This window comes from Barbus barbus (assembly GCF_936440315.1).
Source record: "Barbus barbus genome assembly, chromosome: 13".
In the NCBI taxonomy this organism is placed as follows: Eukaryota; Metazoa; Chordata; class Actinopteri; order Cypriniformes; family Cyprinidae; genus Barbus; species Barbus barbus.
In genome coordinates, this window is record NC_136741.1 from 12981319 (window position 1) to 13053407 (window position 72089).

The 72089-nt window shown below is 36.3% G+C and overlaps 6 protein-coding genes across 8 annotated transcripts in view; all 6 read right to left on the reverse strand.

The window, feature by feature from the left end:
* Positions 1–19397: 19397 nt before the first annotated feature.
* Positions 19398–26726, reverse strand: LOC306879495 (uncharacterized protein). 2 transcript variants are annotated; one of them, XM_079432483.1, is made up of 8 exons: positions 26612–26726; positions 25579–25649; positions 24903–25214; positions 24419–24739; positions 23860–23985; positions 22802–22834; positions 22168–22223; positions 19398–22000 (listed from the first exon to the last, which is right to left on the reverse strand). In XM_079432483.1, the coding sequence occupies exons 2-8, from the start codon at positions 25640–25642 to the stop codon at positions 21995–21997; spliced, it is 918 nt and encodes a 305-aa protein (XP_079288609.1). In that variant the 5' UTR covers positions 25643–25649; positions 26612–26726; the 3' UTR covers positions 19398–21994. The 2 variants fall into 2 exon arrangements, with proteins under 2 accessions (XP_079288609.1, XP_079288610.1); XM_079432484.1 differs by having other exon boundaries at positions 20299–22000; positions 25579–25673; positions 26596–26726.
* Positions 26727–33408: 6682 nt separating this feature from the next.
* On the reverse strand, positions 33409–36815 carry LOC306878737 (jupiter microtubule associated homolog 1-like; the record flags this gene model as incomplete). The annotated part of the gene is made up of 5 exons (XM_079431246.1): positions 33409–33554; positions 34411–34438; positions 34565–34674; positions 35193–35332; positions 36760–36815. 5 exons carry the CDS (start codon positions 36813–36815, stop codon positions 33409–33411), a joined length of 480 nt encoding a protein of 159 aa, XP_079287372.1.
* An 897-nt stretch (positions 36816–37712) lies between these two features.
* LOC306878702 (small ubiquitin-related modifier 3-like) lies at positions 37713–49476 on the reverse strand. The gene is made up of 4 exons (XM_079431196.1): positions 49420–49476; positions 39887–40015; positions 38272–38343; positions 37713–38189 (listed from the first exon to the last, which is right to left on the reverse strand). The coding sequence occupies exons 1-4, from the start codon at positions 49438–49440 to the stop codon at positions 38127–38129; spliced, it is 285 nt and encodes a 94-aa protein (XP_079287322.1). The 5' UTR covers positions 49441–49476; the 3' UTR covers positions 37713–38126.
* A 1614-nt stretch (positions 49477–51090) lies between these two features.
* LOC306879594 (ADP-ribosylation factor-binding protein GGA3-like) lies at positions 51091–60109 on the reverse strand (the record flags this gene model as incomplete). The annotated part of the gene is made up of 17 exons (XM_079432661.1): positions 51091–52245; positions 54512–54622; positions 54847–55016; positions 55160–55419; positions 55875–56032; positions 56119–56204; positions 56656–56919; positions 57070–57180; positions 57296–57377; positions 57468–57605; positions 57865–57945; positions 58520–58617; positions 58725–58848; positions 58946–59044; positions 59130–59205; positions 59311–59395; positions 60070–60109. 17 exons carry the CDS (start codon positions 60107–60109, stop codon positions 52135–52137), a joined length of 2094 nt encoding a protein of 697 aa, XP_079288787.1. The 3' UTR covers positions 51091–52134.
* A 2708-nt stretch (positions 60110–62817) lies between these two features.
* LOC306879595 (MIF4G domain-containing protein A-like) lies at positions 62818–66017 on the reverse strand. 2 transcript variants are annotated; one of them, XM_079432662.1, is made up of 6 exons: positions 65955–66017; positions 65624–65688; positions 65371–65480; positions 65035–65190; positions 64841–64933; positions 62818–63882 (listed from the first exon to the last, which is right to left on the reverse strand). In XM_079432662.1, the coding sequence occupies exons 2-6, from the start codon at positions 65685–65687 to the stop codon at positions 63655–63657; spliced, it is 651 nt and encodes a 216-aa protein (XP_079288788.1). In that variant the 5' UTR covers position 65688; positions 65955–66017; the 3' UTR covers positions 62818–63654. The 2 variants fall into 2 exon arrangements, with proteins under 2 accessions (XP_079288788.1, XP_079288789.1); XM_079432663.1 differs by having other exon boundaries at positions 62906–63882; positions 65624–65691.
* Positions 66018–69988: 3971 nt separating this feature from the next.
* LOC306878701 (growth factor receptor-bound protein 2-like) overlaps positions 69989–72089 on the reverse strand; it is a 25221-nt gene continuing 23120 nt past the window's right edge. The window contains exon 5 of the mRNA XM_079431195.1: positions 69989–70265. Coding sequence (XP_079287321.1) covers positions 70080–70265 — 186 coding nt within the window. The 3' untranslated portion in view covers positions 69989–70079. The remainder of the gene's footprint in view (positions 70266–72089) is intronic.

The following is a 72089-nucleotide window of genomic DNA, read 5'->3' on the forward strand; positions in this document are numbered from 1 at the left end:
ATGATGCACAGTAACAAAATGATGCACAGTAACAAAATGACAGCACTCAAAACAAGATCTTCGCATGAGGAACATCTTCTGGGCACACTTTTTTAATCTCCTTCTCCTTGTCCTTGTCCTTCTACTTTTTCTTGTTTTTTCCATGACAGAATAGAAAATCAAGGCCAGAGAATTAGATATATCCTCTATGCTGTTCTTCCTTCAGTATTAATCAGAAAATGATTGTACTTCTCAATCTCTGCATCTGAATAAAAGTTTCCTATTAAAGGGTTACTACACCCCAAAATGAAAATTTTGTCATTAATCACTTACCCCCATGTCGTTCCAAACCCGTAAAAGCTTCGTTCATCTTCGGAACACAATTTAAGATATTTTAGATGAAACCCGGGAGGCTTGTGACTGTCCCATTGACTGCCAAGTAATTACACCACTGTAGAGGCCCAAAAAACGATGAAAAGCATCGTCAGGATAGTCAATCTGCCATCAGTTGTTAAACATGAACTTGCAAAGAGATGCAGTTTGCGTTCAGTGGATACTCTCCAAAATGGTGCTACGGTGACGCGGAGAGACAGAGAGGAAACAAATTGTTGAAAAAAAGTTATTTTTATTTTCTTTCCGTACAAAAAGTATTCTCGACACATCAACGACATGGGGGTAAGTGATTAATGACAAAATTTTCATTTTCATTACTTAGTAAATACATGTGTTACATTCATATAGACCACAATAAACCCATTATGTTTGATAATAAAATTATTTACATAAAGTGTAAGACACACTTACCTATCCATAACCATGTGACTGTGCCAACTGTAATTTTGTCTTTCAAATTAAATTCACACCAGTTAAGCCCAATGTCTTTGGCATTAACATTTGAGAAGGTGACATTAAGGTTGGGAATTTTTCCATCTACACGGACTTTGGCTTTGTACATTGCTAATTTAGGGGTAAAAGTGTCACGGTGCACACAGCAGGGAGGAACAAGGAACACGCAGACGAGGATGTTTTTCCTGTAGCTCAAATAATAGAGCATGGCGCTAGCAACGCCAAAGGTCATGGGTTCGATTCCCAGGGAAAGCAAGAGCTGATAAAAAAAATGGAAAAACTGTAACTTGAATGCAAAATGTAAGTCACTTTCAGAGGTGTCAAGTAACGAAGTACAAATACTTCGTTACCTTACTTAAGTAGAAATTTTGGGTATGTATACTTTACTGGAGTAATTATTTTTCAGCCGACTTTTTACGTCTACTCCTTACATTTTCACGCAATTATCTGTACTTTCTACTCCTTACATTTTAAAAATAGCCTCGTTACTCCTATTTCATTTCGGCTCGTTTTCATTCCAGCTTGTCATCGTCATGGGCGTTGCTAGGTCATTTTTAGGGGGGCTTTAGCACCCCTAAATTTCTGCTCAGCCCCCCTAAAAATCTTGCGATTCTTCCCCTTTAAATTTTAAACGGCAGCAGACTTCGGCTCCTCCCCATCTTTCTGCGCGTTCTTCAATCCACAGTAGTGGTGGAAATTTTGATTCTTTCCAGAGACTCGTTCATTTTTCGTTCGTTCACCAAAATGATTCGTTCAGATTCGTTCACTAATTCGTTCAGTGACCATTTTTCCATATTACACAAATACGTCAGCATGTGCGGCAAAATGTGTTGTTCAACTAACGTATTTACTTGTTACAAAATAAAATCTGATTTGGCTTCATTAAAAAGTGTGCCCTTCTCATTAAATGAATAAAATAAGTCTAAATAAGTGATCAAAGTCATTACTCTTTTTATCTTTTAAATTACACTCTTTTCGGATGACCAAAGCACAAGTGTTTTTTTATTTGTTTGCATACTAGGCTAGTTAACATTTAATTGTTTAGGCAGAGATTTACACGTTCAAATCTGAGATTATGTTAAACGAGGAGTTATTCTGTATGTAAAATATGAATATAAACAAGCGTGCACAGTACGGATACCTGTGCTTTGCATCCGCTTTCTGCTGATTGATGAACTAGATTGACAGAATGGCCGACCTACCCGGTCAACGAACTGGGTATAGCTACCAGTTCGTTCAATTCGTTCACGAACGGGAGATCTCTCTCTCGTTCAGACTCAAAACAGAGCCATCTCGGTCAATGATGCTATTATATTCGTTCGTTCGATCCAACCAATTACATGCCCCTTCTAAACCCGAGCTGAAATGCTATTTGTTGACGTGAGTCACGTGACGCAAATGAGATGGGATGACGTGACGCAAATAATCAATACTGCCATATTTTTTTATGTTTCACAGTTTTTAAACAAACAAAAGTGCATGACATGACTAACATAATGAAATTTTTTTTATTTAAAAGTATGTAACTGTTCAAACATAAAACAACAATAATATAAATAAATAAAACAAAATGATAAATAAAAAAAAAATAAAAAAAAATAAAACAATAATATAAAAAAATAAAACAAAGAACCAGTTGTTCGAACGACGAACGTAATCATGAGACGAGATGTATGTATGTAACAGTTCATTTGACTCTTTCAAACTCAAAGCAACTCAATGAAGGGCGTATTCGTTCACTAGATTCAACAAATCACATGCTCCGTCCTCGTATTATACTCGAAGGCTATTGGCTCGAGGTTTAGTCATTCTTTGACAGATGAAACGGTCCAGAGCTACGCATGCGCGCAATAGCGGCGCGCTGCGGTGGAGGGAGGAATTTCAGTGAACGAGAAATATGAGTCAATGGATTACGTGAACGAGAATGATTCGTTCACCTAAAAGATTCGTTCAAAAACAACGATTCGTTCACGAACGTAACATCACTAATCCACAGACTGCGGTGGCGCAGAGGAGAGGATGTATGTCTATCGATAGATTGTTATAATATCTACATCTGTGCAGTTCTTTGTCTTAAATACAGTTTACAAAAAGTCATGGGAGAGCAATCGGTTTCCAATCTTCTGTAAAGTTTTCGCTGCATTCACCACTCATCACACCATAGCTGTTAACTTCAGCGAAAGCCCTTAAAGGTGCCATAGAATGAAAAACTGTCTTTACCCTGGCATATTTAAATAATAACAGTTCTGTACATGGAAATGACATACAGTGAGCCTCAAACACCATAGTTTCCTCCTTCATATGTAAATCTCGTGATTAAAAAAGACCACTGAAAAACAGGCGAATCAGAACATAACACCGACTGTGACGCAACAGTCGGGATCACTACGCCCCCAACATTTGCATAAACCCGCCCTTGTTCTAAGCCGGCCGAACCATCAGAAGCTCTGCAGGTATTGTAAATAAACAAGCGCGGACAACAGCGAAAATAACAAAGAGCCACTAAAGGGACATGCTTAGCTCCTTGCTAGCGGTAGCCTGTTACAGTACATAAGATTTCACTCTCAGTAAGGAGAGATGAGGATGATGGCGAATGAGTTACAGATCCTGAGCACCACTGACAAGCATCTGATCTTGTGAAATGTGTGGTAAGTACTGTTGCTCCATAATGTAAACATAGTTTGTGTGATCGCGTCTCTTGAAAGTGAAACTATAACGCGATCGATGGATCGTTCAAAAGCAGTTTCAGTGCCTCGCATATTAATAACGGCTCCCTGATGCCCGCGTTTTATAATACAGTATAATTACCCGACGATATAACTGCGAGAGAAAGTATTTAAATATATATTTTCCTCCCTGTGCTTCCTTCTTGCTGATGAGCCATACTGTGAAACAGCCAATCAGAGCAGAGCTCAACATTGAGCAGCACTGTGAAACAGCCAATCAGAGCAGAGCTTATTATTATTCATGACCCTGCCAAATAAGCTAATAACAGACTGTTTCATTCTAGGGAGAAATCCTAGGGTTGTAAATGGACATGTAAAATCGTTTCTGGAGATTTTTTGCCCTTACCTAAGCCACATACCTTTTGTGTAGATATCAGAGAACAATTTAAAATACTGTATCAATGCATTCTATGGCACCTTTAACACATTATACGCATACTTTATAAAACGATCACGTTATTGCTATTTTCATTTGAAAATTTAGCTTTCAATATAGAACTTAATATTACAGTGCATGTGGCATTAACTACCATACAGTTATGCATAGAAGTGATTAAAGACAGTGACAGACAGCACTCAGTCAGTGCACTCATTTTAACTGCATATTAGAGTGATTGATAGAGATTGAAACATTGTGTGTCCTTCTCACAGACTGCTTCAGTTTTGCGGTTTTTAACACTTTCTTCTGGACATCTTAAATGTAGCTGCCTTCAGTTTGTGTCCTCTCGCTGTCTGTGTCTTTTAACTGAAAAGTAATTAACAATAACATGAATACAGACCTTATTTATTTTTTTATATTTAAGTAAAACCTCAGTGATTTAAAAGCAAATAGAAAAACTTTGAAACAAGCCCTGTGGACATTTTATTATCAGCTTAAGCTTGGTTGCTATATGACTGGTTTTAATTAGTTAATTTCTAAGCAGTAGCACTTCATTGAGAACTTGAAACACACAATCCTTAAGCAGTTCCACAAATTTCTTCACTCATTGATATTGAAACGTCACCAGCATGACGAGAGCTCTTGGTCAAGAAAAATGCAAAGAGTCGTTAATTTTAAATAAAGTCGAGCAAGCAGCTACAGTCAGAAGCTCCATTCATCATCTCTCAAACGATAATGTAATGTAAACAAACGTGTGCATATGAATCACGCACATCAGATGCATCTCTGGTGTTGGAACGGTTCATCTCATACGCGTCCAAAAATATAGTTAAGCAAAACGCTGGATTGCATGATCGTCCTCTGCACTGTATTTTGTAGAAGCGTGTAGATGAGACGTGTAACTGATTAACATTATCCACAACAGCGCGCGCGGTGTGCATGTTTAAAACAGATTCGCGCCTAACTGTTAGCTGCTCATTTAAGTGAACAGAAAATGACATGGACACGAGTCACAGAAAATATCGTGTAAATTTTCACCACAAAATCTAAAATAGTGTCGAATGTTTAAACTAATCAACATCATCTAGTCTTACCTCAATTTGCAAGCTGGCCTCTGGCTGATGTCGGTGGTCGGCCGCGAAGTCTAAACAGAAATAATGCGACAATGTTATGGAATTCACAAGATTATTCTAGAATGTGAAATCTTAATATGAAAATTGACAGAATTAAGTCCTTAAAAATAGATTACCTGTGTTTGATCACGCTCTGCTCCTGGAGATCATCCGCCATCGTTGCCCTCACAGATTCCTGCAGCTAAGCTTGGATGTACATTTACATTCCAATAAAGGTTATTGATGACATGCCTCTGAAGTTTGACTTTTTGCACCATTACAATACTTACAGGCAACTAGTTATCATATCTTCCGCTCCATGAAACACGTTAATGCTCAGTAGTACACATATATGTTTTTTTTTATGTATTTGCATTGTACTAAAATGCGTTCATTTTCAGTGGGCACATATCCGGCTGAAACAGGTAGCCTAGTGCATCCCACATTTGTCAACATTAACATTTTAATATAACATTATAGTCATTATGGCCTTTAGACAAATGTTTTTTGTGGAGGTGGGGTAGTGCACAATAGGCCCCTGTGCCGCGGCCTAAGCTTTTGTCCTTAATGGCATTTTTTTTCCCTTCCATTACTTTTACTTTTATACTTTAAGTAGTTTTGAAACCAGTACTTTTACACTTTTACTTGAGTAAAAAACTTGAGTTCATACTTCAACTTCCACAGAAGTCTTTTTAAACTATACTTCTACTTGAGTAATGAATGTGAATACTTTTGACACCACTGGTCACTTTGGATAAAAGCGTCTGCTAAATGCATAAATGTAAATGTAAATAAATGTAAATGTAACTCAAAATATAGTAATGGAATTACGTACTTTAATTACAAAATAAAAGTAATTGTAATCAGTTACAGTTACTAAGAAAAAATATGTAATTAAATTACAGTTACTTATTAAAATGTTAATGATTACAAAGTTCAAGTTCATTTTATTTGTATAGCACATTTACAACAGCCACCAGGCTGACCAAAGTGCTTTACAGATTATACCACATACACAGAAAACAGACCAGACAAAAATTTAATACAGCCCGTTTAAAAATGAAAAATGGCCATATCACAGTAGTCAGTACACTAAGGAAAACAAATACATTTTTAGCAGGGACTTAAAAACAGACAGCGAAGGGGCCATTCTAATCTCTAGAGGCAGGGCATTCCAAAGTCGAGGTCACAGGATCGTAGGCTTCTGGACGGAGTGTAGAGATGAAGAAGTTCAGAGAGGTAGCAGGGGCTAGGTTGTGTAGGGATTTATATACAAAGAGTAGAATTTTAAAGTCTATTCTCTGACAAACCGGCAACCAGTGTAAGGATTTAAGAACTGGGGTGATGTGTTCATGTTTACGACACTTTAAAAGAAGTCTGACCGCAGCATTTTGAACAAGCTGAAGACATGCAAGTTGACACTTAGATATACCCCAGTATAAAGAATTGCAGTAATCTAGACAAGACATAACAAAAGCAAGAACAGCCATTTCTAGAGTTTTAGGAGTGAGAAAATATTTAATTTTGGACAGTAAGCGAAGCTGATAAAAACTGGATCCGATAACAGAAGAGAGATGTTTATCAAATTTTAAATGCTGGTCAACAAGAACTTCTAGGTTCCGGACCCGTGAGGATCTAAAAACGGATAAAATTTCTAACTCAGGGCTTATACACTGAAGTTCTCATTGGGACCGAAAACAATTACCTCGGCCTTGTCTTCATTTAGGAAGAGGACATTTTGGCCTAGCCATGATTTAACCTCCTCTAGACATTGCAAAAGAGAAGTAATCACAGTGGAATTGTTTCTTTTGATACGTAAATACTAGATCTGAGTATCATCTGCATAGAAATGAAAAGACACGCCTTGTTTACGCAAAATAGAGCCCACCCACTGAGCAAAGACACGTCCAAACGACGTCAATTTAAAGTCTTTGTCGTACGTTCAAAAGACGTCCACTGAGTAGCCAGAATGAAAGTTTTTGCAACGTCTTTTTTAGACGTCTTTTTGGCGTTCAGTATTAACGTCCATACGACATAAATATTTAACGTTCAATAGACGTCCTCTGAGGGGCCAGAATGAAAGTTTATGCGACGTCTTTTTTAGACGTCTTTGTAGCGTTCAGTATTAACGTCCATATGACATAAATATTTAACGTTCAATGGACGTCCTCTGAGGGGCCAGAATGAAAGTTTTTGCAACATCGACGTTCATTCTAGTCATAGTAAAGGCAGTGTGCAGAAGTACTGCTTTAAAATTGTTAATAATAAATTAATACCCCTTACCTGTCCAAGACATATAGCAAAGACATTTTCCAGTCTGTGACTGGATTCAAGACTTCCTCACCGGCAGACCTCAAGTGGTGAAAGTTGGCCAGTTCACCTCAAACTCCATCACTCTGAACATAGGAGCCCCACAGGGCTGTGTCCTGAGTCCCCTGCTCTACTCTCTCTACACGCATGACTGCGTGTCCTCTCACAGCTCCACATCTATTGTCAAATTCGCTGATGATACTGTGGTTCTGGGCCTCATCTCCAACAACGATGAGACCGCATACTTGGACGAGGTAGAGAGACTCACATCATGGTGCCAGGACAACTGTCTCTCTCTGAATGTGAGCAAAACTAAAGAGCTGATCATGGACTTCAGGAAGAGACAGCAGCAGCCCTACACTCCTCTTATGATCAGTGGGACCCCTGTGGAGAGGGTGAGTAGCTTCAAGTACCTCGGTGTAAACATCTCCGAGAACCTGACTTGGACTACACACATCCAAACTCAGGTAAAGAAAGCCAGGCAAAGACTGTACCATCTGCGACAGCTGAGGAAATTCAGGGTCTCACCAGCAATCCTGAAAACTTTCTATTCAGGGACCATAGAAAGTGTATTGACTCAGTGCATCTCAGTGTGGTATGGAAACAGCTCCAATCAGGACTGCAAAGCACTACAGAGAGTTGTGCGCTTAGCTGAGCGCATCTCAGGGTCTGCTCTCCCCTCTCTGCAGGACATCTACCTCAAACGCTGCAAAAATAGAGCTGTCAAAATAATCAAGGACTCAAATCACCCTGGTAACCATCTATTCACTTTGCTTCCATCTGGTAAGCGCTTCCGTAGCCTGATGGCAAAAACTGAGAGACTTAGGAGGAGCTTCTTCCCCCAGGCCATCAGGCTCCTAAACTCTAACTCTGTGTCATAACATCACTTGACTCCATGTAAATATCACCATATCAATAAGCTATTCATAATTTTTCTCTACCTCATATTGCTGCTATTATATACCCTGTACAACTTTTTTGCACATTATTTTGCACATTCCTCTTAGTACTATTTAAGTCAACAACATACTGACCTGCACATTTATATTTATATTTTTTATCTATCTTTTTATTTTATTCTTTTATTTTATTTTATTTTTTTTATTTTTTTCTACTTTTCTTCTCTTAATATTTGTATACTTTATAATTGCACTGTCCTTGGAGCGGACCTGACCTACATTTCACTGCTGGTTATACTCTGTATAATTGTGTATGTGACAAATAAAACTCTTGAAACTTGAAACTTTTAGTAGCCTTATTTGCAATTGGAAATATGTGATCTTATCAATTAAAAAGGGACAGAAAAAAAATAGTTTGAAACGACAAGTGAGCACTTTTTAACCATCTTTAATGACCTTTTCAGCAAAATATTAACAAGCTGATAAAACTAAATTCTAAAAGCTAAATTTAACTCTCAAGTGAACAACAACAACAAAAAAATCCCCCAAGACAAAGATATTTGGTCTGAAATGGGGGTATAAAGTCCCCTATAGTCAAGTAAATTCACCTTTATTTATATAGTGTTTTTACAATACAGATTGTGTCAAAGCACTTAACAGTATCAAATTGGAGGATAGAGTGTTAGTAATGTATAATGATAAGATTACACACTCAATTTTCAGTTAAAGGCATTTCATTATTGAATTAAGAGATGTCATTGTCTAGCTCAGTTTAGTTTAAATAGTATCTGTGAAATCAAATTGACGATAATCGCTAGAAATTAAGTGTCCCAAACTGAGCAAGCCAGAGGCGACAGCAGCAAGGAACCAAAACTCCCTCTGTGATAGAATGGAGAAAAAAACCTTGGGAGAAACCAGGCTCAGTCGGGGGTCAGTTCTCCTCTACAATGGAAATAAACACAAATGCCTTACAGTACTCATTCAAAAGTCCTCAGTTATTTTCCACTCCTGTATGCCCTCCATCTCCCTTCCTCCCAGGTGCATGTTTGAGATGTTCTGCTGCAAGATGCTTTATTGTAGCCTCTGTAGCTTCTTTGTCCCATTTCATGACTGCAGCTGCAAGAGTTGAACAAAAACAAAAATTACAAATATGTAAAGAAACCAACTTATTAATAGGTTTGCAGTGGGCAAAACCATTAATATATGCAGACCAATAATATATTTTTTGCAGAGAAATGTTTAGATACTTCTCAGATACATGTATAACTGAATAATTTGTTTTCCCTGAAGATCCTCCGCTAAATGTATATAGGGTTTGAAATTAACAGTCCTCTGTCTGTGCCGCCTTCATTTACTTGGCAATTTTCATCTCTTTCACTTTAATTCTCGGGCACTGACTTGTTCGCTAAACTGAGCATCCAATCAGATTTCTCTCTCTTACCGACAGTCCCGACACCGATTCAACATGTCAAATTAGGCAAACTACCGCTGACGTGAGCCCGATGAGAGCTGAGTGGAACACACCAAACAAACTAGCCCGACAGACTCGGACTGATGGCCCAATGGCCGACTGTCGGCTTGGTGTGTCCCAGGCTTTAGGCTACAGACAAATGAGTTGTTTTTTTTCCAAGGGTTGGAGCTAAACTCTAATGCTTTTGAATTTGAAGTTTGTCCAATAGGTTACCATTTAAAAAAAAAAAAAAAAGGTCCAAGATCCAATTAGGTATACTTTTATTATAATAACACTAACAGAATATTTTTCTTAGTTAAGCTTTTTTGAGCATTCAGTTGCCATTGAAATTAAGATTCAAGGCCAGATTTCTTTTCTGGTTTTGGCCACGCATCTCAGGTTCGACTTGAGTGCAACGCACAGATTTTTTGACTTGCCTCTAATGTTCCTTAATTATTTTTTCTTGCTGAACAAAACTATTCTCTATTGGGTGAACATTCTATATAACAGACCTGTACAGCATGCACAAACACAGAAAAAGTGTGTAACTTTTAATTATGATGTGGTATTTATATTTGATTTGACCCTTGATGTAACTAAATTATGCACATTTAAATTTACCTGAGAAAACTTTTAAAGTGCTGTGTTACTTACCAAGAAACTCTATTAAAAATCCTTAAAGTCTTACACAGAACATTTCAAATCTTTATGTACATTCAATTTTTTTAAAGTTTATTAAAACTGTGCACAATTTATTTATTTCAATTTAAGTTGCAATTAGATGTCATCTGATTATATTTGAGGACACCCATTTGCTGACACTTGTCACAGTCATGATATGCATTGTGTAACTTGATTGTATCACACACAACATATGTGTGAAGAGTTCAGATGCAAAAGCCTCCAAGTGCCATCTGAAATTCTCTTCTAAAATGGCCATTTTTATCAGGCTCCTATATTTATATTAAGCTATTTTACTTTAATTGCATAGAAAATGACCTATACATTGCTATTACTGAACCTAGGAGCCTGATAGAAATGCTCATTTTAGATGAAAATTTCAGACGGCATTTAGAGGCTGTTGCTTATGAACTCTTCATATATATAAGGTTTTCTGCTTGAACAGAAACTTAACTTTTTAAGCCTTGTGCTTCAACCTGAAAGAGATGAAGAAGAATATTCGTTATTACAAAACTAACGTTAATTATATAAAATTATATCTTTGTTGATCAAATGAGAAATACTCCGATATATCGCTCTGACATGAAATAACAGTTATATAAATCAGATTAATTTCAAGATTACTTGCACTGCTAAGCGTTCCATATTTTAAATGTTGCACGACAACTGGCGCCAAACCCAATAAGTTAAGTTACTCTCCTGGAAACACTTAAAGCGCCTTAAATTGTTTTGGTTAACATTACTTAACAATAATAGGCATTAAAAAAATAATTGTTAATTTTCGGTCTTCTGTCCGACTATATGACGCAATGATTCATTATTCATTATCATGCAGACCTAGGCGTTGATACTAACAAGATATAATATTAACCATGGAAATTTTAACCTGCAAAATGTGCGTCCACGGTCGCAAAGTCTCATAGAAGGTTAACCCCAATTGGTTACGATCATATTTAGAGTAACTTACAAATTTCAAAACATGCTGAAACCTAGACACTGGATCGGGATATTTGTGTTAATGTGATGGGCCTGGAATGCCCGCGCAAAATGCCGCCATCGGCATCTAATGTCATAAACTTAACTGGAAAACACAAAATGTATTGTTTTTACTTACCTGTTTGCTTGCATTCAAATTTTCGGCGGTGTCTGTCGATCGTACATCTGCAGAATCTCTTTTCAGTTGACGTTACGTGTGACGTCACTGACGTGGCGATTATGAATCGATTTTGATACGCTGCTGGATAAGAGTCCGACTAAATAAAATATTTGCCAATTCTGTGTATTTTTTTTTTTCTGTCTGTATGTGTGTGTGTGTGTGTGTGTGTGTGTATATATATATATATTTTTTTTTTTTTTTTTTTTTACATTTTGAAAGCATGTTCTCTGCAAATACAAATTGAGATTAAAGTTAACACCCATTGTATGGCCATGAATGTATATCATTTTGGCTTTATGCATAACCTATAAGACTTCAAACAACTTCAAAAAAAGCGAAAATAGACTAAACTTGTTGACCTTATTTGATGCTGGAATGATGGAACTTATTGCTATCTGACTTTATGAAAACATTTAATATTTGAAATATTTGGGACAAGACCGGGTACATTTTGGTCCAAATATTATTTACAACATTTGGCCTATGTCTTGCAGCATAACACATCTGCTTGGTTCATGGCTATGCCAGTTTATGCAAAATCTGGGTCTTAGTGAAATAAATACATATGTATAGGGTTGCACAATTTTTGGGAATATTTAAGTGCACTCCATGGGAATTAATGAGGGCTACTGACATTTAGGCTTTGTATAACTAAAGCAAACATTATCACTGTGATTTAAAAATGTAATGATAATAGAGAGAAAGACCTTTATTGGCAGGTATGTTTACACATAAGATGAATATGTTTTGGTGACAGAAGCTTCCACAGCACAAACAGAATGACAGTGACAAGACACAGATAATAAAAAGAACAAAAATGTGTAAATAGGAAATTACAATATATACAAAAAAATAAAAGATATATAATACACAATATACAAAAAATTAGGATATTAAGATGGTATCTGGGGTGGTGATGGCACAGTGGATAAGACCACATGCCTTTGGTGTGAGAGACCAGGGTTCGAATCCACTGTGAGACACCAATGTGTCCCTGAGCAAGACACTTAACCCCTAGTTGCTCCAGAGGCGTGCGACCTCTGACATATATAGCAATTGTAAGTCGCTTTGGATAAAAGCGTCAGCTAAATGAATAAATGTAAATGGTATCTGTGTGTACAGGTATGTTATGTACAATGCAAGGAAATGTAAATAAAGTGTGTTAAATAAATGTATAAATAGTGTTGTGTATTACACATTTATTGTAAAGTTGTTCATAGATTGCCTGAGGGAAGAAACTGTTCCTGTGCTGGCCGTTCTGGTGCTCAGAGCTCTGTAGCGTCAGCCCTTTTGCTCTCTCTGGATGAGTTCAGTTCTTGGAGAGTGGGGAGGGTACCAGTGATTTAATAACTGAGATAACTGAGCTAAACCAGACAGTTATTGAAATGCAGAGGATTCAATGATGGCAGAGTAGAACTGTATCAGCAGCTCCTGTGGCAGGTTGAACTTCCTCAGCTGGCGAAGGAAGTACAACCTCTGCTGGGCCTTTTTAACAATGGAGTCAATGTGAATGTCCCACTTCAGGTCCTGAGAGATATGGTGGTGCCCAGAAACCGAGAACCAGTTTTGCATGTCCAGAAGACGTCCAAGATGGGTCCTTTTGAGACGTTCAGATATTGAACCAGTTGTACACGTCCACAGACGTCCAAGATGGGTCCTTTTGAGACGTTCAGATATTGAACCAGTTTTGCATGTCCAGAAGACGTCCAAGAAAATCCCTAGTGAGACGTTTAGATATTTAAACAGTTTTGCATGTCCAGAAGACGTCCAAGAGGGGTCCCCATCAGACGTTCAGATATTGAACTAGTTTTGCACGTCCACAGACATACAAAAAAAGTCTCCATCAGACGTTCAGATGTTGAACCAGTTTTGCACGTCCATAGACATACAAAACAGGTCCCCATCAGACGTTCAGATATTGAACCAGTTTTGCACATCCACAGACGTCCAAGATGGGTCCTTTTGAGACGTTCAGATATTGAACCAGTTTTGCATGTCCAGAAGACGTCCAAGAAAATCCCTAGTGAGACGTTTAGATATTTAAACAGTTTTGCACGTCCAGAAGACGTCCAAGAGGGGTCCCCATCAGACGTTCAGATATTGAACTAGTTTTGCACGTCCACAGACATACAAAAAAAGACTCCGTCAGACGTTCAGATATTGAACTAGTTTTGCACGTCCACAGACATACAAAAAAATCTCCGTCAGACGTTCAGATATTGAACCGGTTTTGCACGTCCACAGACATACAAAAAAAGTCTCCGTCAGACGTTCAGATATTGAACCGGTTTTGCACGTCCACAGACGTACAAAACGGGTCCCCATCAGACGTTCAGATATTGAACCGGTTTTGCACGTCCACAGACGTACAAAACGGGTCCCCATCAGACGTTCAGATATTGAACCGGTTTTGCACGTCCACAGACGTACAAAACGGGTCCCCATCAGACGTTCAGATATTGAACCGGTTTTGCACGTCCACAGACGTACAAAACGGGTCCCCATCAGACGTTCAGATATTGAACCGGTTTTGCACGTCCACAGACGTACAAAACGGGTCCCCATCAGACGTTCAGATATTGAACCGGTTTTGCACGTCCACAGACGTACAAAACGGGTCCCCATCAGACGTTCAGATATTGAACCAGTTTTGCACGTCCAGTAGACTTCCAAAAGTGGTTCTGAACTGACAGACGTTATACAGACATGATCTGAACGTCTCTCTGACGTCACATGTTTGCTGGGCAGAGGTAGCATGTAGAGAGAAAATAGAGAGGGAGCTAAAATAGAGCCTTGTGGGAGGCCACAGGTCAGAGGAGCAGGGGACGAGGTAAAATTACCCAGCTTCACTAAAAACTTTCTGTCAGACAGGTATGACTGAAACCATTTCAGGACGTTAGCTTTTAGACCTACCCAAGACTCCAATCTAGATAATAGTGAGGCGGCCGATAAATCAAAAGCGGCCGATAAATCTAGAAGAATAAGAACCACAGAGTCTCCAGAATCAGTAGAGAGGTAAATATCATTTAACACTCTCAACAGGGCAGACTCAGTGCTGTGAGCAGACTTAAAACCAGATTGAGAAACCTCATAAATACAATTACTTCACAGAAAACACTGAAGTTGATTCAGCACAATTTTCTACAAAACCTTTGAAATGAAAGGTAAGACAGAAATTGGCCAAATTTTTTTTAGGACAGATGAATCCAGTGAAGGCTTCTTGAGCAGAGGAGTGACCGTAGCCACTTTAAGATTGGCAGGAACAGAGCCAGTTTGGAGACACTTATTGATAAGAGACACCAAACCTGGCCCAATTGAATTGATAATTAATTTTAAAAATCTCAGGTGAATGATATCGCTTGAACAGAATGAGGGTTTAAGCTTGCCAATCACCTCCTTCAATTCCTGGAGATTGATAGGTTCAAAAGCATTGAAAACGGCAGAGGCAGATGACATGATTGGAGAGACAGTTAAAGTTAAAGTGGGGCAGACGCCAAGTCTTAAATTAGTAATTTTGTCACTGAAATATCTCAAGAAGCTTTCACAGAGAGCAACAGAGGCAACAGGCAAAGTGTTAACGGAAGGATTAGTAACAGATTGAATAATTGAAAACAAAACCTTAGGTTTAGAGTGATTAGTTTCAATTAAATTAGAAAAATATGCAGCTTTAGCAGACTTAGCTGCAGTCTGGTAAGATGTAAGAGAGTCTCTGAACATTTGAAGAGAGATATGCAGCCTGTCCTTTTTCCATTTTCGTTCTGCCTTTCTACAATTTTGTTTTAGGAGACGGGTGTCAGAGTTATGCCACAGTTCAGATTTTGGTTTGTGCTTGTGAGGCTTAAGGGGAGCAATTGCATTTGCTACCTTAAGCCAGGCAGAATTCATCAGGCTAAGATGTTGATCAGCATCCAAGTTAGATAATGGTTGATCCAAGTGCAACTGTGAGCAGCATTCAGCGAAGCACAAGTTGAAATTTGTGCTAAACTGAGGAGAGTAGAACCGAGACAGAATTACAGGTGTAGTAGAAAAATTAGAGAGATCTAGAAGAGTCAGTGAAAATAGTATGGGCTTGTGGTCCGAGATCATAAAATCTGAGAGCACAATATCAGTCACGCCAAGCCTATATGACAGTACAAGATCCAACGTATGGCCCTGAATATGAGTAGAGTCACTGATCCACTGAGATAGATTAAAAGCGTCAATAAGATTAAGAAAGTCATGTGATAGGGGTGGTTACATTTGATTTTTTCACATACACTCCCACATATAGATTTAATTGAGTTATTTCATAAATTGCAGTGACTGCTCTAAAATATGAAACGCCAGTGTTTCAGAAGTTTATAACATGCTTATCCGATAACTTTTATATTTCCTATAGGGTTTATGCTTTATTTTTTTAAGATTAACTGTTTTTTTTCTAAGGCATTGTTTTGATTCCAGTTTTCCTGTCATAGCTATGCAAAGATTTGATTTCAAAAACAGTATCATAGCTATTAAACTATATGTTATGATTTTAAATCTGTATTTAACCTGTATTTGTGTGATTCTGTATTTAATGGTTTTAAAGTAAGTCAGATTTTTTGTTGGCTGTGCTTCAAAGGGGACATCGGATGCCCATTTTCCACAAGTTAGTATGATTCTTTATTCTTGAAATGGTCTCAGTGGTCATGTAAAACAACACCCTTTTTACCTTGTCAAAACAGCTCTGTTCACAGCGTCTTGTTTCGGTGCATATCTCTTTACATCCTAATGAGCTCTGCTCACCCCACCCCTCTCTTCTGTGGAAGAGCAAAGATGATTCGCAAACCGTGTTGCCAGATTGGGCGGGTTGCCGCCCAATTGGGCTTGTTTTGATCGGCTTGGACCGGAGAATAACGCATTGGGCGGGTTGACAAAATTTGGGCTGCTTTTAAAAAATTAAAACCCGCCCAAGCTGCTTTTTTCTTCGCTTTTATCTTTAATCATATTATTTTAATATGTTCAAACTCAAAGTATCACTGTAAAATAATGTGTAGCGCAGTCATCAACTCATTTTTCCATAGCCTAACGCAACCCTAATTGGTTCAGTTTAACAGAGACTTGTCAATCAATTTTCCATCTTTTATGTTGGTGAGATGTGATGAATCTTGAGTGACGGGGTTTTGGAGCTATAAAGGGCAAGATTTAAATGTGCAGCTATATTCATTCATTCATTCATTTTATTTAAGTGATTGCGATGGCAAAATGGCCTAAATATACACGATAAAGAGTCTAAGAGTGACTCAAATCTGAATGAATAGAAGACTTCTAAATGTTGAATGATTTAATAAAAATCAAAACTGAATATGGGACTATACGATGCTGTTCTGCTTCAGAACATCTTTTAAACCGTCCAGACTCTACTCTGGTATGCATTGACAGCTGCTGGACTTGAACAGTTTTGACTGTGCAAAGTTCTGCATTATGTTCTAAAATGTGTACTTCGTGAAATGCGTGCTGTATTATTGCGCATTATTGTTGTTGATTGTTATTATTATTATTATTTATTTTTGCTGTCAGATTATCATACAGTATGTATCAATGAATAACACATTTTTGGCTGTCATGGGTGTGTGCATGAACGAGAGTAAATGCCAGCTAATTTATTGCGCTCTGATCACTTTATTGTGCACTTTTTGCTAAATAGATTATTCTTACTGTGGACATTGAAAATAATCCATGTGTTTTTCCGAGGGTTAAAGTCATCGGTTAATTTCTTGATTGCCACTTTGAAAAGATTTTTGGACATTTTAATTTTCTGTCTCCCTTTAACGCATTTGCCCTGTTTTGATCCATATTCCTGTGAAATTGATTTAACCTATCTTTATTTTATTTTGTCATTATTTTATTTTAAGGAGATAAAAATGGTCCTTATCAACCTATATTGACGTAAAATTAAAACATAAGATAAAATTCTATCACATTATTTTGGCAGTTAAAATTTTGGGCTTGTTTTTGATGAAGTGGGCGGGTTTTGGTGAGCTTTTGGGCTGGAAATCGTCAACCCGATCTGGCAACACTGTTAGCAAATAATCATAAAAATAAAAAGTGAGACTTACTGTCAGACCTCTGTCGTGTGTGTCATGTGTTCCTGCCTCTTGTGTCCTTATTTGGTTTGTTTCCTGTCCTTGTTATGTGATTAGTAGTTTATTTTGTTCCAGGTGTGTGTGTTTGTTAATTATCCCTGGTATTTAAGTCCTGTCTGTTCAGTGTTATGGCGTCTGGTCTACTCGTTACTCCCCGGTGTTTGATTTCTGTGTTTGCCTTGGCTTGTCCTGATGTCTAAAGTAAAGACTGTGTTTTGAGTTATGTCCTCGTCTGCGTGTTCCTTGTTCCTCCCTGCTGTGTGCACCGTGACACTTACTTCTTCTGAAGAAGCAGCTGGATCATGAACAGTGGGTGCTGATACATCCTTGAGTTTTAACTTATTAACAAAACCTGCCTTGAATTGTCCCTCATTCAGAAAGCATGATTTGCGCAGCCAGACATAAACGAATTTAGTGAAAGTGACGTGTGGCCAAGTATGGTGACCCATACTCGAAATTTGTGCTCTGCATTTAACCCATCCAAGTGCACACAGTTAATCAGTTACATTACTTTAATAAAGTAATTGAAAAGTTACACTACTTATTACATTTTAAGTAGGGTAACTTGTAATCTGTAGCCTATTACATTTCCAAAGTAACCTTCCCAACACTGGTTTTAGCCTTCAAAACATATCTACCATTTTTGGTTGAGTCAGTAGGTGGCATTGTTGACCTCAGTTTGAAAACAAGTGCTCAGTTTACCTTAGTTCCCCTTTCCAAAAATCTTTGAAGGGATTATTGAACATTTAAACATTTGAGCAAAAGTATTACTCTTAAGTTATTTTTTTTTCATCTCAGCTTTTAGTGTTTATTTAAAACGAGACAAAACTGATATTACTTTAATCTAAAATATGTTATTTAGCAGTTTAGATCTTAGTTGTTTAATGCTTAGCTAACTAGCAAGATACGGTAGCGATGTAACTTAATTCACATTATTTTTATTACTTCTATTGAGAAACAGATTAATAAAAACTGAGAGGTAGCACTAAATGTTCAGAAAATATTTCTAGAAATTTTGTAGCATTCTTACCCTTTCTCCTTTGAGAGAGCTGTGTGGAGGGGGGTGTTCAACTATGTTTTCCCACCCTTGTATAAGCAACTAGCCTAATTCTAACCCCACCCATAATCCTGACCCTCACCAATAGCAGGTCTCTGCAGGATAGTAATGGGAATTACCAGATCAGTGGGCGAGGCCAAAACAGAGGGGCGTTTTCAACCATGTTACCTGATTGGCTCACATCACAGGGATTTGCTTAGGGGTGGGGTCAAGTAAGGGGCATCATTTTCATTGCATAATAGAAACATCCACCAGTTTGTAAACACCCACAAAGTTAGAAACGGGTACTTTTGTTCTGCAGAGACCGCATTCATAACAAAAGCATAAATTATTTCTTGACAATTAAAAGTACTATAGCCTATTCAATTAATCTTAGACTTAAAAGAATAGTTCACTTCAAAAACTAAACTTCGTCATCATTTAGTCACCCTCATGTCGTTCCAAACCTGTATAAGTTTCTTTTTCTTCAACACAAAAGAAGATATTTTGAAGAATTTTGAAGAACCAATCAGTTGTTGGTCCCATTGACTTCCATAATAGGGAAAGAAATACTATGGAAGTCAACGGGGCCATCAACTGTTTGATCAGCCTACCATTATTCTTCAAAATATGTTCTTTTATGTTGAACATAAGAGAGAAACTCATACAGGTTTGGAATGGCATGAAGGTGAGTAAATGATAACAGAATTTTCATTTTTGAGGTGAACTATTCCTTTAATGCTGACAGTAATCGAACCACTTCAGAGACAAATGTCAGATGACTTATTTCTTTGCACAAACAATGGCATATGTTACATCTATGAGGTCATGAGGATTACATTGTTGTCATTGTGAAAGTAGTAGCAAAAGTAATACACAAATGCAGCTTGCCAGAATCAGAATCAGGAAGAGCTTCTAGTGCACAGACAGGATGACAAGTGACAAACCAAAGATAACTAAATAAAGAAGTGAAAACAATAGATAGACAAAAAGACAATAGACTATATTTAGGGAGCTAAATTATTCCAGCTTTTGTTTTCAGATCAGAACAGGAAAATGGCAAACAAGTTTCTCAAAGCTGGCGAAAGCTATGAGCTGAGTGACTGTTTCATCTAACACAGTCAGACCCAGCAGTGAAATGTTTTTTTTGTATTATTATTATTATTCACAAAGGAAGTACCTGTGACCAAATAAAAAGATATGTATTTAGCCTTTATAAAGCTCATATTAACAAAATGAAGTTTCTGGGAAATCCACAGTCTGGTCTCTTGAAGCCAAGTTAATAATTTTGGATCTAACAGCATCCAGGGGAGCAGTGGTGAGAAGTGCCACAGTTAAGTTTGGTGATAGTAAAGTTCTCATAAAGGCATTTCTGAGTCCAGAAGGTGTGGGGGAGTTGTGCTGTCCCAATGGTTATTTGATTCACAGATGTAATGCAAAATTTTAAAACAGAAGATGCTACCCTCATCTCATTTTCTGCATTGTTCGTCACATTTTTCAACATGTCTTGAGAAGTTATTCTGGTGCAACTTCACAAAACCAACAAGGTACATTGGAAAATTAAAAGTACTTCTTGAATGTAAGCTAGCAAAATTTGTGGAACAGAGAAATAAAAGAATGAATAGGAAAAGCAATCTTTTATTATGCCAACAAGTTTGTGCACATACCTTTATCAGGACTGAAAAAATACAAATGCGTAAGCTCCATTCAAATACAAACAAAGACCAAGTTAAATGCATGTAGAATTTAATCAAGGGTGTGCTCATCTTTGCAACCCTTCATTTAAGCAAAATTGCCTAATTTACTTATTTTGAAAATTATGATATTTCTCTTTTTATTAAGTATGTTTAAAATATTTAAATGTTGATCGTCCCACAAATTGTAGGGTAACAGTGATAATTAAGAAATACTGTAGAAATGCAGTATGTCTTTATGTTCAGAAAGGGTGTACTCATTTAATCTGTTCTGTATTATTAACTGTTAGTATTATTAATAGACAATGCATTAATTTAAGTTAACAAAAGAGACCTTATTGTACAGTGTTACAAATAACCATTAAAAAACTAGGTCTAAAAAGAAACTAGGTCAGTTAGTTATACTGTAAAACTAGAATGTTATACATTGTTCCATGGAAGATATCCCACTGCCTCATGTTTTTAACAAGATAGCAAGAAGACAAAATATTTTTTTATTATTATTATTTTAAAACAGTAAGGTTAAAAACAAAACAAGAAATACAAAAGTTCTTAAAGATTCAAGGTCTCTCTGCATTTTACATACTACATTTTACAAACAGGCATATCTTTCATAGTTTTATTGCAAATAAAGAGAGAAAACACACAGATCCTTAAGCATGACCCCTGCTGCTTCAAAACCACGACATCCCTTGTATTAACACAAACTACTCCTCCTATTGGTACACAGTTTTATTCAAAGTTGCTGTACTTGCTGAAAAATCTCCACATTACAAATCATGCATCATTCACTTCACCGTTAAATTAACGTTTAAAGTTGAATTATCATTGAGGTGAAGCATAAGCGACCAGTGATACAATGGCAGCAGTACAGACACAATTCCATAAAATTTTACATAATTTATAAAAAAATTTTGCATTAACATTATGAATGCTTGATGTATAAAGCTGAGAAGCTAAATTTAATTCAAATGTATTTGTATAACGTTTACTTAATAAGCATTAATATTGTTAATAAGATGCTTCACAGAAAAATATGACCAAAAAACCCTCAGTGAGTAAAACCAAAAGTGACAGTAGTGAGGAGAAACTTCCTAGATGGAACAGTGTTTACAAAACTATATTTAGATTTGGATATTATTCATATTGCTGAAAATTATAGCTGTCATTTTGTTAAATTTGTTAAAATAGCCTTGAATAATGATTTATGATTTCTGACCAGGTTTAAGAAAGCAGAACAAAAATGAAACAGTAATAACATTGCTTCCTGTTATTTGTATAAGCTGGTTACTCATAAAGTCGTTGACATATTTAACCAATTTTACATTAACCTTGAAAAAAAAAAACACTTTGCAAAAATCTTATAATTTTCAGCAAATCTCCAAGAAACTCTTTAATAATGTGTTTACATTGATATAGTAATCAAATTGACAGTTATTAGTGTACACAATCTCTAAACCCACATTTGATTGTAAATGTAAAGAGAACTGATTAAGTCTGTCATTACTGCAACAGCTTCCTTTTTCCTTATGGCTTCACTTTTGTTTCCGTCAAATGGCTGCTGCACTGACCTCAGTATGAAAATCAGGGCTTATAGATTCAATTTCAACTGCAGAGGCTTCTCAAGTCTAAAATAAAAACACAAAAAAGACAAACAGAAAGTGAAAATTTCAGTCATATAACTGAACTTATAGACCATAACAAATAAACAAACTTTTAACTATTAAATAATATTAAACTGTGTGCAGTATTGTTTTGTTCTAAGCCTAAACACAAATGTGAACTGTGGGCCTACCTGCTTGCCACCATTTTCCAGATCCTCATCATCATCAGCCCTTCCTTTTTCATAACCTATTTAATAACAACATTTCATATATTAATCATTGATAAGAACTTTTTAAATGTATTAGCTCAGTCTATACAGTATTTGTTTTCAGTCACAGGGGTTGCACAAGCTACAGCACTTTAAGTACCAGGTCCAAGCCCAGAAAAAGAGAGTTGTGTGAGAAAGGACAATTATCTTAAAATCTGTGCCAGATAAACTATGCAGATATCCCACTCCAGCATTCCCTCATATGAGCAGCTGAAAAAGAGTAAGAGTGAGAGTGAAAGTAAGAGACAGAGAGAGAGAGGGGGGGGGGGAGAAGGAGAGAGAGAGAGAGAGAGAGAGAGCTATATCTGTTTCCCATCAGAATGACCCAGAGTTTCTGTACTTTCCCACAAAATATGCTTTCAGATAAATCTAGACAGATTGTAACTCAGATTAAACATCTGGCTGGAAAAGCGAAAACAAATTATCCTCATGGAGAAAAAAATTCCAATGTGCAACTAACAGGCCCAGTTGAAACAGTAACAAAAATGTCTTACAGAAAAGATTTTTAACCAAACACCACTTTTAAGAATAAAAAAATCACACAATTTGAACATACCTATAATAGGATGGGCAGAAGGTCGTCTACCATCTGTGAATAAATTAAGTGCAAAGTTATGATATCACTACTGACTGTCAAATATATAAAGGGGATGTCTAATGTTATTTCATGCATTCTGACTTATTTACACTATTGGATTCTCATGCTAAACATGACCAAAGTCTCAAAAAGTGAGTTAGTTATATTCCAGAGTATTCCTGTCCCAAAGTCACTGCTTAAGGGTTCATATAAGTTTCAGAATCTTTTTTTCCCGAGTATGTATGACATCATAAAGGGCGGAATTCCTTGTATGGGCATTTCTCCCGGAAGAGCGCATACACACATCAACCAGTCGAGAGCAAGAGCACACCCATCAACATGCTTCATTCATTAATTCATTAGCCATATTTAAGTCCATAAAATTTTTGTCCCTGTTTTAGTTATGTCCACGTCACAGCTTGTGACAATTGCTTCACAAAAGCTGCACTTGCTCGTGAATCTTTAGCGCCGCCAACACTTTTCGGAGAGAAGCGGTACAACTTTATCTTTCTTTTATAAATCTGATAAGACTCTTGGGAAATATGAAGGATTCAATACTACTCTATAGGTACTCAAGATTAACAAGAGATTGGCAGAAACTGTGTGCATTAGTAAAGAACTGTAAAGAAGTGAAAACATCACTTCACAAAAAATAAGTCAAGAATTATAGAGAAGTGAAAACACCACTTCACAAAACGTAGTTGACTGCAGTTTAACCCAAACAAACAAACTGACAGTCATGTTATGTCTAAATACATTTAGCAAATCATGATAAGGAAGTAAATCTATGCTAGTTGAAGTCTTTCAGTAACACGCAAATTCCCTGACACAAGCTGTGCTGAGGCTTGTTCTTTCTAAATTTAAGCATGGCCACACTTCCCCTTTGACTACCAAATAAGTAAGCAAATAAAAAGTCTTTGTTTTACAGAAATCCCTCCTGCATACATAATCACTGAAATGTGTATGTTATATAAAATAAGAGTAAATAAAAGTAGTCAATTTGTTACCCTTAGAATGAATGTCAAAGGTATACTCACTCTGAATTTGTTTTTTTCTGAAAATCAACAGAGCAAACAGCAGGCCGGCAATAAGCGATCCAATGACCATCACACCAGCGACAATGTTTGTTGTATTAGATCCAGAAGAATCCTTGTTATCATCACCTGGAAAAGCAAAATACATATAATTCACACCAGCACAGATTCTCCCTGACAGTGCTGTGTAAATATATAACGTACTACAAGATTATCCTCAGTACAACTGGCAGTTTTAGAATTTAGTAACCTGAGATATCTCTAGTAGACTATTGTGATGCAGTGTCAGTCCTTTATTGCACTACTGTAAATTGCATTGCTAAGCAAAATATAGAGTCCAATGATACCAGTGAAATTGTGCAGTATAATACAATTCAAATATCAATGTGTTTTACAAATATAATTATGTAAACACTCCTTAAATGGTGCTACTGCCAACTCTGAGTTGACATGCGTCTAGACATAATAGTAGATATTTTCAGCAGATCATCTTTGTTGCACAAAGTGCTTGCTATGTAAAATAAGCGCTAATAGAGATAACAAGAAAATTAAGCTTGATTACTTATAGCAGATGTGATCTTCAGTGTGCTTTCTCCATCTTGTACATATTTGCTATTAAAGATGATGCATCTAAATGGAGCCAGGCCCAAGTTGATAGACTTGAATTCCAGTTTGCTAGACAAAGCCACAGATTTTACACCGTTGATGTCCTTGGGGTCTTTTTTTATCAGCTCTGCATTCATGGTCCAGTTGGCTCCAGAACGGTCAAACCAATGGATGAAGCCTTCTGGGTATCCATCAGTAGCATTGCAGTAAAGGCTGACAGGTCCTCCATCTGTTACATATTCAGGCCATGTGCTTGTGAAGGGATCTTTGTACTTCGCTTTATTGAGAAAGAAAAACAATGATGAGTACCAAGACTCTTGCAAGGCAGTGTGCTTGTATGTATTTTTAGTCATATATATATATATATATATAGTTTTATATGTTAGTTTTATGTTATGTTAGTTTTATAGTTTTATATGACTAAAGAAATTTAATCTCACCTGTGACACTGATGCTAAGTTGTATTTCTTTAACACCAACGTCCGTTACAACACGATACACATATTCGCCCTCATCAGAAAACATTGTGTCAGATATTTGCAGAGATGGACCCACTGCAAAGTTTTCAAGACTAAAGCGTGGATCTCCTGATCTTTTTGAATCTTCTTGAGAAAAACATGGTTCTTTCTGTTCAGCTTTTGATAAATAAACTGCAACTATGTTAATATCGTTGGTCTTTTTGAAAAAGCATCTGATAACTGTGGTCTGAGTAAAAATTCCAACTGTGGGTAGGCATTCCAATTGAAACAAATCTGTTGAACACAAAATAACAAAAATAAAATTTGGATTGTGGTACTTCAGAGGAAGCAGAACAAATTTCATGCAGTTTACATATTTGTAATTAAAAGAATGTTCATGGTTTTATACAAGTAACGTTCTCCTGACATAATCTGTGGCATGCTGTTGATTAACCACAGAAAATAATTAACAGTATAATGCACTTAACTAATATTGAGCCTGGAACATAAACTGCTGTAAGCACAACAGTCATAATCTCTAGTAACATGGGTACAAATATTATTGTGAAAATTATATTGTGTTCCTATTCCTTAAACCCAAAAGTTCCTTTTAACACTCAACAGCAAACACAATTAATCTGTGTATTAAAGCACGTACCTGAACTGGGCCTCACAGCAGGGATGAAGAGAGAAACTACAAGCATAACCTTCACTGAAGACATGATTACTCTGAAATGAAAAGTAAAAAATAGACTTAACAATAACCATTTTTATGTGTGTGTGTGTGTGTGTGTGTACTTGCTGAGATTGAACCCTATCTCTGTAAATATTGAACAATTTTGGACTGGGTTTCAGGAATCGTGGACAAGAATATTTAATTGCAAAAAAAAAAAAATTACAGATGGTAGATGACCTTCCATATTCTAAATCCAGAATATGGTTCTTAATCAGAAAATGATGCGCATAAGCAACTGATTACAGTTGAAAAGATATAGAAAGATGTATTCTTACTACTGATAGTGATTTCAGAACAAACAAACAAAAAAGTATGTGCAAATGTTTCTTTGTGAATTTACATCAATATCCACATTAAATAAAATTTATAGAATTGGTCATTCTCCATAAACTAGTCTGTTCTGCAGCTTCATTCTAAGTTTTGGCCATATTCTTTATATTTTCCTTGATAATCCTATTGTTTCTTAGCAGATAACTTTTTGTTTCCTTGTAGCTATAATTCTTCTGTTTCACAAAGTAGGCTATTGACTTTATACCACTAAATGAAAAATTATTGATTTATATATTAAAGAATAAACAATAGTTCACCGAGCCAGAGTTAAGCCAACGTGTTATATTTTAGTGTTAAAGTTTACTGTTGTTATGAAGATGTATCTGAATGCATGCGCACAAACAGGTTTTAGGATATACGTGAACAGTTCAGTGTTCGCATTAATAGAATATACCACATATAAGAGCCATCGCTCTCGACAAATAATCATAAGAGAGAGATACACGTCCTTATGTGCCCAAATCTCCCGCTCTCTTTTAGTTATTCTAAGCGGTATTTGACCTCATTTTTTATATCAGGTTTTACTTAAGGTTTAAACCATTGCTTATATAAAAAAAAGTTCATGCTAATGAATATTCAAATATAACACAATCGGATTTAGACCAAAACAGTAGAGAAAACTTACTGTCTAAATGCTCTTCAAATGCGCAAGGAGAGGGAAAAACAACCGAACAAAGCACGAAGGACAGTCTTTGTGTCAAGCTGAGCTGCTTTCACTTTCAATATTACTGTTTTAGCCACACATACAGGCTATCAATTATGGTTTTACATACAACCCTTTATTATTCCTTTTCAATTCGTTTTTAATAAAATACTCGCGCCATTTCAACAGAAACACAAAACATATTTATAGCCTATATAGCCTACAATAAAACCAAATAACAAGTATAATTTTGATGGCAAAGTTACGTGTGGCTGTCAACGTTTATTCATATGTTTGAAGTAAAAAAAAAAAAAAAAATAAGGAGACTTGCGTTAGCATTTTTTTTATTATTATTTGTTTTAATGAACTCTAATAACTCAGTAATATCGCATGGCTACTGTTTTATTTTCCCTTTACAGTCATCTGGGTCGATTTTTATTACTTGGTGTGTACTTTTTTCTTTTAAACGTTGTATCCTTTTAGATGTAAAGCGCTTTGAGAATGAACTTTTAAAGGCGCTATATAAAAATAAATGTATTAATATTGTTATTAAAATATGAGCTATAATAATAATAAACTGATTTTTTTTTAACTGCTTGTTCATATTTATGCTATTGTTTTATTTTCTCATCTGTGCCGCTGTGTAGGCCTAGGATGACCCAGAGCTGTACTTTTCCACTAAATATGTTTTGAGTTAAAATACGAATGATTGTAACAATCAAAAAGATAGCAACTTCTGGCCTTGAAGAGTGGGAAACTGGATAGAAAAAAAGCACATACGACTAGGCTATTCCACACAGCATCTATTCAAAGTCCTGTCAAACTGGTTGTTAGCCGGGTTTTAAAAGTAATGTTATAATGCTATAAATATTTTTATATTGTCCTTTTCTCCTTACTTCACCAATTGAAGTAAACTACACAACTCTGTCTGATCTCAGAAAGCCAACTTATTTTAGTATATATAATTTGACTGATTTCTTCATAACACTGTGTACTAAAAGTGCATTGTGCCCAAAATCCTTAGCACACAGATCAAGATTTTCCTGTTTTATTAAATGACTTATGATTGTAACCTGTGAAACATAGTAAATCTATTGCAATTTATTTAATAACCTCTTTTGACCGCCTATAATACAACCTTAACTTTTTTTTTTTTTTTTTTTTTAATAATGAAATTTTTATCAAATTTTTTTAAATAATTCACTTTAGCTTGGCCAGTAAAAATTTGATTATATTTTACTTACTTGGCAATACTTTGATTTTACTCAATATAGCACTGAATTAAACCATGGTTTTAAAGCATATGTGTTCTAAGCAAACATCTAAGCAAATAATACAATAGCTAGCATGTAGACACCATATGTGCATAATTACTGTAGCAATGCGGCACTGACCCAAACACAGAGACTTCAGTATTTGTTACACAATACACAGTGACAATTTACTTCACCACAGAATCTTTTTTGTCATTGTAAAGCAATGTGGTGACATGCTTAATTTAATCAAATAAATAAGCTTATTTTTCTTGCTAAATATCCTTGTAATTAATGTTCAGTAAATTAAGCTTTTATTATTAATGCACTTTTGACACTCTATGAAGTATGTATTTGTTCCTTTGGATCATTTCCTCATGAGGTCTTGAGAATACTCTCACAGCTGCAAAGTTACATCTGGGGGTGGACTGAGAAAAGGATTCATTCATTGCAAGAATTTTGAAGGCAAATGATGACATTTTCATATGGGGATTGACATTTGGGATTTGTGAACTTCTACACATAAACACGCAAAATATTGATCTTTTCACTAAATAGTGTCATGTCCTCACTTTTCACTCTTACTTTCCTGGGCTTCTAATCACTTCCATCTTCATCCTACTTGTACTTTGAGTGCTCTTGCTTGCCCTCTCTGGTGTTGATCAATGTGCTCTTGTTTATATTTTCCATGTTGTTTCATTGTATTTTGTAAGTCCAGCAGCTGGTTTCATCATAACAACTTGTTTTTGACGCCTACTTGAAAGAAGACTAGATCAACAAAATAAACCCAGCAGTATCTGAGGTCCAACAGTCCCCTGGTTTTTCATAACGTGTTTCCATTAATTGCCAAATGTCCTTATTATTGGGAGTAAATAGAGGTGAAGTCTTAAAATAAGTGCTGTATAAAGCATACACTGGTTTTTAACTAGATTCTCAACCAACAAATTTGTTTTTGTTCCCACTGTCTGGAAAAACTGAAAAACTACCACAGAACCACACAAACAACAAATATTATACGTGGAAAAATGTCTTCAACATTTATGAAAAATGACTCAAAATGGGGGGAAAAAAGTATGATCATTTAAAAGAACCCCACATACATAACGTAATCTCATTTATAAGTTAACTTATTTTACATTTCCTCTCAGTAATCAGCTCTATCCTTTGGAGTGGACTCTCAAATCAATAATTAATATATTCTTTTGAAACTGTCTCTCAGTCTTATAATTTGTCCATTGTGTGTAGTGTGATAATACTGAAATGTTGCATTAAATTTTCCCATTATTTTAATAAATACAGAACAAACATACTTTTCCGATAAGAAATCAATTCAAATAAATTCCAACAAACTAATATATTTAGTCAAATGATAAAGAAAAAGACATAGTATTCAAAAGTAAAACAAACAAACAAACAAACAAAAAATATTAAGTCCCTCGTTTAAAATAAATCAATAAAGGTCAGCTTGTGTGAAGTCCACTATTAAATTGTTTAGCATTTTTGGAGACTATTATGTTTATTATTATTATTATCATCATCATTATTTTCTTTTTCTGAGCATTTTTTTGCCATTGCATGTCTTTAAGTCCCTTGTTTGTCTCATTCTGTACATGACCTTATGTAACTTTATGGAATTTTGGCTTTAATGTGAAAAAAACCACACAAAAAACAAACAAAGCTTTTACGTAACACAAATAAATACGTATATATGTAAAAATACATTTACAAAAATTGCTCAGTGTTCCAGTCAGATGGAAAGTAAAACTGAGCCTTGAAGATGAACGTTTTAGTAATATGAGGATGTAACTAAAACATAAAGATAAGTGTCAGAGACTAAATCTTGCATAAAGATGGGTGTAAACTAACTTTTCCTGTTTAACTGTCATGTAATCTGACACTATTCATTAACTTAAGGTGGTTGTAAAGATATTTTTGATAAGCCATCTGATAACATGTCTGAAGAGCATTTCCTACTGTAGGTTGACATTCAAGCTTGCAAATATTAGGCCCTAGTAACCATTCAAAGCTGGATTTTTGTTCTTTAATAAAGAGAGAACATATGCTTTAAATAATCTTAAGTTATTTTTGACAGTATGTTTAAATGCAAACGTAAAGGTGCCTGTTTCTGTTAATTAATTTTAACAGCAATATGAATATAATATGAGCCTGTATATTTGAAACATAGGCTCAGGAACCCTTACAGATACATGGCGACACTTGAAGAGTCCACCAATTATTGAAAGGTGAAAATATGCATTAAACGTTAATGCAATCAAAGCTAGATTTAATCGAACTTTGAGCTAAATGTTCCATTTGTCATGGTTATGTTTCATCTCTGGGTTATGCATTTCTTTTATTTTAAAGTTTCGTTTCATTATTACAAAGGTTTTTGTTGATAGTGTTTACATTTGTTCTTGTTCTCCCAGTTTCGCCTCATGTCATAACACGTTACAAGTCTTAACACAAGGCAAGAAGAAAAGGCAAAGAAAAGGCTCATAGGCAGGGGCTGTTTCTTTGCCCTTTTTTGTGTTGAAACTAGGACATGATTCCCAGTGCATAATAAAAGTGCACTTTGAGTGTACTTCCAAAATTAGGGCCTATAATAAAGTGCTTATAATTAATATTAATTAAATAAAAAAAAGTTAAATTAGGTGTAGCTACATAAAGAGCGTACACTTTCATGACTGTTTCTATGCACTTTGTACTAATGTCAAATTAAGGGTTTTTTACATATAGTTTGTTAAGTTTAAAGAGCTGACAATCCCTGATCTTAAGACATTTTTAGAGCTTTAACAATGCATTTTAGTCCAATTAAAAATTAAAAGGGAATATTATGTATAAAGTGTTTTATGGGGGGGGGGGCATTTACAATAAGCTGTATTTCATTGTTCAGTTTTAGAAATTACTTTGTTTGCTTTTTCTAAAAAATTCTATAATATTATACCATGGTCTGGCTGAACACTCGATTCTGATTGGCTAGCAGGATTGCATTGAAACCTTTTAATGCACAGGTAGTTCCAAGTCAGTTTAATCACCGTTCGATATAGTGGTGGAGGTAACAAATTACAACTACTCACATTAGGGGGCAGTCGTGGCCTAATGGATAGAGAGTTGGACTTCTAACCTGAAGTTTGTGGGTTTGAGTCTCAGGTCCGGCAGGGATTGTAGGTGGGGGGGAGTGAATAACCAACACTCTCTCCACCCTCAATACTACGACTGAGGTGAGACCCTTGAGCAAGGCACAAAACCCCCAACTGCTCCCCGGGCGCCGCAGCATTGGCTGCCCACTGCTCCGGGTGTATGTTCACTACTGTGTGTACACTTGGATGGGTTAAATTCCGAGTATGGGTCACCATGGCCACACACCACTTCTCTTTCCCTTTTTTTCTTTACTGTAGTTAAGTAGTTTTTTGGGTTAATGAGTATATTTTTAAGTCAGTCATTTTACTGTAACTTAAAAATTAATCAAATAAATGGTTTAAAATCACAATTCATTACTGAGTATGCCTTCTAGGGTTGTGACATGAGCTCACAACATTAAAAATGTGGCCGAGGTGAAAAGGCTCTACAAGGCTATCTTACATTGAAATCACTACATAACACATTACAATTAAGTTAACATTTTCAAAGAAAAACAATTAGGAAATTACAACAGTTGCACATTATTTTATCTAATTATCTCATTATTTAATCTTTGTTAATGATTAAGGGCTATGCATGCACAAGTGAGCTTGTAAATGCAAGTGTTTCAGTTGGATGTTACTATTGGCATTATCTTATGAAAAGAGAAACTGAAGTTTTTCATTACTCTGGTCTGTTCTTTTGTTAATAAAACTCCTTTTATTACACCTGTGTCTTCATTGTGTTGATAAAACAGTAAGAGGCTCTACAAGGCTATCTTACATTGAAATCACTGCATAACACATTATTACAATTAAGTTAATATTTCAAAGAGACACAATTAGCAAATTACAACAGTTGCACATTATTTTATCTAATTATCTCATTACTTAATCTTTGTTAATGATCAAGGGCTATGCATGCACAAGTGAGCTACTGGCATATACAGTATGCTATTTGTTAATTTCATGTAAGTGCCAAAATACACTTTTTCTAGCTCAGATTAGTCTACTAACAACAACAACATAGACTATCACATGCTAAAACTAGAACAAATAGTCAAATCTAGAGACTATGTTTAATGTCAACCAAAAGAAGCACATTGTTAGTCAAAAGTTAAATGTTTATATGGCTACAGTGTGGTAAAAGCAGACAACCACTAGTTTATATATAGTTCCCCCTACAGACTGCAATGTGAAAGTAGGTTCTGAGTAAAAAACAACAAAACCGCCGTCAAAACCAAATGACCTAAAACGGGACATTGCTGCCATCTGTAGACCTGAGGGCTTTGTGTGTGACTATGAGATGCTTTCCCTTTCACTATGACTTGCTATGTAAACACTGTTATCTAAGCTTCAGGATATGGATTATCAATATGGAAAAGTAGAAGAAACACTGGTAAGGTATTATGTTAGATAATAGTAATGTTTCTATTCTCATTACAATAGACAAAAAGTTGTTTTTTTTATTTGAGAAAAGCTCATGTACATACAAAAATGAACAGACTCCGCTACACACTTCCTCCAATGAGTCAAAGAATAATACAGCACCTTTTTTGGCATACGTCAAAAATAACAAGGCAATAAGAACTTTCAATGTTTTTGTTGAATCTGGAATACTTGATGACAGATCAGATGAAATGACTGTACACTGTGGCTGTTTGTTTGTATTTTTGTACGTTTCATAACTTTTTTTTTTTTTTTACAAACACAAATAAATAACAGCTTGCTCACATGCACCTTTTTCTAGCAGACATATTAGTGACTAGAAGGTCATATTTCATTGCACTCATGTTTGTTGCTTTTTAACTTTAATGTATGTGTTTAATGTTGTGTTTTTGTTATTTTGTACAAAATGTCTCTTCAGCGATCAGTGAATCAAGGTTCGTACATTTTTCTTTACATTCACAAATGTTTCAGACTTTTTTTTATAAGTGATGGATGAGACATGGAATTATTCAAACCTTGTCTTAATCAGCAGGCCTGAGGCACCACAAACTGGGCACTACAGTTCATAAAGTGCTGACAGAAACTTAACACAAAAAAGAGATACAATCACTGAGTAAGGGAGACATTTCATAAAATAAAACTGAATGGAGATTTGATGGCATATTTTGGCCTATGGTTTGCAGTATCTGAGAGTAGCAGTGCACACCCGGGATCTGTTTTTCCTTAAGGGTCTGATCTTAGTCAAGGCAAGACTGAGTGACCAACACTTAACACATTCAAAGGTATTCTTTGAACAAATCACAGCTCAGAGACTTGTGGCACGCTTAATATGTTCTTTGTGGCTTATGTCATTTTATGAATAGTTTTGCAGGATGGGCACTGACCACAGAACAGCATGTTTACTCTGAGATGCTCGTTTCACATAGGCCCAGATCTTATCCTTAAGTGAGGCAAATCTTTAGCCTAAGATGAGAGAGGATTTGCCCCCTGGTGGGTTTCTACGGCCAGAAGAAACCCCAGCTGCAGGCTGCTCTGTTGCAGAGAGGCAAGGTGGAGCTGGTGTGTCATCCTGCTCCTGAATAGGTTCAGGTTCTTCTGTGCTATCTGTGAATATAAAAATGCCAAAAGTCAGAGCCAGTCTGCAGATTTGAGTTGACAGATTTCATAATGTATGATGGTCACAGATTTTTTTAGTGTCAGACTATGATTCCATCCAGTCGGAGGATATCAAACATGTTTGTTATTTTCAGCCGATTTTAGAACACCTATTGTTTTTATTTGTCACACTTTTCTGTCTAAATCTGTAAAAGACTTAAAAGTCTGGTAGTGTATGATCCTCAGTCGTGTAGTGTATGATGCCCAAAGTTTATGATGCTTAATGTTTTAAAATCTGTTGAGATTTTAAAAGTTGGTAGTGTATTCCAGCCTTAAGTAAAATGATCCAAATCTGAAGTATTTTAAAAATATATTGAAAACATCTAGAATGTGCCGAGTTCTTAAGTTCTCTTGTACTCTTATTTATGCTGAACCTTGAATACATGTGTACACATCTTCATTATTATTTTCAAATATTTAGATATTTAATGTTTAATATAAAGTTAGTTTTGGTTTTTGAAAATTTCATGAAATATTTATTTATAAATATTTTAATTATATTCATTTTATTATTTTTGGGAAGGAACATTTTACAACCCGAATTAGGCCTTGCTTTGTCATAAAAAGATCAAATTAATGGATATTTTAAGAGAAGAGCATCCACGTGCATGTTTCTGCATATTAGTTTACATAACTTTTGATATGACAGTATCACCCTGACATTTCTTATGCCCTCCAAAAATGATCAAAATGAAATAAAAACTTATAGCAAACATGTTCAAGATGTGTATTCAAGCCATCTACATATACATTTTTCAATGAAAAAGCAAAGCAAAACATGTCAAATATATATCAGAACACTCACCAACAGTGATTGAGTTTTCCTCACCATTCTGTGCAGAAAATAAAGCACATTCTCAGCAATAATTTATTTAAAAAAAAACTTAAGTCATTATGAAAGTCCATCCAAGGTTACAAGTTTGTTTTTACTCAGGAATGAAATCGTCTCCATATCTTACCACGGGTACATTATTTTCGACTGTGGTGTTACTTTGATTGGCTGGTTGAACAGTACATCTTCTGAGAGGGGCAGATGGTTCTCCACACAACACACCTGTAGGCTTCCCACCTTTAAAACAAATTAGAGTTCCTGTGTATAGATGTTATAAACAATAGCAAATACCCAGATGTTCAGGCTATGCATTGTTTTTTGTTCATTGTACACTTTAGTAATTATTCCTTTACCTGGAGGACTTGTAAATAACAAATGTTTTTGTCAGGTAGTGTTTTTAGAAAAACACATGAAATTATCTGAAAATCTTATCTCACGTGGCAACCTGTGAACCTATGTTACAAATTGTACATAAAAAAAGAAAAACAGCAAAAATTAAGCACATTGTGCAGTCTTTTGTGTGTTTAAGAATCTGCAAGACCTAGCAAGTTTTTAGATGTGGAACTGAAACTGTATTTGGTTTCTTAATATCACAAGTGACCAGTCATTTATCTCTGAAAAGTATAAGATTTGAATCATTCAAATATTTCTCATTCTTTTTCGCTAATGTTTAACTTAAAGGCAAGGGAATGACACTGCCTAGAAGTATGCTATTGTAGAGGCGAAAGAAGAGATATCATTCAATAAAACAGTACCTGGTGGATTGTTCCTTCGATGGGCATGAGGGTCGTCAGGTTCAGCAAATATACTAGATGCCATTTTGTTTTTTTTCACAGGTTTCTCTTCATCTGCACCAAAGCAGATGTTTGAACCTCCACCCGGGGGACGCAGCACTCTGGGAAAGAAAACAAAAACACAAGAAGATAAAATATGTTGTCAAAAATGTAATTTTTGTAACTGATCACTAGTTTTGTTTAGTTCATTTAGTTAATGCCCCTTGTTTACTTTTATTTTAAAAGTTCATTGCTTTTGTTGATGTTTATCCTACTGTTCATTCCCTGTCAGCTTGACCAATGAAGCGTAAATAAAACAAAAGTTTTTTTTTTTTTTTTATGAAATATACTCGTCTCATGTAAGCATCATATTATTTTATTTTAATGTATGATTATATAATTATCAAAGGCCCTTTTGCTCCCTTTACAGATAAAATGTAAAGTAACATTAGCTACTGAGCGCACATTTAAGAAAAAAACAAACAAAACAAAAACATTGTGGCTTTAGTAGAGAGAAAATAAGATTAGTTTGGGTTGGGTTAACCATCTTTTTATCGAAATATAATTGTGCAGAAAAGGCCTGATAGGCTATTAATGTAAATATATCACAATTCCTCATGTACCTGCACTGAATTAGCTTTATTATCTTATTAATTATATTCTGTTGATCAAAATATTCCTCATGTTCATACCAATAAAGCCTTAATGAACTGAGCTAAAACAGCAAGCTGAAATAAATCTCCCTCCACCAGTCTAACAGATGAAACGACAGATAAACGGTGAAGGATTCACGTCGTTAGTGCATTCAGTTATTGAAATAATAAGACGGATACAACAGGAAGCGTAATAAAATGCTTTACTACACCAACTGAACCGCACCCAACCAAAATACACACACAAGCATCCTCCCGTACTCTGAAAACCTGGACAGGGACTGCTTTCAGATTTACAAACGACTGGCATAATGCATTAAAGAAGCTGTAGCCTATTAATTAATCATCAATTATGTCATTAATTATGGCTTTCCGTTTGGGGATGCTGCAGTCAGTTGAGGCCGTGTTACAAACCCTTGCGAGTTGCCTGCCACGACAGCATTTTGGAGCATTATAATTCACATCGAGCTGACTTGAAAAGCGACAGAGATGCCTCAAATATGCAGCACGCGCTTCTGGCATCCCCCAAAAAGGTGTCTAGATAGCTAGCTAACCAGATTTTCAGATGCACATGTTGGTACAATAGAACAGGCATTTTACAAACCAGAAATTTGCTTTGATGGGTTTTTAAAATCCAATAAACTTTTTTCCTTTGAGCTAGTGCGTACCATTTTTATCCCAAAACCCAGTATTTGTACCCAAGATGGTGTTCATTTCTCATCAGCATCGCCACCCGTTTGTACGCAAATATCGTTTAGATAGAGAGTAACTTCGTCTTTTGTCAGAAATATTACATCTCAGATAACGTCTTTAGACATCACAAAGGTTAAATAATTTGCTGTTTGCTACAACCTAAAGCGCGTGAGCATCATCTTCCTACAGACATCTATCAGCACCTGGAGCTGTTCCTCGCGGTGGGGTCCATGCCTTGGTAATTGGTGGTGGTCGTCATCTTGAACACTCAAAGCTTCTGTTCGCGGCTTTTCCCAAACTATATTCGACAGAGTATTGTCATCAAGCCACAAAGAGCGTCTCCTGCTCAGGTCACCAGTCTCTTGCTGCTGAATCTGCGCTCCTGTACACGCCCATTAGACAAGATTAGTGCTGCACTTCTGCAGATTCACCGCTGGGGCGGCGCCAGACAAACTGTGTGCGAGAAGTTTACAAGATTCTAGTTTAGATTCTAAATTACCGCGGCTCTATTTTCACAAAAACGGTTTGCTTTTAGTTTTGTATGAGTCCTTCAGCTGTCTACAGGTTTTATTCTAAACTTTAGAAGGATTATTATAGAGGCGAAGGTCTCATACAAAACTATAAAAAAAAGTGTGCAAACACTCACTATTGCTCAAGACGGCAAACTATCTTCTGGTAATATTGAAGTATTTAATGCAGAATCAAAATAACTCTCTGCTGGGAAGAGGAAAAAAAAAAATAAGTCAAACAATATTCTGTACCTGGAGGATTTTTTCCTGAAGAACAGCGGGCGATTTAAACTGCTCAGAACAACCATCAAAAACAAGTTATTGATCATCCACGTAATAATAAAATGATTATTATTACTTATTTTTAAAAATAGTATAACTTAAATATGTATACATTTAATAACCTATAATATATACTTCATATTAATAACAATTTATATATTTAATATAATTTTTTTTTTTTTTGTGACAGCTTTAGTGCAACACTAAATCAGTATTATTTTTTTTCATGAGCCCTGCGTGTTAATTTTTTTTTTATTCTACAAGGTGTTTGTAAACCACAACTGCTGTTAGTTCCATTGAGGGAAATAATAAAGGAGTTATAAAAAAATATTATGATTAAAAGCAACAAAAGATCCACCTCAAGTGGTTTTGTAAAACAGTTTTATTCCAACCAAATCTTACCAACATTTCAATTCACAACAAGTTTCTGAATAAAATTGGCCTGAGTACAAAAGAGAAATACAACATATAAAATATATATAAAAAGCCCAATGGCTCTGAGCAAACAAAACAGTACTTTAGCACTGACACGGACCAAAATTCCATCTACCGCCCAAAAAAAGATCTGATCACTGATCAGCATTTTAGTCTTGACATTATTAGACACACATTAATATGTTTACAACACCATTCAACTGATTTGCGAGAGCTGATGGCAAGCATTTTAGGCAAGATTTTGGTAAGGTCAGCCTGAATTTGTAGAGAAAAAACAAACAAACAAAAAAAAACCACAGGAAACGGGGAGGACTGTGATGATGGAGGGCAGAGGTAGTTGTTATTTACATCAGGCCCCCTGTCTGTTGCTGAAATACATCAATTGTATCCTCATCCTCCATTTCCAACTGGAAATAAAAAATAAATCAGATTTTATAGCATGCTTAAAGGATGGTGACATTCAGAACTGGTCATATCAGTGAACTATACCTGAGCTGGAGTGTCAGTCTCATTAATTGGCTGCCCATCAAACCGGAACCGAATTTGTCGCATTGTTAGCCCCTGTTCAAAACAGAGAAAATGTGGACCTGAGAGTTAAGTGAAGTGTAAACTATAGCATTACCTCCAACATGTCTTCCAAAATGCAGTCAGAGACCCCTCAACAATTCATGTATTGTATAGAATGTCTGGCTTTGGAATGACAGAGCCAGCTTTTAACGTTAAATGTGTCTTACCTTGCTCCTGAAAAGCTAGCATCCTGCAGACTTCGGCTCCAACCTTGCTCCAACAAACCTGCCTGTAATAATCAAGGAACCCTGAACACCTTCAGCTGGTTCAGGTGTGTTTGATTGAGGTTGAGCTGAAATCTGCAGGACAAGAGCTGTCCAGGAGCAGGGTTGGAGATCCGTCTTAATCAACAAACTCTCAAACTTGGATAGATCTTGAATGCTTCTGAATTTACAATTATTCCAAATTGCCAACTACTTTCAATAATTCACCTTTTCTTTCTCCATACTTATAACTGATGACCTTCAACCCTTTACCACAATGGATGAAGACAACTTCCTGTTCTAAGCTCAAGAACAAGTTCTCTTATAAACTTCCTGCTTTCTTGCAACCTACCAACCTTCTCATATCTATACATCTATCCATATCTATACATCTATCTATATCTATAGAGAGAGAGGCTATCGGTTTTTCCTTTTTCTTTGTTTAACCACAGTGTATTGGTGCATGTGTTTATAGAAACCTCAGCTCAGGATGGTCGTAGCTTCTTAGAACACAATTATTTTGCACAGTCTTGTTCCTTACACTTAAAACTGAAGTTCTTATAAATGATCAAGTCTGTAAATCAATAGTAAATTGAGTTTGAAATTCCACCGATTACAGAGCCAAGTCCAGCTGAAATCTGTTGAAAATCCTACATTGTTCAAGCATTTTGAAAAATGAACAGATGTAACACAAAGCAGGCTTTCTAGAGATGCGTATTAGCCCTAAGCTCTGGGACTTTAGACTAAGGAACAAGAAGTGTACCTTATGTGCTACAGAGATCAGTTTTTGTTCAAAGGATCTAGGACCACTCTGAGCTTTCGAGGTTTCCGCAAACATCTATAGAACCAAAATTTGTTGTCCAATGAAGCCCTACTAGGAGTCACGAGAAAGGGACTTATCTTTTGTATGAGTCTCATAATTCAGAATTAACTATAAAGTTCAATCATAAAAATTAGTTTTAGCATGTTAAAAGGATTTGAGTGTTCATGCAGTTGGTTCACTTGGCAGACTAGATCTACTACACATTGAGCTTGTTAGCCATGACTAACAGGTAGAGGGTTTCAGAGGAACTCTGATAATGCAATACTGGACTAATTTACACTAAATAATGAAACAGATTATTTAAATGTAGAGGAAACAAGCTGATTTGCTGCAGATACATACAGCTGACATTTTTATCCAAATTATGACCAATTACTGCCAGATATTCATGTTATCTTTACCAATCTCTTATTGGCAAGTATGGCAACATAATCCAGTGCACCTAAACAAATGATTATTATTTTTGTCAGGAAAGAAAATTATGCAGTTGCATGTGCATAAAAACCCTTACCTGTCTGTCACAATATGCTTTCATCAGTTTGCTGAGGGGTGTGTGCCTCTTGATTTTGAACTGAACCACTGAGCCGTCCTGCCCGGCTACTTTCAGATTTATGTGGTCATTCTCTGTTTTCACACCCTCCTTGAGTGAAAAGTGAAATAAAGCTACCATCAATAATTCTTGTGCAATGGAAAAATATACAAAAACAACAACAACCGTAGTAGCATCTTCGTGATAGGAATCAAAAAAGGTAACAAACAACAATCCGTGTATCATTCGTTTTTTTAATATTGAAAGATGAAAATGAAAAAATGAAAAAACGGCTCCTTTTTAGTTTGAATTTTTTTTTCCCAAAAACGAGAATTCAGCTTAAATTTTCGTTTAGGGATACAAAAAAAGAATAAACAGCTTGAACATTCAATTTCTACACGTAGGCTGCAATTAAACGCCCCTTTCTGCTGATTGGTCAGCCGAAGATAAAACCGTGCCGTCATCAGTTCTTCCGCAGTTTCACGTGGCAGAATAATAATCCTCCGCTGCTGCAGTTGTACAGATTCTTTTTGCATCTATTGCAATTACATTTCATCTTTTTTCAAACAAACAAACAGACTAATAAATAGCTCGATAACTTGTACCGGGGCAGAGTCTAGACAGGGCTTTCGTCTGTGGATATAAATTCTATACTTTGCATCAGCTGGGTCATATTAGATTAGATTAGATTAGATTAAACTTTATTGTCATTTATGCAGAGTACAAGTACAGCGCTAATGAAATGCAGTTAGCATCTAACCAGAAGTGCAAGAATATAGTGTTTTATATACATATAAGTGCAGAGTAAATGAAGATATGATTTACAGAATGTGCAGTGCAGGGCTCGACAGTGCGAGCATTTCACTCGCATTTGCGACTAAAAATAGATGTGTGCGAACTGGAAAATGTATTTAGGAGCACAAGTGCGAATACAAAACAAAATACAAAACAGCCTAACTTATACAGTAGCCTATAACAAACGTATTAATTTATGGAAAAATTGCGATGCAGCCTCATATGATTACTTTAGTACTTTAAAAAGGCAACGGTTTAATTTAAATGAGCACAGATGAGAAGAAAAGCGGAGCGAGTTAAAGTGAAGACGCGCTGAATGACGCACATTCGCCACTAGAGGGCGCTGCCGCTGCCGTTACCCCGGTAACCCAGTAAACAAATCAGCTGCGCTACTTTCCTAAAACTGTGTAAATAATGTTTCACACTCAGTCATTTAGATATTTATATTCGCTTTAGTCTTCACAATAGCATCAAATAATTCTTACTTAATGAGCTATTTATTTTCAAACATTTTTTTCTAACCTAAAACATGGCCCATCCACTGATCTATAATAGAGAACAGTGGGCCTATCTATATATCAACACTGATTCGTTATTATTGTTCAGTAACACAAGTTCCATTAGTTAACATGAAAAAAACAATGACTGCATTTATTAATAATGCTATCTTAATTTCAACTTTTAATAATACATTATAAAATCAAAAGTTGTCTTAATATAATTCAATGGAGCTAACATTAACTAACATAGTTGTATTTTTTTATTAATCAACATTAACAAAGAATATTAACTGCTGCAACAATTAGCTATTGCACATTTTTAGTTAATGTTAACCTGCTTTAACTAATGTTAACAAATGGGACCTTACTTTGTTCTTTCGTTCATTTGAACAATCTTTTGCACTCTAATCTTGAAACACTTGTTTACTTTATATTTTTATGTATTTTTTTATAAAAGTCTTTTAGTAAATTATCTTTAATAAAGTTATTTAACCTGTTAGGAGGACACTTTTTTCACTTAGAAATTATATATTGTGATTTAAGAACAAAAACATATGACAAAAGCTTCAATGATTATTGTGAAGATTATTGCCTATTAAATAGTGTCTGAAGTAAAATTATTTAAAAACCTTGTGTACTTTCTGTATTCTGATAAATTAAATAATTGTGCTTGTAAATGTCTCTTTGTATCCCCTTATTAAGCTAAAACACCTCATTTGAAAAATTTGCATTGCGCCCCTAAATGTTTTTAATGCGCTCCTAAATTTTTTGACTTAGGAGCACATGTGCTCCTTGGGGAAAAGGTAAGTGTCAAGCCCTGCAGTGGGATTTCTATATACAGTATTGAGCAGAGTATATACAGAATATAAATAGGAATGCAATGTAGGGATTGTATGTACATTATGAACAGAGCAATGTAGGATTATATATACACATTATGAACAGCAGAAACGTGAGAACAGTGGTAATAAATAAATACAGCTGGATGAGTGTGCAAAATATTGATAGAACAATGTATTCTATGCAAAATAGCAGTAGTGCAATATTTTATAGAAATAGTTTACTGTGCTTTGTATAGTAACAACTTTATACAGTTTATAGTGTAATAACTTTAACAATGTGCAGTCTGTGCAAAATATGAGTAGTGCAAATGCATGTGTGTAAAGTACTGTGACCAGTGCAGTAATAAGCAGGTGCAGGTTAGATTGGTGGTGTGGCGTTCAGAAGCGTCACAGCCTCGGGGAAGAAGCTCTTCCTGAGCCTACTAGTGTGAGAGCGTAGGCACCTGTAACGCCTGCCGGATGGAAGGAGGGTGAAGAGTCCATGGTTAGGGTGAGAGGCATCCTTAATGATGTTTCTTGCCCTGCCCAGACAGCGCTTATGATAAATGTTCTCAATGGAAGTTAACTGGGTGCCGGTGATCCGTTGAGCAGTTTTCACCACCCGCTGGAGTGCTTTGCGGTCAGATGCGGAGCAATTGCTGTACCATACTGAGATGCAGTTCGTGAGTATGCTCCCAATGGTACAGCGGTAGAATTCCACAAGGATCCTGGGATTCAGGTGAACTTTCTTAAGGCTCCTTAAGAAGTAAAGGCGCTGATGTGCCTTTTTGACCAGAGTGGAGGTGTTATGGGACCAGGTGAGGTCATCAAGATGTGGATGCCAAGGAACTTGAAACTCGCCACACGCTCCACTTCAGCTCCGTTGATGTAGATGGGTGTGTGTTAGGGATGCGCGGTATACCGATACTGGAAAAATACCGGTATATATTATATTTCAAACGGTACGATATCATAATTTTGCTCAATTCGGTATTTCATACGCTGCTGTTGCAAAATGCACCTGTTGGTGGCAGTGCTTCCCAAATTGCTGCGCAACCGGTAAATGTGACAACAGAACAACGCGATGGATCAAACAGATGAAACTCAGCGCACCCAAAATTAATAAATAAAGAGAACAGTAGAAGTGAAATATGGCATTACTTTGGATAAAAAACAGATGACAGGTGAAGGAACTGACCTTACTGCACCTGTATGCAAGCGTTGCTATAGGCCTAAATCATGTTGCCACAGGAACACATCAAATCTTTTTAAGAATTTGTCGCTTGCTCATCCTGATCTTTTCAAAGAATTAAGTTATCGACAGGTGAGTGCATCATTCATAAATTCAGATTTGACCTGACCTTTTATTTACATCTGATCAACGCACATTCAGATGTAATACAGTAAGCGCAAATGTGTATGTGAGACACGCTAGAATCAATGAAGTTTTGGTCACGTAATACATGCACTTGCATTTCATATAATCAAATTTTAATTGGATATGAATTGAGCAAGAGTTTTGCTATATTAATTTTAGTATCATTGATATGAAGGAAATGTTTCTGACGAGCTGCCGACCACTAATATGAAGCAAGTGAGAGAGTGAGATTTATATTTAATGCTTTTTCTTTCGTTGAGTCTGAAATCTGAAAACAATCTGAGAGAGAGAAATAATAACATGATTTTGAATATTACTTTGACTGTTAGAATAACACTTTATAATAAAGCAACATTTGTTGCATCAATTGCGCAACTTCAGTGCTATTTTTTTTCTTCAAAATGAAACCTATGTTTCCGGTAGTTTTTTTTTTTTTAGGAGACATTTAGTTTGCACTATGTGTTTGCACTGAAAAGATAAGATTTTAATATATTTTCATCTTATTACTTCAGTTAGCCTATTTTTTTTATCTCCAACATCAAAATGTAACCTATGTTCCCTTTAGGTTTTTTGTTACAGTTTGATACAAAGGTATTAATATATGAATCTGTTTTTATTATTATTATTAATAATATATATTTTTTTAATTCACTCATCTTTTGAGGCTGGTTATTTGTCACCTATGGTATCGATACCGAGGTACTACATTCTAGTATCGTACCGAAGCCAAAATTATGGTATCGAGCCATCCCTAGTGTGTGTGCATGACTCCTAGTCCGCCTGAAGTCCACAATGATCTCCTTTGTCTTCTGGGTGTTTAGTTGTAGATTATTGGTGGCACACCACACAGCCAGGTGCTGCACCTCATCCCTGTAGGCTGATTCATCGTCATTCTTGATCAGACCTACCACCGTGGTGTCATCTGCAAATTTAATTATGGTGTTGGAGCCATAAACAGGAACACAGTCATGGGTGAAGAGGCAGTACAGGAGAGGGCTCAGTACGCAGCCCTGTGGCACGCCGGTGTTCAGGGTGATGATGGAGGAGGAGAGGTTATCTAACTTAACGGACTGAGGTCTGTTAGTCAGAAAATCTAGAATCCAATTGCAGATGGGTGTGCTGATTCCAAGCTGGCTGAGCTTGGAGATCAGCTTGGAGGGGATTACTGTATTAAATGCAGAACTGAAGTCTATGAACAGCATTCTCACATGTGTTTTGACTGTCCAGGTGGGTGAGGGCAGAGTGAAGTGCTGTTGAGATGGCGTCCTCTGTTGACCTATTGTGGCGATAGGCAAATTGGAATGGGTCTAGTGTAGCAGGGAGACAGGATTTTAAGTGGGATGCAACCAGTTTCTCAAAACACTTGGCAATGATGGGGGTGAGTGCAACAGGACGGAAGTCGTTAGGGACCGAGGCAGTGGAATGTTTCGGTACTGGTACGATGGTGGAGGTTTTGAAGATAGTGGGGACAGTTGTTTGGGCCAGGGACAGATTGAAAATGTCTGTGAAGACCTCAGCTAGCTGCTCCGCACAGGCTTTAAGCACTCGACCAGGTATTCCGTCAGGGCCAGCTGCCTTCCGTGCATTCACCTTACGCAGAGTGGAGTAGACATCTGATGTGGACAGTGTGAGAGGCAGTTCACTGGGTTGATGCTCAGCTTTGAGTGAGATCTCATTATTTTGATCAAAACGAGCATAAAAGTGATTGAGCTCGTCTGGGAGGGAGGCAGAGCTGGAGGGGGGCACAGAGTTAGGTGGTTTGTAATCTGTGATAGATTGTATGCCTTGCCACATACGCCGGGGGTCTGAAGAATTGAAGTGATCTTCAATCTTCTGTTTGTGTGTGAGTTTGGCCTGGCAGATACCCTTCCTCAGGTTGGTTCTGGCTGAGCTGTAAGCCTCCTGGTCTCCAGACCTGAAGGCTGCATCTCTTGCTTTGAGCAGGAGGCGAACCTCTCTGTTCATCCAGGGCTTCTGATTGGGGAAAATTTTTATTTTTTTGTGTGTGGTCACTCTGCTCACACAGCTGTTGATGTGCTCCATGACAGAGTTGGTATAAATGTCAATGTTAATCTGAGAGTTTGTGGTGGCCTGGGCAGCAAACTCACTCGAGTCTGTGTGCTGGAATTGATGTTGAAGAGTGGAGTCAGCACCTTCCAGCCAGATTTTAACAGTCCTTATTGTAGGTTTCACACATTTGATGACTGGGGTATACTTGGGGAGCAGGAACAAAGAGAGGTGATCAGACTGACCCAGGTGGGGGAGGGGTGTGACTTTGTAGGCATCACTCACATTAGTATAAACGTGGTCCAATGTTTTATGTCCCCTTGTAGTGCAGGAGACATTTTGATGAAATTTAGGGAGAACAGATCTAAAAGTGCAGTGATTGAAGTCCCCAGCAACGATAAAGGCTCCATCCGGGTGCAGGGTTTGTAATTTGCTAATAGCAGCACAAAGTTCTTTCATAGCCACGTTAGCATTAGCGTCCGGAGGTACATAAACTGCAGCAGCAACAATGCAAGTAAACTCACGTGGTAGATAGAATGGCCTGCACTTGATAATCAGGAACTCCAGCTCAGCAGAGCAGTAGGTATCAACAATGACAGAGTCTTTACACCATGATTTATTTACATAAATGCATACTCCACCACCCTTGTTTTTACCAGAGGTTGCTGCTACTCTGTCAGCCCTGAAGAGAGAGCGTCCATCCATATGCACCACGCTGTTTGGGACATCGTTGCAGAGCCATGTTTCAGTGAAGAACATAACATTACAGTCCATAAGCCATTTCTGTGTGAGGGTCCAGATCTTTAGTTCGTCCATCTTGTTCATCAGAGACCGTACATTGGCAAGGAAGATGCTGGGCAGAGCTGGTCGATGTGGGTTTAGCCTTAGCTTAGCACGCAGCCCTCCACGCTTTCCCTGTCTTTGTTTACGGTCTCGACGCCGACGCCGAGCACTTCCGGCCGGTACGAGTGATCCGCTTGTCCGCGGTGATCTCAGTAGCTCCGGCAGGAGTTCGCTGAAGTCGAAAGGATGATCTAAAACTATGTTGGAACACTGTTTGTTGATGTCCAAAAGTGATTGTTTAGTATAGCTGTAGTTCGCATAGCTGAATCGCGGGAACACGAGTGAAATAACCAGGTAAATTAACACTATTTTCCTAAATCTGGTAAGACGCTGAGCCTCGCGATGTGTTCGCGCCGCCATCTTGGTGTCAACCATATGATGGCTGTCATAGCCTACCCTGCTTGCCCAGTAAGTCTATTTGTTTAAGTAATTAATCAATTTGTTTCAAAATAAATATTTTAAACACCAAGACAAAAAGGAAAGAATAATAAATTGGCTTGGACATATATAGGCCTATAACGTTGACGCAAGAACAAGAGAGAAGAGTGAATGCGGAGTTCTTTTATTGTTGGTATTTAAGAACAGACTATTCTCACATTCTTTATACAGAATAACATTTCTATTAATTCTCCTCTGGATTATGTGATCTGAAGAGCACCATTCATTAGCTTCCACGTGCACGAGTGTTTATGAGTCAGAGCTCGTTCAATCTAGACCGGTCAATCATGTAATCATATCTCTTGCCCTTCCGTATATATATATATATATAAATAAAAAGAGAAACATTTTTCTACACATGAAATATGAAAGCAAATAGACCTATAATTATGAAGATAGGTTTTCTGTATATGTTTTTATGCAGCTCATAGTATTTTTTTTTTAACAGTAAAGGATATTTATGACATGACAAGCAGGTATCGATCAGTCCATTATAAAACATACAAAGAGTGCATGTCTCCCTATTATAGAATCAAAATACATTTTAGATCACAATCGGAAGTTATTACAAGCACTCGATGATGATTTAAAGTGGGTTTTGAGCAAAAACGTTAACAAATACATACATTTTCAATGTAGCCTGATGCTAATTGTACCTCTAATTATTTCAGATATATTCTTGTAAGCCTTATGGATATTTTGTGTTTCTGATGAAGAGAAACAAAGTTATTGATCTTAATTTAATGCTGTATGTTGAGCAGCGGACAATGTAAACCACACGAGATACATATGCTACATGAAGAAAAAATGCATTGTTGGTCGGCGCCACCTAGCGTGTAGGCGTGAATTAGCAGAAGGCGAACATTCGTTTCGCACTCAGTGTGAAAGCAACATTTGCGGGCGATTCGCCTTGCTTTTTCGCATTACGCTCAGTGTGGAAAGGCCTTTAGAGTTTTAAAATGTAGTCTTGTGTTTTTATAAAAATTTACTATAATTGATACCTCAAAAGGATATGCACTCGCACAGGACTGCAATGCAAGATTTTCATAAAATGTAATAACTTGCTGTTTGTTTCTCACCAAACACACAGTATACCTTCAGAATGCTTGGAATATGCACCACGAGATGCATAGGATTATTTTACGACATATGAATCCACTTCAACTAAAGTCACCATTCTCAGCCATTAAATTGGCAGGACATTTTTGTGCGCGCGTTTTGAAAAAAAAACTAATAAGCTTTTAGGACAACATTAAGGCGAGTAGTTCTCACAGTTCCAATAAATTGCGATGGGTTAAATAAAGTCAATAAGCAGACAGACACGACTACAAGCTCAGAGTGCACAGAAAATAATCAGCAGTCATAATTAAAGCGGTTTAAAAATGCAGTTTAAATCAATAGAGTACTGATTGATGTTCACTTGGATTTTTTCTCCATCGAGGGGAAATAATAATACTCTGTTATTTATATGGTATAGTAAAATGTATATTTTTGTGTAGCATTACGTAAATAACTACAAAATGGCATGCCTTTGAAAAATAAAGAAAACAACAGAATGTGCTGCTTTAGCCCGTCTGGGTCTCCTTGAGCATCTTTCCGGCGCATGCCACAAACATGAACCACAGCAAATAATTGTCTTTTAAAAGGCTTCATTTAGATTATTCGACGTTAAATAAGTCACTTTGGAATAAATCACAGCATGTATCATGATAAAAAAAGCGATTTTACAGTCTGTAAAATACAGTAGGCTATGGCAAATTATTTCGCGGCTCTCCCATCACTTTAAGAAGCCCTGTCTAGACTCTGCCCCGGTGTCCAGCTATTCATTAGTCTGCTTGCTTGATGAAAAAAGATGAAATGTAGTCGCAATAAATGCAAAAAGAATCAGTACAACTGCAGCAGCAGCAGAGGAATATTATTCTCCTGCTTGAAAACTTGGAAAAACTGATGACGGCACGGTTTGATCTTCGGCTGACCAATCAGCAGAAAGGGGCGTTTAATTGCAGCCCACGTGACGTTTTTTCATTTTTCTACTTTCAATATTAAATCAAAAACCGAATGAACGAATGACACACGGATTAACAACCATAAACAGATTTAGTGTTTTTATAAAGTTAACAATAGTCCAAACAAGTGCACTTTGCTGCACCCATCTAAAATAATGCATTGAACAATAGAACAGAAAAAAAAGTCAGTGACACCACCACATTGATGTTTCAAATTCAGTGTTTACAGCACGTCACCAGAGTTTGTCTGTCAGTAAAGCAAACCGCTGAGATTCACATTATACTCCAAAAACGCACGAGCACACAACTTTTTTTTCAAATATTAAAGTCTTTAAAAAATGATTGATGGTGCATCAGTTAGAACATAGATGAAGACAGTCGAGTAAATCTGAAAACACTATCATATACACTGCAAAAACACAATAAGTTATAAATCAACGCAAAAGTTCAAATGAGCGGTACTGATTAATTATGAAAGTGCTATAGACTCCACTGGTACTGTACTCTACTGTAAGTTTTGTCTTATCACTTGCCGTCTGTCTGAGCTGCGAGCCACATTAGCGAACTAGATCATTAGCGTGTTAGCTTTATCAACATTTCACTGAATTACTGAACAATAATTTAGAGAGAGAGGGAAATAAGTTTCTTTATCAATGGTACCCATTCATCATGTATCAAATAATCATTGCGCTTATTAGAAAACTTCTAAAGACCCATACACACGTACCTTTGGCTTCTCGTCTGCCATGACTTCTTCTGCCTCAGACACGCGAGACGCGCGTAATGCCGCCGGATATGACCACATTTAAAAAGGTCCATTTCCGGAGTTCCGTTACTGCGCCTTTTTTAATTGAACATATATAAAGGTAGGCTGAATACACATATTTTCAGCTCAAAACAGATGATAACAATAATAATAAATATATAAACAATATACAAAGAACCACGAAAAGAAAACAAACAAAAAAACATTAATCCAGGGGTAATATATACATTAAATTTAAAGAGAAAGAAGTAAATAAATAAGTAAATCCTAAATAAACCCCACCCTCTTCCTAACACAATAGCACATTATAAAAAAACGTCAATAGCATTTTATAAAAAAGCACAAATATTAGGGGAGAGTGGGCAACAGAGACTGTATTAGAAAGGCAAAATCTGAATACAATAAAGCCACATCTGTCAGCTACTCACCTACATTTACTACAGCAACATGTGTATATGATAATATACGTACATTTACACTTGAACAGATAAAGTGAAATGTAGATACTGACCCCATAGGGGATGGTTGCAATATTCATTTATACATTCATGTAATTAAATCATTCTTAAATAACATTTTGTAATTTCTTTACTTTATTGTGTGCACAGACAGGGTCTTCAATAAGGTAAATTGGCTGTATAAAACCAAATAGTAGTAAATGGAAAAACTTTCTCAAGTCGATTTTTTAACTGTTTACTTAAAAAAGGAGAGATAACTAACTATTGAAAGGGGTTCTTTATTAATCCATAAAATTACAATTAGGTAATGTTATGACAAGCTTTAGATGTTGTGGTATGTTGTGGTTGTGTGTACCAATGTTGTGGTAAGGGACAGCATGCTGGGACATTCTACAGCTGTCCCTACACTTAAATTTGGTATATTATCTTGACACAATATCATTGACAAATGCTATCTATGCCTAGAAGCTCAGAAATGTTAATGTGTCACACAAACAACTTAGACACCATGACAAAAAAAATCTGATCTTAAAAAAAAAAAAAAAAAACTTTTTACCATAATGCTTTTTTGTAGAAGGAATGGTCACATGTGGCCGATTTCTTCCAGGAAGGATGAGGGGCTAATAGAGCATGTGCAGTGTGAATATCATCACTGTAGCTCCTGCTTGAAGAAATAAGCCATTTTGCAACTGCCCCTCGTTGGAACCGTCCCCACTCTCCCCTATACATTTTGCACAACATATAGGATTTTAAGGCTTTGACATTGCTGGAAGAGGATATAGTATATTGTATCCAAATAACATTTCAAGTCTTTAGCTACATGGACACAATCCTTGAATTTACAAGTTGAGAAACCAAAAGAACATTATTATTAAACCAGTCTGGATTTTTTTTTATTTTTGTATCGAATATTTAGATTTTTCCAAATAGAGTACCTGTGGGGACTAAAATTGTGTGGGAACATTTTGCCCAAATTTGACAGGAAATATAGAGAAAATATACTTTACATATCAATAACCATTACTGACCCTTATCCTCTCTGTTGCCTATAGCCAAAATCAGGCAGGGGTGTCACCAGCTGCATGTTTGCAGCAATACTGAGTGTGCGTAATTAGACCAAACAGAAAGCAACCAGCAGACACATTATACCGCTATGTAAATTCAGACAGTTGTTCAAAACAATATATTTATTTGTCTTTAAAACCGTATACATTGCATTGAATTGCCAATTTGACTTAAAATCTAAAAAGAACAGCATCATAACATTCATGAAGCTCTTCTTTGAAATAATTTAGAAAGTCAATTTTATTAATATGATTTTCCCCATCTCTTTCTCTCTCTCACACACATTCAGGAAAATACACTGCTGGACACATCCAGCAAAGCAAAAAAATACTGAGGCAATTGCTGTGAAAAAAAAAAAAAGACATACCAAAAGAAAAAAAATAATTCCATAACAACACACTTTTAACAGTTTTAAAAGTCCAAGTTGATGATATAAATAATGGCATCTTTAATAACCCCAAAATGTAAACCTTCCAAAACATCAAAACAATTTCCTCTCCAATTATATACATCAGTGATTCCTTCCAACTGTGTAAAAAAAGGAAATGAAGTGAAACAGATACTTTGCATTCATCCAAAAACACAGAAGTCAAAGTATGCTTTGCACCATCTTTCACACACTTCTTTGTGGGACTGTTTTCTGATGTAAAACAAATTAATTTGGCTTTAAATCAGTGAGGCTAGCCATGTCAAACACCACAAATCTGAATAGTAATAAAAATAAATATGTAAAACTCAGAAAGAACATCAATAAAAATCAAAGCACAAAAACACAACTAATGCATCATATCAAGGAAAATAGATTGAAAGAAAAGATGTAACATGTCCAGTGTTATCACATTTCCCTCCACTGCTCTCAGGGTGAGGTATGAGTTGAATAGTTTAGTTGTTGCTAACAATAAAATGACCCATTATGACTCAAATGCTCATAGGCATCATATTTATATTAATGACAACAGTTCTTAATGACCAAGACCAATACATCAAGACATTTGTGGGATTACTCCGAGATTGGGATTCAGAAGTTTAACACCCAGTGTTTCAAAGGTAACGTCCTGGACATTAAATCTCTCTGTGACACTGCTGATGGCTCATCCATGCATTTACACACTGAGTTTTTCATTTGTCTTCATGAGTATTAATGCTTACACAGCTACAAATGACCCCATCTTTCCACTGGAGGGAACTTGTCCATCTCTCCAGACTCTGTGACCTGTCGATCTCCAAGGATGAATGTCAGCTTGTACCTCATTCTTACTTTCTCCTGCAAAAGAACACAAATACATTTAACACAGCCATTTAGTTTATCACAGAAATTGTATCGTGTAAGCACACAAGCAATTGCTCTTTAAATGACACTAGTTAAAGTCCATCTAACTAGCGCAAAATATTGCTGAGCTTTTAGTTCTCTAAATATGGTGACAATCATTTCCCTATTCAGTGCTTCCAAGGTCAAAGCTCAGAGAAGAAGACTGTCCAAATATGCATGCATTGAAAAATCCCATGTTGAAAAAAAAATTCACATTTGTTTCCACATGGATGTGTGCAACTGGTGATACATTTCTTTATGTTAGTGTGTTAGTAAATGGTTTTTAATAATAAAAAGAGAGATATATTTAATAGTATAATCTATTGATTTTGGTGTCATTTTTGATCCTATTAAATCAATCTTCGATAATGTGTTCAATTTGTAACTGCTGTTACAACCCTTTTATTTAATTTTTTAATTTTCTTTTATTTTAATAAATTGACAAAAGTCAAATTGATTATTACAATTAAAACCAAACCTTACTACATCAGAAAAGCAATATTTTTGGAACATTTTTGACCCATTTTATTTCTACAGTAGGCAATAGAGACAAAAATATGGTGACATTAAGTTACTTCTCTTTAATTAATGTCCTAATAATGAGAGACAAGTGTCTCATAAATATGGGGATACATTTGCACCCAGAAGTAAGCTACATCTCACAAATCCAACTTTTGAGGACATCCTCATTCGTGAAATTTGTTTTAAAAAACACACACACATACATACACATATATATATATATATATATACACACATACATACACACACACACATACATATATATATATATATATATATATATATATACACACACACACAGAGAGTGGTGTGAAAAAAGTGTTGGCCCCCTTCCTGATTTTTTTTTTTTTTTTTTTTTTTTGTATGTTTGTCACACTTTAATGTTTCAGATCAAACAAATTTAAATATTAATCAAAGATAACACAAGTGAACACAACATGCAGTTTTTAAATGAAGGGTTTTTTTATGAAGGGAAAACAAAATCCCAACCCACATGGCCCTGTGTGAAAAAGTGGCCGGCCGACCAAAATTACCCCAAGAGTGCAAAGACGACTCATCCAAGAGGTCACAAAAGACCCCACAACAACACCTAAAGAACTGCAGGCCTCACTTGCCTCAGTTAAGGTCAGTGTTCATGACTCCACCATATGAAAGAGACGGGGCAAAAATGGCATGCATGGCAGAGTTCCAAGACGAAAACCGCTGCTGAGCAAAAAGAACATAAAGGCTCGTCTCAGTTTTGCCAGAAAACATCTTGACGATCCCCAAGACTTTTGGGAAAATACTCTGTGGACTGACAAGACAAAAGTTGAACTTTTTGGAAGGTGCGTGTCCCATTACATCTGGCATAAAAGTAACACAGCATTTCAGAAAAAGAACATCATACCAACAGTAAAATATGGTGGTGGTAGTGTGATGGTCTGGGGCTGTTTTGCTGCTTCAGGACCTGGAAGACTTGCTGTGATAAATGGAACCATGAATTCAGCTGTCTACCAAAAAATCCTGAAGGACAATGTCCGGCCATCTGTTCGTGACCTCAAGCTGAAGCGAACTTGGGTTCTGCAGCAGGACAATGATCCAAAACACACCGGCAAATCCACCTCTGAATGGCTGAAGAAAAACAAAATGAAGACTTTGGAGTGGCCTAGTCAAAGTCCTGACCTGAATCCTATTGAGATGCTGTGGCATGACCTTAAAAAGGCGGTTCATGCTCGAAAACCCTCCAATGTGGCTGAATTACAACAATTCTACCAAGATGAGTGGGCCAAAATTCCTCCACAGCGCTGTAACAGACTCATCGGAAGTTATCGCAAACGCTTGATTGCAGTTGTTGCTGCTAAGGGTGGCCCAACCAGTTATTAGGTTTAGGGGGCAAGCACTTTTTAACACAGGGCCATGTGGGTTTGGATTTTGTTTTCCCTTCATAATAAAAAACTTCATTCAAAAACTGCATGTTGTGTTTACTTGTGTTATCTTTTGATTAATATTTCACACCACTGTATACACTATATACTTTTTTTACTTGTATTTGTAGATTTTTATTCATTTGTTTTTAAATCTCAAGCTTTGTCTTTCTTTTAAGTTTAGGGTTGGGTTTAGTATTTACAACTAATTGTATGTAAAAACAGAAGTTTATGGATTGTCCTTATATTGATAGCCAAGTAAATGTGTGTTAGTGTATGTGTGTGTCTTTCTTCACCTTCAGTGGGTTAGCCAGCAGCATGATCTGAGTGATGGAACTGGGGGGCATGAAGGGGTTAAAGGGGGCCATTTCAATTCCGGAAGGGGGCTGCAGCTTCACTTTCATGGACTGCCAATTACAAATTAAATAAGTAACAAAAATGAATGAACCAAAACAACTGCAAACATGTGAAACCAAAAGCTATTCAGAACTGCAAAATCCATAGAGTAAAAATCTACCATCACAAAACAATAACTGTGTGCTGTTAGGATCAATTTAAATCATATATGCAAATGTATTATTGTTAAAACTTCAGCAGAACATAAAAAAAAAAGACATTCTGTGCCTCTCACCTTTGGCACAGCAACCTGAAGCACTACGTTCCTCACCAACAGTGGTGCTGTGTTCAGCATGGACACCACAACAACCAGAACATCAGGCCGAGCAGGCGGGTGGTCAGTAGCAAAGTGCAACAACACACGAACACCATCCTTATCGTAGGCTGTCACTGGACACTCCTTACCTGTGAAAAGATAAAAGTAAATGACACACAGTAACTAAACCTAACAGGCAAGAAATTAATCTGGAATAACTGGTCTGGATTTAACTTATCAGAACAAAAGGAACCTTATATCAATAGCATCCACATTAATTTATTGGCCTTACTTGGTTTAATGGCTTCCAGTGGGACAAAGACACTGGTCAGGGAGATATCCGAGCCTGAGGGTGACTGACTGATGGGTAATGTAGGAGAGAGGGATCTGAAGAGAGGGCTGTCCGGTGCAAAGCTCTGAGGTTTGGCAGAGGTTAAAGCAGAAGGCACTGGTGTTATTCCAGAGGGCAAACTGAATGTGGTTAATGCAGGATGGATGTTCTCTTCTCCAGCGCTAAGTTCTCTGCTACCCAAGCTTGAATAATTGGACTGGCTGCTTCATACAGAAAGAACAAGCAATTAGCTGCTTTTAAACAATGAGCCATTCCACTACCAGCACTTTGATCATAATTAAAGGCTCTAATAATAGTGTGTGCAATGTGTGCCCCTTTCCTTCCATGTATGAATGCTACTATTAAACTGAACAACTGGCATTTACCAATGGCATCAATCCAACACACTAGAATATATTTTAAAATGTATTTATTCCTATGCTGAAAAAGATGCATTTTCAGCAGCCATTACTCCATTCTTCAGTGTCACTTATTACACTTAAGAAATCATTCTAATATGCAGATTTGGTGCTCAAGAAACCTTTCTTCTTATTATAATAGTTGAAAATGGTTGCTCATAAAAGTGTGACAATACTTTCTGTTTCTAAAAACCATGATGCTTTTTTAATTGATACTACTCTACTACTAATTCTATTTTATTTTATTCTCTCACTACCTATTAGTCTTGTCCAGGTCCAGCATTGCAAAATCTTTGCAGCTCTGCTGGAGGGAGTTTTTAAAGACTGAGGTAGCTTCAGAGGCAGGTGGCGCTGTTGAGATGAGAGGATTTAATGGAGCAGAGCTGCAGAGTAGGTCAATCACTGGTTTGGAAATCTGTCACCAAAAAAAAAAAAAAATCATAAGATGCTGATTTTGATAGGCATGTTTAACATAAATGTCAAGCACTCTTGTAAACTTACTTGTGAAGAAATCCACTGATTGCTTTGGGCTTCTTTTGTATTCTTTTCTGCTGACTTGCTTGAGTTTGAGTCCAGATTAGAAAGGCCTGCAAAGTAGTAATTTTAAAGTGTTAAATTTAAACAATGCCTGGGTGTCTGTTTGATACTTATATTTAAACACATTCTTATATAAAACAAAATGTACACTAAAAAACTGTTTTCGATTTGAACATTCTAAATGTTATTTTTCCTGTAATGCCAAAGCTCCATTTTCAGCAGCTATTATATCCATTTTAAGTGTAATATCACTTCTGCTGTATTCTAATAAAGTTTTATGCTGTAGAGCAGAAAAAAACTAAACAATGAACATGCTATTAATTTCTAAATTAAAGTTTTATATTATAAATAGTGTTATGATTTTGATGGACACAAAGTTTGCAGAACAGCATTTATTTGGAATGGAAATCTTACTGACAACGAACATCTGAAAGGTAGTGTATTACATTCTTAATAAAATATCTATCTTACATTGCACAAGTACTATCAAGCCATTTTTACCTAATGAACCAAGTTCGTCATCTAGAAGAGAGAAACTGCTGGGAAGCTGGCTCAGTGGAGGACTGGTTTGGAAACTTGATGATCCAGAGGATGTGTTGGAAGAGGAAGGCTGGGCTCCAACTAAAGGAGTAAGTGTGAGGAGGTCAGCTGGTAAAGAATCAGAGTGCTGAGGTGAAGTCAAAACATTTTTAAGGGGTGAAGGGGTCCCAGAGTCCAGATCAGCCAAATCAATCAAAATTTCAGAAGAGGTTCTGTGAGTGGTGCCTAAACAAATGAAAAACATGAACTCACAATGAATTGCATTTCAGGGCAGTAAATTGATAAATCCTTTAGATTATTCAGATACCAAAAAAAAAATCTAATTAGTACATTAAGTCATGAAGTGTAAGAATTCTGGTACATTATTATACATACGTTCTGAAGCTGTTGATCCTGGTATGTCAATCATAATGGTCTGTCCTTCAACAATCTTTTTATAGGAGTTGATGACTCGTGAGAGATCATCACTAGCATGCAAAATATCGCCTGCACCAAAGAAGACCAGAAGGTACATGTAGAACAGAGGAGTTTTTTTTTGTTTATTTATAATACATTATTGGCTCTAGATCTAAACGAGTTTTTGTTTACTAGTGTGCATTACCTAAGGCACTGTCATCATCCTCTGTCTCGGTGGCAAGTCTGAAGACAGCAGTTCTAAGTTTGTCACAGTCATTGTACAGATCCTATGAAAATAAAGCAAGTTACACATAATCAGATACATTTAATTACAGGTTAAGTCCAGCACTGACCAGATCTAAACTCAGATGGCTCACCTTTAGAAGTTCTTTGTCTTCTTGCGTTGACTCATCTCTTTTGAAATGACTTAGCATCTCATTGAGGAGCTTCACACTGTTGTCCACCTCTTCTAGGGTGCTGGCACGATTGGAAACTTTCTGCTGTAGAGCATCATTCTGAAAGCAAAGCAAGAGGCCTATAAGCCATGTGAGGAACCTATTCTTCTTTCAAGCACGATAAAGGGAGTAAACAAAAGGATCAATGACATGGCGCAAATGTGAATTTATTTAAAAATACATTTAAATTTTTTTTTAATTATTTGAATTTTATATAATGATCAAAATCATTATGTTTCTAAAAAATAATTGTTACTTAAAAATATGTTTTTAATATATATTCTCTAAAGCATTAGCATAAAATTATCCAAGCCCTCACCTCTTTGACCATGTTCTTAATAATGCGGTTGGCTTCTTGAAGATCCTCCGGCTTTTTACTTTTAAGAAGTTCTGCAAGACGCTGCAGGGACAATTTTTAAACAAAGACCGTGATTTACAACTTAACAAGATGGATCACAAGCATTGGCTCACACCGTGGTCAAAACAGTTCCCCTTAAAAGAAAATTCCAGGCTCAGTACAAATTAAGCAAGAGCTGAAAAGCAGAACTGTAAAAAAATATTTCATAAAAGCACTCACATTTAATTTTCTGCTAAAATTTAAGCTGTAAATTGTTTGAAATGATCATTTTAAAGCCATTTTTAAATGTTCTTTTGGTTTATGGCCTGATGTTGTCACAGCAACAAAAATATAAATTGGATGTAACTTCTCCCAGAAAAGGTTAGTAAATAATTTTATCAAACTAAAATCATTTTAACACACATTTGAAACTGTAATTATTTTAACATTTACTTTTATGTATTTGCCTCATTCAGTTCCACTGAAATTGTGAAGTTGTATCACTTCCATGGTAGGTTCCACTTAAAGCTTTGTAAATAGTAAACAAGAAACAATTGATGGCACAGTTTAATTCAACTTTAATATACAGAACCCAGAATATGTGTTTAATCTCTGATACTCTCATGTGCTTCTTCACCTTACTCTTTTCCTCATTGTCAAACACTGGATTCTTGGGCTTTGGCGAGGGAACGAGAGTCTTGTCCACAGGAACCACTGGGTCTTCTGCTACAATGCCTGAGAAGGAATGTGGTAAAGACTGAACAAGACAGGCTAGCAAAACTGGAACACAGGAATTAAGTAGGTGATATTCTTCTAAATGTTTATATTTGTGGTGAAAGAACCTTGCTTCTTTAGCATTTGATAGGCCTCTATCATCTTTGCCTCATCTGGTAAAGCAACTGACCAGCTGTAAAGCAACTCTATTACTTTAGTCTTCACTCGTTCAGATACTCTGTCTCCCAAATACTGTAGGATACAAAATGATAAAAAGCATAAATAAGGTAAATGTGTTATTAAGGAGACATTGATTTTGCTGTATTAAATAGTTTACTTAAATCATTACCTTTGGTGAAACTATTTTGATGAGTTCATTTAAAAACCTAAATTTTCCAACTTCATTATGAAATCTTCTTCCACAGTTCTTCATGCAAGCTTCTAAAACCTGCAAGAATGATCTATATTTAGTTAGTCACTATATTCTTCTACTTATTATTGTTAATTTAAGGGACTGAAGGAGATAAACTCACAGTAAGTGCTTGTAATGATTCCCAGTCTTGTGGTGACTGGATTTTATGCGCTAATAATCTGACCGAGATCTGTGGGCTGCAAGATACAGACACAATTCTCACTTGATTCATGAGAAGAAACACAGACATCCCCATGTATAAGAAGACAGTTTCACGTACCAGTTATAAAAGGTAAACATACCCCTCAAGTTCCTTATTGATTTGGTCGCAGAAGCTGATGATGTACTCCCACTCCTCCTGTCTGTTGGAAGGATTGGTGGCTTTGTCTACCAAGAAAAAAAGTCACACTAACATCACAATTTTCAAATTGTTACTTTTATACTTTACTCTTTTGGTTTACCATATTTATAAAATAACAAAATGTCAAATTACATTTAAATTTGTGCAATTAGCAGATGTTTTTATCCCAAGAGACAGGATAGAAGAAAGTAAGCAACACCAAAAATAGTGTGTGATTCAGTTTGCTTTACATTTAGTAAACTGTGCAACATGCCAGTAAAGTTTAAGACAAAATTATTGGTTTTCTACTTAAAACTGAAGTTTCAGCGATAGCAAAGAAGTGTTAAACTGTTTTAGGCAACAGCAGTTCAGAAGGAGTTTAATAAATGGTATACTTGCTAATCACAAATGCGTCTGTGTCTCAAAACCTAGTGAGCTGCCTACAGACATCCAGGTGCATAATAGACGCGTTCTGACGTTCGTCCTAAATATTCAGCTGAACTGTCTGGAACACGCCTATCTCACCTAAAATGCTGTCTGGGAAGGGCCATTTATATTCCGTCTAACCATCATGGCATCATGTCAGTATAAATATCACAGACACTCCGAGACATGTCAAAACAACCGATCACAAATAGCATCTGGATGTGACTGCTCATCTTAAAGACGTTACAGAGTCAATTCAATCGTATTCTGCTAATGTATCAGCACAACAACTCACTTAGCCATGACTCCAGTGACTCTCCTTCCGGAACCGCCATGATCACACAGTAGCACAGCTGACTAAAGAGAGCTACACATTCCAGTCATGTGACATCCTCGTGCTTCACAGCGGGGGCGCGGGAGCAGATATACTTTGGGCTGGGCGATACAACGATAACTATAATTATATAGTGATATAATTTTCCTCGAAAAACCAAGTTCGATAAATATTCAACTTAATGTTAATGCTGCAAAAGCGGAACAAAACAGCTACTCATTTGAACCGCGCCACACGGACCACATCCGCTCGGTTCAGACAGCGGCGCAGCGCAGATCGAGCGGACTGGAGCAGATGTGTTTACTCGCCGATCACACAACCACTAAACAGCGCTGTGACATCCAGTGAGAATTCAGCGAAGAACACAAATGACTGGTATAAACTAGTATCAGTCAACTGATATAAACTAGTTTAAATCCAGATAAAATAGCGCTGACAAAAAGCAGAAAAACACAGTTTGCAACGATACAGTCAGAAGGCTTTTCAATCTACAAATCGCCATCGTTTACCATGGATTTACTGTAGTAACACTAACTGCACCATGGTATTGTGGCAGAAATGTGGGGATAGCGTTTGTGCATTTATAATAAATGTATTTGGACTACTGTTTTACATATAAATAGGCTACATAGAAATGCATTTTTACCACAGTATTGAGGTGCTGTGTGTCTGTTTAACTCTGGTTATCATGATGTAAATGTATAATACTATGGAAGAACAATGGTTAATTTTAATAAAACTCAAATAGTCAGAAAAATTTTATTTCACCATATAAAAATGGAGGTTGTTGCCATTTTTACAGATGTTACTGATTTTGATAATGAACATAAATTTACATCTGCATCCTAACTCAAACTACAACTCTATGTCAAATGTGCTTTTCTAAGAGACAAAAAAATTATATTATTATTGCATTTATATATATATATGGGCATGTATAAATATACGGGGGGGGGGGGGGTATATATTATTTATTTTCTTGCTTGTTTGTTTGATTACTTTCTCTTCTGATTTTTATTGAGGATTGTATTATACATTTCACTTTAAAAAAACACTTTCATAAACATTAAACAAAACTTAATGTTTGGCACATAAAAAAAAAAAATCTAAATTAACTAAGGCCAAGTCATGGCTAAAATCTAATCCATGTCTGTGATAAGATTCCTTTAATTCCAAATATGAAGACTATAAAATTTGTTCTGCTCCCATCATGAATTATCATCAAAAGCACATGACCTAAAAACATAACAGATGGAGGACCTGTAGACCTTTACTGCAGTGCTACTGATGGCTACCCAGCTTTTTTTTATCCACTGGTTTGGTCATTCTGGAGCTAATTTGGCCATTTAATTAGACCATAGAAAAGTCAACAAGGACATTAATGTCTAGCAAACTGATGTTCAAATCTGTTGACTTGGCCTGGCGCCATTTAGATGCACATAATTGCCATTCAAGGCGATGCAAAATTAACAAAGAACTTGCCTGTTTGGTCCAGTTTCTTTACCAGATCCCATTAGAGGATATTTAAAACAGAATTTTGTCTGATGTCCAAAACTAGTTAACTCTTCTATCAGCCCAAGAGGCAGGGTAAAAGCAGGAAGGAGATGAAATAATTAAACAATTCAACAATTGCTAAAATGATCTGGAAACAGGCAACATAAAGTTCATATTTGCGTTTGAATCAAAATGTATTCATATGGTACACTGTGTGACTGACATTTTCAATTTACCTCTATTTGCCTTTTCTTTTTTTCAGAAGATCAAAAGAAGTTTATGCTGATTTGCTGTTTTATATCAGCACTGAAGCTGATGAATGTGTTTGAAACAGGTCCTGACAAAACTCAGCAGTGACAAGAAAAGACACCTCATATGCATGTTATATCTTTACTCTTGCACAGCAAAATTCTGTGACTGAAATACAGACAATTAGAAATTTCACCTGATGGACGTCTGGTGGTGGAGACATTTCTCTACATGAATTTCACGTCTTGTTCAAGTTCGGTGAGCTTGGACATGCAAATTCACAATTGGTGGAAATGTTTGATGGAGAATGATATGTTTTCTTTAAAAAGGTAATAATGGAACTGTTATAAGAAATATTGAAATTCTTACAATTATTTCATTTCTATTCTATGCTCTCAAAAATAACATGTTTGTGTTGTAACTTGAAATGTTGATTTGTTCTGTGCTTGCTTAACTTCTAGGAAGGTCAAGGGTACTTTAAAACAACAGGCCTCAGAAGGAACTAGAATGAGAGGCCATGCACCAACTGTGTGCTTATTACATGATTACATAATCTACACTCTAGTAATTACACTGGAGTCAGGTTAAGGTTAGTATGAGTGTGACCAATCACATGCATGCCTGATGCAACTTGGTTATTTTAAACATGATCATCAAGGTATAAATGTGCAAAAACAATAGAGGTATAAAAAGTTGATTGTTACTTGTGTTTTAAATACCTGTGTAACAATTTATGGTCTTGGCTTGTGGGTGTTTATATGAGTTTTTAAGTGATGTTATTAGCAACAAGCAATTCGCACTATAGTCCTATTATATATAATTCTAAATAAATATTTAATTGTGATTAATTGTATAATTGTGATTTTATAAAGCTCCAAGTTGTATGCAAGTTAAATATTTAGCTCTTAAACAATTTTTTATTGAATGTTATATATTAATTTAATTATATAATGTATAGTTTTTTTTAAGTTTATTTTAAAATATTTTGGGGATATTTTAATATTATGTTTTGTACATGTTTGTTTAGATTAATCTGAAGTTTTTTTTGATTTTTAGTAACTTGGTACAATTACAAAATAACAATTTAGTAAAATTACTCAAACTTTTACACTCTGAAATGAGAAGAGAGAGCAAGGGCAAAAGTTGTACTTATGAAATTCAAAATAGCAGACGTTACAGTATCTAAACAAGACTATGTCAATGCTCTCAAATTTGGTAAAATATCCTTATAGCAGCCAACATGACTGAACATTTTTCACACATAGTGGCCCATATAGAAACTTTAACAATGTAGGCCATTATAAACTAATATAAAATGAAGAAGCTTTTACAAGGTATCCTACTGTATTAACAACACAGGTAAAGGTCAGACAATATTACTCTGAGGTTGCAATTAGACCCTCTTGATTGTAAAAATATGAAGTGTACATCGTATCAAACCTCTTACAATAACAAAATAAAAAAAACCCAGAAAAAACAACTACCATTCAAGAATACTGCTGGTGGCTCACAGTTTTAAAGCTGGTAGCGATTGATTTTCTTATTGCATCAAATCAATATCCAGTGCAGATTCATGATGCTGACTTCACAAGAGAACACCAAAACTGAACGTTCTGTGCTAAACTCAAACGCTGAACACAACACATGCAAATGCATGAACAAGCTCTTCCATAGTTCTCCACAGTACTATTACACGGGGTTTCCACTTCTTTCTCCCATGAAGTACTCTTTAGACCTTCTGCGAATACTGAATGTTTGAAATCCTAATGCTAACAAGGAACATCATTCTCGTCTCGGTGCCCCTCAGTCAACTACTTCACTGTAGTAGTACTTGTGTGCAGTGTCAGTGAGGGTCCAGCCACTAGCCCTGAACTCCAAGATCTCCAGGAGCAAGAGCCTTGTCATGGAGCGGAGGTCTTCCTTAAGGAGAAAACCATCCCGTAGCAAGTAAAAAAGCTGGTTCATGCGCTGGGAGTTAGTTTGATCCAGCTGCTCGCCAACACGATGGAGCTGTACGACCAGGCAGTCCACCTGTTAGAAACACAAAGAAAATGATTGTATTTAGTTGTTGTCATGGATCCAAAATAAGCCGGAAATTGTTAAAATTGTCTTTTGCAGCTTCCAAAGTCATTAACTCGCTGAGTAGGTGCTAAAATCGACAATCCACACATACTACATTTGCATAGGGATGTAATTGTTAATTGATTAATCACCTTTAATAATGTAATCAATTAGGCTTTTCTATCGTCGATTCATCAATTTCAGCACAAAGCCGTGATTAGATGTTAAAGTACAAGACAATAAGAACTTTATTTTGTCATTATTTCCAGTGATGTTACTCTGCCTCTCTTTTCCTAGAGTTTTAAAATCTGTTCAAATTTTAAAAGTTGTTTAGTTTATTCCAACCTTAATCATTTAAGGTTGGAATAAATTAGATATTTAAGCTCATGTTCAGACAAACAGGAGAAATAGTTACCTCACAGTGTGTACCATTGAGATTGTTGCTACTACGTGAATATATTAGGAGTTCTCCATAAGCATGCAGCATTCATATTAACCATAAGTTGATTGTTAATGGTAATGAAAATCGATTATTAATATTCCTGAAAAGTTTTATCCATAATTGTGCATGCTGGCATTTTCAAGTGGCCTACAGTGTCAGTCATGCCATTTATGAACCCTCTCTCATTGTCTCATGCCATGGGATAGCAAAGCATCTATTACAGAATCTCGGCAGAAATCACCTGGGTAATTTTCACCAACAGTTTTATGAATGCTGTAAATTTAGATTTATTCCTCATTTCACATGTAAATAAATATTACACTAAATTATTTGTTTTTCCTCTGACATTCTTATAACCTGTAGCATAAAATCTATAAAGATTTGACAACATAAATCTGAAACAAGGTTAAGGTTCCAATGTAGCAGACATTCAAACGTTCTTCCCAAAGTGAAATGCATCACCAAATATTTGTTGAAATATCTTACCTCTTCCTCATTCATCAAGGCATCTGGCTGAGCCAACCTACAGAGGCAGTCATATACTGGATCCACAAGGGCCACAAGAGGAGCATTGTTCACCTAAAAATAAAACATCATGTAAGCAAGTCAAAAACCTTGTGGAGGAAAAAAATAAATAAATATGATAATTCAAAATATTACTAGCGAGTGCAATCTTTTACCTTGATGTAATCAAATATGCTGCAGATAAACGTGACCAAACACACCCACTCCTGCACCGAGCGGTTTCGAGTCTCCTCTCTGACAGTGAACTCTTGCTGTAGACGTGTCAAAAGATTTCGCCTGAATACACTGGTTGCAGCTTTCTGAGCTTCTGCCTGTTTAGAGCGAAAGATTATTCACCATATAACAAAATAATTAAAAAAAAAGTTCCAGTAGAGGTTGATTTCACTCTGTGGGTTTTTGTAGACAGCAGCAATAACAACAAAGATGCAGGTTCATGAAACCAGCTTTATGTTTTGACTAGGTCACAAATGAGCAACATAAGAAAGACTTACCTGAACTACAGCATAACACATGCGGCCAGAATCTTTACCGAATGAGATGTCTTTCAATGACTGGTCTACAAAGGCGTTAGACAGCTTCTCCAAATCAACTGACTTGGGATCTGTGAAGAAGTGGTGTAAAACAAATGATTTGTTATTTTGAAGAGCTTAGCCTGCAGACCTAACTAATGGCATGTTACTTCAAAACCCTGCCAATGCATTATAATGAACTATCAGAGGAAGAAGTCAGGTAAAGTTTACATACCGTCAATCGCTTTTTGAAACATAGTCTGAGTTACAACATCAAGAGCCGTCCAATCTGAATCCATGCTGCTTGGAATTAGAAAAAATAAGGTAATCAGGACAGGGATACCATCACAGACAAGCGATAAACAAATGTGTTTATGTAACAAATAAATATAAAATCACTCGAACTGCATGACAACAAAACAGAACATGACAAGGTTCGCTCGCATGCATTGGTCTTCTTGCTGTTTTTGGCAGTTTTCAACTTAGCAGAAATTCTAGCTTCGATGAAGAAACGAATTTAAGTCAAAACATTGAGAAATGACACATTTGTAATAGCACATTCTTACTTCAAACGATGCACGGGGAATCTCGCGCTTGTTTGATTCGTTTCCTGATGGCGTAGGACTGGCCAGTGCGCATGCGCTTTTGGACATGCCTCCGAGTTCCATTATTTTGGTGGATTTCAACACCGACACGCACCACCATGGCTTGCATTATCTTATCATAATATTAAATGCAGTCTTAAAATGTACTCATTTGTTTTCGAGTATTATTAAATATTTGCAGTTTCTGTAAACTGTAAAAAACAAACAAACAAACAAAAAAACTGTTTTGCAGTTTTCTGGTAAAAAAAAACAAACTTTATTTTGCAAGATGTCACTAGGGGGCGACAAAATAACAAGTATGAACATGTAGAGGTTGTTTGTGGAACCAACCAGCCGAGATATGAGAAAAAGTGTCGTAATTGTAATAACGTTATAATGGAATTGAAAATGAATGTGAATTTTGTGCTACTGTGTGTTTATATGATTTACATGTTGCTCACAAAAACGTCTTTTATGTGGACAGAGTCGTTGTCAGTGAAAGATTTGAGTCCTGTATAGTGTCTCTTTTTGTCAACCCAAAATAACTAGTAGAGATATCTGATACTCATTAAAAAAAATAATTTAAAAAAATCAGTCACACTACTAGTTTATTGTTTTCCTTTGAATTCGGAGTATATTGTAAATACTAAATTCCTTTTTTTTTTTTATCTGAGATAACGGACATGTAGAAATAGTCATTTAAACTACACATGACATAACCACTGAGACACACAATAAAATGAACACGTAAGAGGGGTAAATGTTATGAAATGTATGTATTTCACTCATAATCTACATTGTACAGGTGTACATAAACTCCAGCATTATGAGACTGCACTTTTTAGACAGCAAACAGATGCCATGTATATTTCTATTGATGAGGTTTACTGCAGCTGATGAAATGGTTTAGTATCAACATAAAACATTATTCCATTATGACACAGACATATATACACATCTCGTTTCTAAGTGTACAAGCAACACAACTCATCACACATCAAACATTTTTAAAAATCATTTGAATTGGAAGAAAAATGACCTTGACAAGTAGAAAGAAACCGAATGGCTACAAGTCTTTGATGTATATTAGCTTTCTACTTTTAAGATAAAAAAATAATTCAGCATTCAAAAGTGGCTTACAGTGGCTTTTTTCTTTTAGTAAACCAGGGCCACATAAAGAAAAACTCAAACTCAAATACAGAAACAAAAATAAACATCCTCTAATGACATCATAAACAGTATACAGCCCTGTTTCAAAAAGAGGCATCTAATGCCCCGGTAAAGTGTGGTAAGGAACTTTAATGACATTACAACAAAATGCATACCATCTGAGCAAGTCCAGCCCTTTGTCAGCACAGTTATATGGCATCATTCTAGATGTCAAAGTCCAGATCAATTAATTTTGTTCATTACTAAGCAGATATATCAAACGTTTGATATAAACACACACACACAAAAGACCTGTACAAGTGCACTGGGAAGTTTCACTGGAAATATCTTTATTCTGTTTAATTTATTCAGGAATAATTTAGAGTAACCAACATACTCTATGAAAATCCCAAATAGAATCATATACCCAGTGCCATTTTAAAGGGCTTCATGAAATGCTACAAATTTGTTACATTTGATCATTGATCTGCTACAGAGGCTTTGGCACCATCACATTATTTTCAAGCTATTTTGATTTAAAGGGACAGTTTACCCCAAAATAGCAATTTTGGCATCACCTTCATGATGTTCAAAACCGGCAACACAAATACCCATATTCTGAACACATTTTGAATATTTCTTCTACAGAAAAAATTAGCAGACATGTGGAACAAATGAGGATGAGTACACCATGTGTTTGGCTTGAAGCGGCGATGCGCAGACTGATCGGTGTATCAAAAGTACCGCAAGAGCTATAGAGAGCAGATACTCATATATATGTATATATTAGGGATGTGCATCTCCATAAGTGAGGCTGATGCGATACACATATCGATGCATAGCCAACGATACGATACATTGAAGATACATATGCAGCAGCTAGCGATGTGATACCATTCACCCCTATTACAATGCAGTGTGATTCGATTTCAATTCAACAATGTGATTCGATGAAATGGAAAAAATATGATCGCTTTTATTTCTTTGGTTCAGACAGACAGCAAATCATAAATTAACTTATGTGTCTTCTGGCTTCTAACGCCTCAAGGCCTGTTTCATAAAACAAGTTTACCAAATAGGCCAGGCTTATTTCAATTAGTCTGACTCGCTGTCAAATGATTTGGTTCCATAAAGCAAATTTAACAAAGATCAACCTCTGTCACTGTGGCTACTTCTGCTGGAAAGCTAACCTGGTTCAGGGCAGGCAAACTGTCAGGCTAAGCTGAGCTATGCATATGTTTGCATGACTTTCTAACATTTACAGATGAAAAATATACCCGTGACATGTTAGTTATGCACTGAGCAAAACAAAACGTCTCAAATGCATTAAACGGCACAAATATATTCGCTGTTTGCCATGGTGGATCGATTTGATCCATGATCGACATTAAGGGCGTGCACAAATTAGTTAGATTGTGTGAACTTACATTGTCTTTTATAACCGTTTTAGCCCCGATTGTTTTGTTAGGTTATTTCAAGTCCATTTATTTGGACTTTAATCCCCGTTTTTCCTCAGGCCTCTGTAGTGTTGTTGTGATTCGTCATATTCACGCACATGGTGATGAGAAAATTCGCTTAAGACACAGTTTTGAGAGGAGAAATCAATCTACATATAAAATATTGGTTACAGATTATTGGCCACTTTCTAAACAATAAAAGTGTAGCGCATCCACTAGTAATTCTATATAAATAAATCGTTTTTTTGCCGATGCAAATATGTTAGAAACGATGCATCGCGATACAAATGCCAACTTGTTAAACTTTTTAAACCGATGCATCGCATCGTTAACTTTTTTTGCCGATGCACCGAGCGAATCGGGGACTCTTCCCATCCCTAATATATATATATATATATATATATATATACACATACACACACATAGATGCCTCATTAGCAACTGTTTTTATAGGCCGCTATACTAAGCCGTCCGCCATATTGTAATGATCAACTTGACATCATTCACCATAGTGATTATTCCAAAGTGATACAATCCTGAACAGCCATTGCTCTGTGAACCCATAGTGAACGATGTCATGTTAACCGTTCCCAGATGGACGGACGCGTCTACGTGCTTGGAGCAGTCGAATGGGGCATCTATACATATCTATGTTCACACACCGATCGGTCTGCACAGCCGCTTCAAGCCAAACACACCTTTCGCCTTTGTTTTCTATTGTTTCATACTTGCTGAAAGTAAACCAATAGCATGTTGGGATTGTACATAATCGGCCAATTATGGCATGCGAGAAGGTGGGATCTACAGAGAATGGTCAAACCAATGTAATTCTTAGACAAATTATCTTAGACTTCCAGGAAAAAGAAAATGTATGGTCACCCTAACATAATGACAGCATTTTCATTTTTGGGTGAACTATCCCTTAAGACGAAAAGACGACTACATGTAAGTTAATTTGACTATGGTAAAGAAATTATATGGCATGATGAAATTATGCTTGACAATCCCATACCAAATAACATAGTAACACTACTTCTGGAAAGATGACAAAAGACGAATACAAAAATCAAGCATGAAAACACGTGATGCATTTTAACAATACAAATCAAGCATAACATGGTGTTTAAAATTAATCCTGGTGTTTAAAATGAATTTAACCAGTATTGTGATTGTAATATTGTGAATTTCCTTCACATAGAATGCTATTTTTCATTAGTACAGCTGATGTCATATAACATGAAATAAAGTTGCATATAAAGCAAAGTTGATGTGAAACAGTACATGAATGAAATATCAGTCTGGAGCATTTTTCCTCACACAGCCAATAGTGCTTCTTAAACTGTCAACCACTCCAAACAGCACAGTCTTTATTTTTCTGGCCAATCGACATCCACGTCACCAATTGAGCCTTTTCTCTGCATCACTCTGTGGTTTCTGTTTCCATGGCAACCCAGCTCGATCTCCACAGGTGCTTTAAGCAAGCAAACATTTTCTCTGCAAGTTACATGTTTTGGTTGACAGGTGTGACATAATTACGAGGGAACATTCCGGTCTGTCCATGACAAGCCCCCTTCCACCAATTAGGATCTGAGTTGTCCAGGACCTGGATAAAATCTCCACGCCTGAAACCCAGCTCTCCATCCTCTTGAGGGTCAAAGTCAAACAAAGCTTGAACATATGTGGAATGCTGTGGAACAAAAGTACAAATGTTGAGAATTATGACAATACTGCCTTGAATGTGGCTTAATGCCTGGCTGTGTGTGTGTGTGTGTGTGTGTATGTATGTATGTATGTATGTATGTATGCATGCATATATATATATATATATATATATATTTATCTAACACACATACTTAGTCTACATTTTAAATTTGCACATAATATAATATACCTGTACATACAATTGTCAATTTGTATATTGTTATTCCTTATTTACTTGTTCTATTTTATTCTTTTATTATTTGTGTCTTGTCTTGTCACTGTCATTCTGTTGCATTGTGGAAGCTTCTGTCACGAAAACAAATTTCTCATATGTGTAAACATACCTGGCAATAAAGCTGATTCTGATTCCGATTCTGATATATATAACAACTCACATACAACTTTTTAATGAGTAAAATAAGTTAATCTTTAAAAAAAAAAAACTTTTTATTACTATTTACCTCAAATATACAGTGCCCTCCTTAAGTATTGGAACAGTAAAGACAAAATTGCTCTGTTGGCTGTGGAGTCAAGACATTTACAAATGTGATGAAAAGATGAATATGAGACAAAACTATAGAATGTCACATTTCATAATTAGCCGTTTCAACACATACATGTTTTACCAAATAAAAAGAACAGCACTTTTAGAGTTCATCTCACTCATTGATGTGAGCATAAGTATTGGGACAGTTGAACATAAGGCAGATATAAAAGATTAAAAGCTATTATTTAGTTGCAGATCCCTTGCGCACAATCACAGCAGTGAGTCTGTGACCCATAGACATCACCAGACTCTTGGTCTCATCCTTTGAAATACTTTTCCCAGCCTTTAATGCAGCCAATTCCAATTGTTGCTTGTTTTGGGGAGTTTCTGCCTTTACTCTCCTCTTCAGCTCTTCAATTCATGTTCAATCGGATATAAATCTGGAGATTGACTTGGGCAATCTAAGACTTTCCATTTCTTTGCCCTTATAAATTCCTTGACTGAACTGGCAGGGTGTTTTGGGTCATTGTCCTGATGCAATATGAAGCACTTCCCAATGAATCTGGTGGCATTTTCTTGAATATTGGTAGGCAAGAAGGATTTGTACCCTTCCAAATTCATTCTGCTACTGTCATCATACATTAAGTCATCAGTAAAGTTGAGAGGGCCTGTTCCAGAGGCAGCCATGCATGCCCATGTCACGACACCACCTCCACCATGCTTTACAGATGAGGCTGTATGCTTGGGATCATTTGCAGTTCCTTTTCTCTCCACATTTTTGCTTTCCCATCACTTAGATAAAGGTTCATCTTTGTCTCATCGGTCCATAAACACAGTTCCAAAACACTTCTGGCTCACCTTTGTGCTTTTTTGCAAACTCTAATCTTGCCTTTCTATTTTTGGTGCTGGTCAGAGGTTTGCATCTTGCTGTGTAGCATCTGTAATTCTGTGTCAAAGTCTCCTGAGGACAGTAAATTGTCAGAGCATCACCCCAGCTTTCTGGAAGTTGTTGGTGATTTTACAGAAATGTCTTTTAGGGTTCATTTTCACAGCTTTTATGATTTGTCTGTCATCAACTACTGTTGTTTTCTCAGCCGATCAGGTAGTTGTTGGTTGCTGGTGTCGCTGGTGGTTTCCAAACTCTTGATTTCTCCATGCCCTTTGTTTTTGCTAGAGCTCTAATTGACTTCCTCTTTTCTTCTCAAAGTCAGCTCCCTCATCTTCATCTTGGTTTGTGTGTGTCATCATCGAATGCAAGATTCAGAATGCAGAAGTAATGGATATAACTGATACGACACATTCCCTGCTTTTAATATCTGAAGA

Bases quoted from the DNA above. Each gene is read 5' to 3' on its own strand.
- LOC306879595 (XM_079432662.1), bottom strand. From the start codon at position 65,687: ATGGATTCAGATTGGACGGCTCTTGATGTTGTAACTCAGACTATGTTT. The intron at 65,481-65,623 runs GTATGTAAACTT...ACTTCTTCACAG, and splicing joins GTTTCAAAAAGCGATTGACG to ATCCCAAGTCAGTTGATTTG. The intron at 63,883-64,840 runs GTAAGATATTTC...TGTTTCTAACAG, and splicing joins CCTTGATGAATGAGGAAGAG to GTGGACTGCCTGGTCGTACA.
- LOC306879495 (XM_079432483.1), bottom strand. From the start codon at position 25,642: ATGTCTTCAGTGAAGGTTATGCTTGTAGTTTCTCTCTTCATCCCTGCT. The intron at 25,215-25,578 runs GTACGTGCTTTA...TGTGTTCAACAG, and splicing joins TGCTGTGAGGCCCAGTTCAG to ATTTGTTTCAATTGGAATGC. The intron at 22,224-22,801 runs GTATGTTCAAAT...GTTATTAAATAG, and splicing joins TTCTGCCCATCCTATTATAG to GTTATGAAAAAGGAAGGGCT.
- LOC306878702 (XM_079431196.1), bottom strand. From the start codon at position 49,440: ATGGCAGACGAGAAGCCAAAG. The intron at 40,016-49,419 runs GTACGTGTGTAT...TTTTCACTCAAG, and splicing joins TGGCAGACGAGAAGCCAAAG to GAGGGTGTGAAAACAGAGAA. The intron at 38,190-38,271 runs GTATAGTTCACT...TTTTATTTCCAG, and splicing joins AGACTGACACTCCAGCTCAG to TTGGAAATGGAGGATGAGGA.